The sequence below is a fragment of the Chelmon rostratus genome, chromosome 8 (genome assembly GCF_017976325.1).
Source record: "Chelmon rostratus isolate fCheRos1 chromosome 8, fCheRos1.pri, whole genome shotgun sequence".
Taxonomy (NCBI): domain Eukaryota; kingdom Metazoa; phylum Chordata; class Actinopteri; order Chaetodontiformes; family Chaetodontidae; genus Chelmon; species Chelmon rostratus.
Genome location: NC_055665.1, coordinates 2996809 through 3068504, shown reverse-complemented (window position 1 = coordinate 3068504; position 71696 = coordinate 2996809). Strand labels below are relative to the sequence as shown.

General features: G+C 43.8%; 3 protein-coding genes across 3 annotated transcripts; 1 reads left to right on the top strand and 2 right to left on the bottom strand.

The window, feature by feature from the left end:
- The first annotated feature begins 21420 nt into the window (after positions 1-21420).
- On the top strand, positions 21421-29436 carry onecutl (one cut domain, family member, like). Its single transcript, XM_041943217.1, has 2 exons — positions 21421-22462; positions 29126-29436. The coding sequence occupies exons 1-2, from the start codon at positions 21421-21423 to the stop codon at positions 29434-29436; spliced, it is 1353 nt and encodes a 450-aa protein (XP_041799151.1).
- Positions 29437-34472: 5036 nt separating this feature from the next.
- Positions 34473-48754, bottom strand: ctss2.1 (cathepsin S, ortholog2, tandem duplicate 1). The gene is made up of 8 exons (XM_041943218.1): positions 48666-48754; positions 43846-43970; positions 43594-43716; positions 40604-40756; positions 39607-39831; positions 38149-38314; positions 37544-37646; positions 34473-36231 (listed from the first exon to the last, which is right to left on the bottom strand). Exons 1-8 carry the CDS (start codon positions 48682-48684, stop codon positions 36132-36134), a joined length of 1014 nt encoding a protein of 337 aa, XP_041799152.1. The 5' UTR covers positions 48685-48754; the 3' UTR covers positions 34473-36131.
- A 3341-nt stretch (positions 48755-52095) lies between these two features.
- On the bottom strand, positions 52096-68159 carry ctsk (cathepsin K). The gene is made up of 8 exons (XM_041942815.1): positions 68032-68159; positions 66446-66569; positions 62343-62465; positions 59365-59517; positions 56143-56361; positions 54448-54613; positions 53121-53229; positions 52096-52919 (listed from the first exon to the last, which is right to left on the bottom strand). Exons 2-8 carry the CDS (start codon positions 66566-66568, stop codon positions 52820-52822), a joined length of 993 nt encoding a protein of 330 aa, XP_041798749.1. The 5' UTR covers position 66569; positions 68032-68159; the 3' UTR covers positions 52096-52819.
- Positions 68160-71696: the final 3537 nt, after the last annotated feature.

The window sequence follows — 71696 nt, the reverse complement described above, 5'->3', positions numbered from 1 at the left end:
GGCGTAGCTGAGTGCACAAACTCATTTAACTCCCGGGTTTGTTATCGACATGCTGTAATCGTTAACATTATGGATGATGAATAACTACTGACTGCCGTATACCTGCGCCATACGTCGCCGTGCCACGCAGACTCGGGCAAGCTGGGGGCCAGCGATGGCAGGCGCGCCGTGCTGATGGTCAGGTGACTGCAGGGCCACATCACTTAGACTTGTTTTTCCACCCAATCATAGCAACAACTCATCAAGAGTGCCAGCAAAGCACACCGAGGTGCTTAAGGACATAGATCACTCCTGTGCTTTACCCCTTTTTTTTTTTTTTAGCGCTCATACCTCTCTGTGTACTCAGGAACACTTAACCTCCAGCATCAGCTGTTCAGGCATCTGCAGTGGACTTTTTTTTTCTCAGACTCTGTATTGATCGTTGTAAATGGGTGAATTTACTGTAGTTTCTGAAAAACACAGAAACTGGACAAAGAGATTGTTGTGGGCAACATTGCCGGAGCTTGAGGCATGAATTTTAAATTTTTAGGTTTTTAACACTAAAGTGAATTAGTAGTGAAGTATTCATGAAGTAATTTGTGAGAGGGGTACAGGATAAGCACTGAAATGTGGGGATGTGTTTCCAGTGCTCCACTTCTGTTCTAGTGCACTGGGGGCTCTGTTAGAAATAAAGTTATCTTAGTTATTTCAGTTGTTTCTTTTTGAGCTGGAGGAGCAGAAATCCAATTTATGACATGCTGGTTCTCCACATTCCAGCGATAAGAACCTACATTTGTGAAAGAAAATTACAAAAAATATTTACAGTGTGCCAGAAAAGCAATGAGCAAATGTTCAATTTTCATTTCAGCGTCGTTAACATCAATTACTAAAGGGGTGTGACAAATAATCAATAATGCCATATGTCACGATGTGCTCTCCTGGTATCGATACTGCGGCGTGGCCTTTGCTAAACGTTCTCATGTGATACTGAGACCCAGGTTTTTTCTTCTTTTAGTCAAGACAAGTGAACTCATAACTTACAAGAGCAACAATTCTGTGTTTGTTCTAGACTGAAGTACATAAAAACTTTGCTTATGATCTAAAAGATGCCCTCGGGACATGTTTTAAGACGTGAAAATACTCTGCTTTAAATAATACTTTGTGTCTGATACGTTTGATTGTCCAGTTCAAAAGTCTTGAAATGACATCTACTCTTCTGCCTTCATCGCAAAATCCAGAATCTCTGAAATTGCAATTATTTGTATGATTTAAAAGTTTAACTGCTGGGCAAAAGATGCTCTCCTACGTCACAGAAACATCCATTCTCAGTGCTCAGGATGTGCACTGGAGGCTTCGACACAGCACGTTTCTGTAAGTTTCATACGAGACTGTGATCGGCTTTCAAACTGGTTGTGATGTCAGAAAATCCTCTTGTTCGTACACGTCTGAATGACTCCTAGCTGAGACACTTTTCCCCTCAGCAGAACAACATGAAAACAGTCGTCTAGTGTCAAACTCTGCACATAGTCCATCGTTCAGGACAGTGAAGGTCAAACATCCAAGTGGGACAAGAAGCAAAGCACATTTTGGAGCAGAGGAGAATTTTTCTCTGTCGCTTCTGTAACTATTTGTAATTAAAGAAGCAAAAAAGATTCAGTTAGAGAACAACTTTGTCACTTATGAATGAATAATAGTTCAGCATCACTGTGTCAGTGTGGTTTGACTTGACGTACTGTGTCGTCTCCTCCGCCACACAAGCAAACAACCTAATAAGTATCATCGCATTGATTAGAATATTGTGATTCTCATGCCTAAATTCACCTTTTCCCAGCATGCAGCCGTCCTCTTCGAACCAGTGAGAAGAGCACAACCATGAATCAATAAATAAATACTGAGATCTCTTACGCCAAATAAATAACGATAACGGTTCTAACTGTGGACGGATGTGTTGTGTTCATGGAGAATCGCATCTTTCACAGGAAGAAGCAGATACTGAACTCATTTAACAGTGTGCGTCTTTATAAAGGCTAAAGTCACTGCCTTTTAGTACACTTATTTTCTCTCAGTTGTCTATACAAACAGTGAAAGTGAAGCTTTTTATCAGGTGGTAAAAAATATGATGGATGATTAGTGTGCTTCTGCAGGACAAACTTCCCTATTCAGTAATTTAGATATTTGATGTGTTGTTGATGGATGTATTGTAACATATCACAAGCGACAGACTCAACTGTATGGAAAATATGTCTTAAAGTCTTGTCATAGTATCATATAGTGTGAATAATGTGATTTCCAGCCCTAATTATACTGCAGGAGTTTTTGGTGCACCGAGGATACAACCATTAAGACATAATAGATGCATCACCCACATAAAATACAGAAACATTTTATAATCAGCTTGACCGAAATTGAATAAAAAAAGTACTACATGGTGCAATACCTTAGGCAAATAAACATAACAGAGCTGAAATATGAAAAAGACTCGGCATACAGTGAAATACTCAACACAAAACCAGGTCGCTGCAGTCTGGAAGCCTTTCACAAGTTGGCCAGAAGTTTGCAATGGCACCGAATGTACATTTCATATACAGTAACTCAGAGTTTCCACACCAGGTCTTCGGTTTGACCACATACACAATCTGCCGGAGGGGAGAAAAAGTTTGTAGATTCTCCTCTCTCTCTCTCTCTCTCAGACGGCCTTGGGAGTTTGACTTCTGCCCTGCCAGTGTTTTCCTCCTCTCCAGGCTTTGAGGGCTTTTCATCTCGCCAAGGTGCAAGGGCAGCCACTTCTCCCTCTCCCAGCCCCTTCTTCCCATCCAGCATGCACATACACATGCGGATTTCCATTTTAGCTATAGCGCGAGATTAGCAGCTCCACCACCCCAAGGCTGGCTTAAGACAGGAGGGTAAGACATCCAGCAGTGTTGGTGGGATGCATGCGGGGGAGATGATCCCCGAAGACTTGTTTGAGGCTGCTGTGGATTCTATGGATGAATCCTCAAAACACATGTGGTTGTTTAGGATGAGCTGCGTAGTGAAGTGTCAGTTTGTTGTCAGCTTGATGGCCCCACGAAAGGCTAGCTGTGCACTGCATGCAAAACAGACATATTTAAAAGTGTCCACTGTACTTACAGATTCTTGCTGGAGACAGCCACTGACGTCACGCCCTTTTATTTTTAGGCTGTCACCACACTGCACAATGTTTGGATATTGTTATTTTAACAAAAGATTAGATGACTCAGAAATGCCATTATTTGGTATTTGAATTATTATGCTATATATATAAATATATATACACACACACACACACAGGTTTATATAGACTGTATATATTAAACATCATTTGATTCCAGAGGAGCTGGATGTCTGTAAGCGGCTTTCTTTTCCTTCTCCTTTCATGGAAGGAGGCTGAGCACTGTGGACCTTCTTCCTCTAATCATTCTCAAAGAACTGGAGCAGAACTCGTATCATTTCTCCGCATCAGAAGACAAAACCTGCTTTAAACCAAATGTGAAAGATCTCATGCCTTTAATGGTCTCTACCTTCAGTTTTATTTGCCCAGATTATGAGTTATCAATTTCTGAGCTTTCTGCCTTCACTCAAATTTCACGTGCGGTGCTTAAAGCACTGAAACTACATTGGAAAAAAAATTAGCAGCAACCTCCTCCTCCTTTGAACACCACAAATCAAATTCCTTTTGCATGTGCTGTGTGCTGTTGAAAATATCCAAAGGGCATATCTCAAAACTTCTGCAAATGAAACTATATGCATGCGATGTTATGCTTTTTCTCTGAGAGTGACGTAGTTCTACTTTAAAAACAAAGCCAAACCTGAAAACATTTGGAGAAGCTCTTGGCACAGTGCAGCAGGATTACATGTAGGCCTGCATTAGTCAAACCGCAGTAATAGGACATCAGGCCATTTGACCGCAAACACCCAACAAGCCCCTCAGACAGATCAGGCATGCTGTAGCGGTAGCGCCCGTTACAGCTGACCCGTAACATGTGGCCCAACTACAACTAAATTGTGGCTGAATTATTGATACAGTGGCGTTGGCCGCTTTGCAAGTGGGGGCATGAAAGGGAGCCAACATGGGAATGGTCTGCTAATTTTATATGGGAGCCTCAGGGCACATTCCTCCCAGTGAAGACCAAACATATTGACATATGTGTGTAGGGGGAGAGGCCGTATATAATATCAGCCCGGTGCTGAAGGAGAAAAATGGACAATGTGACTCACCGTATAGACAGGACCTCAGTCTACACATGTTGTGTTCCCCATTTTTCTGTGAATACGGCTGTACGATATGAGAATGCGAGCGCCGAGATGATGCATAGGCTGGCGGGTTGGAGTGAAAATGTTTGCAATATCCCTTTCTCTTCTGCTTTCCTGCTTTTAAGATTGCTCCCCTGGAATCATTACAGCTAAACTGTCTGTTTCACATTCATTTGTCAGTGTAATATCAATACTGTACGGAGAAATGGCGAGCTGAATTGTGATGTATGGGATCAAGTCGTTTAGAAGGGTGTACCAGGGGGGTGGGGGCTGTTTGTGGCTAAGCCAAGGTTGTTGACCATCAGTGAGCTGGCCCGCTAATTTCTCCAGAAGTGTCCAAAAGCCTTTGTGTCCTCAGTGCACTTTTATTTCCACCTCTCTTGGAATTGTGATGACCGTGCCTCGGGGCGACAGAGACACCTTGAGGAGCGCCCACCTTTAAATCCGCTGCTCCATGACTTCAACCATAACCCCTCGCTGGAGGGATCCCTCAGGCGAGATTTAAACGAGCTCCCCCAGGTCCGCAGCGGCTCCTCTATTCACCGTCACGTTTTTAAAGGCATGAATTGGCCCTCTCTGATGCTTGATTGTGAAATTTATGTGAATTAAAAAGAGAAGATTTGGATAAATTGATATAAAAACTCACATATGTGGGTAAATGTGCCATGACATGTATGTGTAGCCACTGTGCCAGAGAGAAGAAAAGGGCTGATTTTGGAGTGACAGTGACAGAAAGACAGAAGGAATGCTGAGGGCCCCTGCAATTTCCTTTCTTTCTTTCTTTATCCATAAAACAGAAGGGAATCCCACTGCTCAAAATACAAAAACACTTTAACTGTAATCACATGCAATCCATCATTCACGTAATATCATCTAATTCTTTTCAGATCTTCTTTCACGTTAAATACTATCGCTTACATTTTTACAATTCTTTTCTCTCTCTGTCTTTTGCTGTTATGGAGGACGAATGGCGAGAAAAGCATACAATATACAGGCTATTGATCCACGCCCATCACTGCAGAAAAAAAGTCAGTTCAGGGGGTGGGGGAACGGAGGGGGACTGGACACAGCGATCGATAACCTACTCTATCAGCCGTTTCCATGGCAACCGGCCGAGCAAGGACAGAGGGCTGCCATGCATTTTGCACCTGTCTATTTCATATACCTATTGTGATAATGAAAGTGTCAGGAAAACGAATGCAGAGGTGACGTGGGGCTCCGGCCCAGCGTCAACTTCCACAATTAAAGAAATTACATAAAGGTTAATAGCTCGCTGGAAAAGAGAGGTGAAAAATGGGAGCAAGGGCGGGGGGTTCTGGGGGGATTTCGGTGACCTCCTCCTCTCCCTGATGTGGATTGAAGGACGCTCGAAGGCAAACTAGGTTGCAGCAAGTGGAGTGCAAATCCGGGTGTGTGGTTTCTGGGTTATTTTCAGAAAAACACGCACAGATGACGGTTTGAAATCGGCAGTTGTTTCCTGACAGTGGAGACGGGGCCTCTTTTGTAGCTGACCCCAATTTGGAGGTCGAGCAAGCATGATCAATGTGCTGGCCATTAGCTCTCCATAAGCAACTGTAGAGTAGAGAAATATAGTAGAGTGGATACGCGGAAGGCGCGAGGAACGAAGGGAGGGAGTGGCGCTGCCGGTCGAGGTTAGCCGAAGCTTTCCACAGATCAAAACCCAGCAGGCCAGGCCAGACAGACTGTCAGGAGAACTTGACACCCAGACAATCGCTGAATCTCCGTCTGTCTGACCGTGGTGGGCATTGAACTTCCAACCCTCTTTGAACCGGAGGCTCATTGGCTCCGGAGCCTTGGCGCTGAGCTGGGTCGGCCCTAAGTGAGGGGGATGGATATCATGATCTGGGGCCCGTGTTGATCATGTGCCGTATTGATCGCCAATCGAAACTAGTGCTGAAAACGCAGGATGGAGAGGGAGAGAGTGAGAAAGAGAGTGGGAGGAAAGGCAATCAGCTGTGGCTTCTCGCTACGGTGGGTGGCCCCGTATCGCGCTGCTGTGGTAGCCGACGCCGCTGCAGAGGAGGAAATGGCGGTTTAGAAAGCGTTGTACACTGTCAGTGCAACGCATCCAGCTTACATGCATTTCTTTGAGGGTTGCCCCGCCGTACCGGTGTGTTCTTCTCTATTGTCACTGGTGCAGCAGTCATGAATGACGAATCACAAACAGCGATGGCAGCGTGAAACTCGAGCACTAACGCGGCTTGTCGGCGAGTGGCAAGCTGCAGCGCTGTGGACAACACAGCGGTTGTCCTCCAGCACCAGAGGCACTCTGTGTTTTGTGAGCTGTGACAGCGATCTATTGACGGGCACGTGGCTCTGCGGTGTTGTTCAGGGGCCACTGGCCACTGCGCTGACCTTTGACACCCCACCCATGCGCCGGCCTTCATTGTTAGGGGAGAGGCAGGAAGAAAGAGGAGCAGGAGGAAGAGGGAGTACAAGGGGGAGAGATGACCCTTGGGTTCTTTGCGTTTGGATTCTCCCTCCCCCACAGCCTCACCTCTCCCATCCCAACACCTCCATCCATCCATCCCCCTTCCCTTACCCCTCTCCCCCACACACACTCCACCTTATGCCGATCAATGACAGTTTCATGTGGCTTCTCTGGGCCTGCAGTGACGTGTGTCCTATTGATTTATCGACATTACTCCAGGCAAGCGAACCCAGAAGCCCCCTCTCTCAGTAGGCAGCCAGGCTCCAGCCCAGCAAAGGCATACCTCCCCCTGTGCCGGGTGGGCCCATGCCAAGTCATCCAACTGTACCGCTCTGTGGAAGCAACGGCGCATTAGCTGCACAACAGTATTTTTGTGTGGGTGCATGTCTGTGTATGTCACTGAGAATGCTTTTAAGCACCCCCCCTCCCTCTGACCACCTAGTTTCTGTCCCCCCTCTTCTCCCTCGCACTCCATGGGACATGTAATGGGGACAATGAGTGAGACACCCTGGCACTCACAAACACATTTACTGTCGCCTCCGATTTCCAGAGGCGACTATTCCACTTTTATGGTTAAAAGGTTCTTTTCTTTCGTCCGTGTCAATGTCATGCCTCTGTGACCATGGTTCATCCTTGTGGCTATTGCTCTCATCTGCCCCCCATACTATCTTTTACTGGGGTGGGGGGTGCAGAGCAGACAAACCCACCCTTTTACACTCTGCCCCCACCCCCCCAGGCTCTCCTGTGTCCAGTGAAAGGCCAGCAGATTCGGGGATGGGAGGGGTAGAGGGCAGCTGGACACTCCCCGTGGCCTGGCTATAGCTCCTGACGTGGGGGTCGTAGATGGGGGCGATTCAGCGCCATTAGGATAGTACTTCTGCGATGGCAGCTGGCCTTAAAAAAGGAGAAGGAGGAGGGGGGTCAGTGGAGAATCAGAGATCAGTGACCTGGCCACAGTGTCCAGCTGGGGGGTCATTTCACGGCCCTCCTCCAGCCACGTGCTGGATGACCATCTGGGGATCTGGCAAACCCCACAACAGTGGTAACACCATCTTCTTAGTTGCAGGGATGACAACAAAAAAAGTCAAGAAATCTGTCAGACTAATCTGGAGAAGAGGGGGCACTGCAGCTGCCTGTTGTTGTTTGGCATCAAGTGTGGTGTGTATCTGCTGTTTAATGCGATGCACCTCAAAAGTGTTCTGAGCTTGTTGACTAAAATTAAACTTAGTTTGGGCTGTAGCTGATGATTACCTTCAGTTATCCTGAGAAATGCCGTCATAGTTTCCCAGAGTTGAATGTGACTTCTTCTGATTGCTTGTTTTGTCCAACCAGCTGTCCAGCTGTCCAGCTGTCCAACTCCCAGCAGCATCCAATTTACAATTATTTAAAGCAGAGAAAAGCAGCAAAACCCTCAGATTTGTGATGCTACAGCCTCAGTATGTTTGGCATTTTTTCTTGATAAACAAAGACATTTTCCATTAATCTCACATAAATGTGACAGAGCAGTTAACGGATTAATCAATGCACTGTTTCAGATGCTGCCTTCCATGGGTTGATATACTAAAAATGGGTAAACAGCTGACTATAGTTCACGTATCTGTTGGACTGAAGTGGAATCCCTGAAAGGTTAAAGGTGTTTTTGAACAGATTTTCTCCTCTGAGGTGCAGAAGAGCACAGGAGGTCACTCCCCAGCCCAGATGGACCACCAGATTCTCTTTTAGCTGAGCCGTTCAGTTTGATGCCTCTGATCGGAGAACAGATTAGCACTGGTTTGTTGTCAGTGCTAACCTCACCCCTCCTCCTCCTCCTCCCTTTCCTCCTCCCCTTCTTTCTTCCTCCTCCACCTTCTATCCTCCCCCATCCTTTCATCATCCTCTCCTTCTCCCCAAGCCTTCTGTCTTAAACTGTTTAAGGTGATCGAATTTTGCCCATCCTCCAAATGTGGACGGAGGGGATCAAGGGTTGCTGACCCCAGCCTGATTGTAAACGTTGTGGAGGGTAACCTCCATAATAAATAGAGGTCCTGCTAAACAGATCTGACCTTCTATCTATTTCTATGAGCTTAAAAACCTCTGTCTTTAAATTGGGGATTCTGTAATCCCTTTAACATTTATCATTGTTCTGCTAATGAAAGTGATCTTTGCGTTCATGTCTGATAGGTTTCTAATTAGATTCACATAGACCCATGTGGAAATGATCCAAAGGATGAGCCAAGGAAGGATTGGAGAGGTGGAATTATTGCTCTCAGAAACACCAGAGTGCTCCAATGTGCTGAAAGAAATTCATAAATGTGGTGGAGGGATGGGGTGGGCCGCAACTGTGCACCAGTGTAATCTTTGGTCAGCACTTCTTCATGGCCGATGCAGTGATAGGAAAGAAATCCTCTTCTGAAATTTGATTAATTGCTGTCTCTCCGCCTCTCAATCCAAACATTGGTGGAAATGGAGGCCAGTTGACAGGACAGATACATCAGCCTCGAGAGCTGCAAGCCCCTGGCAAGCAGAGGCATTTCTTATCCTGTAACAGGATATCCACATACAGCGAGGTGTGGAAAAGTGAGAACTGCATCGTCTTCATTTGGCCATAACAAGGGAGAGGGGGAGGAGGAGTGTAAGGCGGGGAGGGACGAGGAGGGGAGGGGGGAGTCAGCCAGCCAGCCAGGCAGGCAGCTCGCTAGGTTGGGCCGAGGCGTATCGATTGATTTCCCAATAGCCTCTGGTCCATGAGCGGCGAACCCTGGCCCCGGTTGCTAGGTGACCACACCATCCAAGATGGAGAGTGGGGTGATGAAGGGTGACAGCAGCTCTGAGGGTCAGCGGGGCCACTGGTCATTCTGCAGCCCCTTTGGGACGCTCCGGACATGCAGATAATGCAATGAAACTGGACCTCAGCTCGCAGGAAGAGGCGAGCGAAGCAGGAGCATAGGAAGACAATATCAGAGAGGGGAGTGTTGTCCACCATCTTTGTTCTGGGGTTCTGCGAGTCACGTTGCAGCTGTACGTATGTTTATGACATACATTACAGCGAAACAGAATTGGCAAGCAGCTGTTCGATCAGTTTTATGGCGATCATGTGAGGTTTCAGATTTCACGTCGCACAGTTTTCCGCAAAAAATAGATTCCTTGAAAAGTATTTATGACACCCGTGTGGTTGCAAAGGGGCCGTTGACAATATATGAAAATATTGATCTAACGAACAAAGGGCTATTCAAATAGTCATTGGCCAAAACATATTGCCTAAATTTGAAGATGAAGGATATTGTCTTTTCACAATCTCAGTAAAAACACAACGGCGTTCTCATCACAGGACGAAAGCAATTTACTCAAATGTGCAATTTAGTAAATCGTAAAACAGGTCGAGAAATTTATTGCCATAGTTCTGTCAGAACAAATATGCAGCATTGAGTTGTTGGGGTCCACTGCAAGGAGTGAAATTGTTCATTTATGTACTATTCTCACCGTAAAATGAAATGCAGTCTGTGGAATAAAGTGCTGTATTCCTATTCATGAGATATCTGCACATTTCTATAAACTGATTACAGACGGATGCAAGTAGAACATTTTACAGCTTTTCATTAAAGTATGACTCATGACAAGACCTCTCCTCATAAAAAAATATGGTTTCGCTTATACAATCTTCTGTTTTAAACGATCAGCCAACGAAACCCTTCGAACTAAAAGCAGAATAACTGCAGACTCCTCACAAACCGTCTGTGATCCAAACAGCACACAAGAAAAATACTGTAAACATGAACTGGCCATAATCTATATCACATATTCCACAATGATACATGATACCGTAGCGCTTTTCTACATATCGATTGTTCCACTGTGCGAGTGAAAAATGATACGGAGGGCAAAAGAGAAGAAGAAGCAGGAGGAGGAGGAGGAGGAGGAGGAGGAAAAGAAGAAGAGGGGAGGGGGGGGTGGATATAAACTGGGAGACAAATGTAAAAGGATCTACATCACACTGTAAGCTCTGCACAGAGAGAGAGAAGTTACCAGAAGGCAAAAAAGCAGCACAGGAGGGGGTGGGAGGTTTTGTGTGTGTGTCGGTGTGTGTGTCAGGTTGAGGGTCACGGGGAGAAACCCATCCAGTCGGCCCTGAAAGGCCACCTTGCATTCTGGCTGTTGCCTGTGTTCTTCCTGTATGAAGGATTTCCCTTCATCCTCTGCCATGCCTCTCATGTCCTCCTCAGAAGGAGCCTGAGCGTTTTCATGTCTGTTGGAGTTCCATATCCCGAGGAGGGAGGACTTATGTGTCTCTGTGTGTGCGCCTGTGTATTTTCCTCCATCCTATCTATTAATAATATTGGGGGGAGAGAGAGAGAGAGAGACAGGGAGATAGAAGTGGATGTTCGCTTTGGTACGAGGCAAGATGTTTCTCTGTTTGCAGCCCTAAGCTGTGAGTATTCAGCTCTTAAATATTCCCTTCCCTTGTGACTCCAAACTATCTCTTGCCCTAAAGGGCTGCATGGACCTCCCTGGCCAAATATCCACATACCTTTAACAGCAACTGGCAACCGAAATTTTCAAATGGGAGGATTTAGGGCCCGGATGGCTGGAGAAAGAGTGAGAGAGGAGGAAAGAGCAAAAGTACGAACCCAATTGTGTCCCAAGCATTTGGGAAATGGTCATTTATTACAAAAAAATATTATCTTTGGCCCCCAAGACTCAACCGTGGCAATGATTAAAAACCCAAGTGCATTAAATCCTATTCTAAAAATCTTTTTTTATTCTAATCTTTTGAGAAGCAAAAAACAGCCATGAACAACATCCAAAATGAAGCCTTTCCTCTCTCCCTATGATCTGGAGAAAGCTATCCCCAATATTTATCCCACTTTATCGTATGTCTTCCTTGTCGCGGCTGCAACATGTTCAAAATGCGACTGCTCGCACCAAACAACGGCGTTACCCCTGTGCTGGTGTGTTGTTTGCCTCCAGTATGAAATAGATTTTAAAATCTTACTGTTTGTTTTATATGCATGCTTCGGCCTCTTCTCACGTCTCTGACCTTTTAAAAAACCACATATTTCTCTTAGGTCTCGACTTTGGATGTAAAAATGTGGGACGTTTGAGGCTGAAACCAAAAAGTCCTCAAAACAGCCCAAATCATTCGTCTTTGCCTTCTAAAACTGTCGCAAAAAACCTTTACAGAAATGACTTACACGACCGTCTGATCCGCTGGCTCAAACACAGCTTGGTTGAGGTTCTGGTTCTGGTTAAATGAAACCACTGTTGACTCAGAGACAACAGTCTCTAACATCATAATCACACTTTTTTTTGGACCCATCCATCCAACTTGAATTGCCCACTACAAGGTTTTGTGGCACCGTGCTTCCACTTTTGCCTCTGCTATAATTTGCATGGCCACACGATGTCCTTGTCTGAAAACAAGGTCTTTTAGGTGTCCGAACAAGCGATCAATGCTGCTGTTTCACTCTCGAGGACAGTCTCGCTGCAAGGGGAATCGAGCCTCTGCTGCCTCGCAGACTGTGGAGCGGCGTCCCTCTTAATGTCGGGGATGCCCCAGCAGTTTAATTCCTGCCTCAAAAGTCATTTTTATTCCTCTGCATTTGGACCCGTGTCACTGTTTGCACGCCACAGTCTTTGCACTTCATCCCTGCTGCTTGATCTCACACGGCAGATTTTTAACCTTGAAATTTTTGCAAAATTTGGCATCATTCTGGTCAACTTTTGCTTTTTTAAAATGTGCTTTGTAAATAAAGTAACTTGACTAAATTACCACTGAGGGCCTGTGCAGCCAAGACAGTCCTCCAGCTTTTTATGTGAGTGTGTGTGTGTGTGTCACTCTGTGTGTGTTTAGCAGCCGAGAGTGAGGGGGAGGTGGATGGAGATGGTATCAATCGCCAAGCCAGGCCATTGAATGTATTGATTAGTTACCTTTCTTATTAACATGCTGATTAAAGAGAGAAGGGAGAGAGGGAGAGGGAGTGAAAGAGAGGCGGACGAGGCTGCACACACACACACACTCCTCGCCTCGCCTCGGACGGACGGACGGAGAGGAAGCAGCAGCCGCGGCCAAGAAGCAGGAGAGGACGCAGAGTGGATTTAACAGCCGAGCAGGGAAGCAAAATCAGGGAATAATTGGGATGAGGAGGAGAGAGGGAAGCGAGATGCGAGAGAAGAGGAGGAGGAGGATGAGGAGAAGGAGGAGGAGGAGGAGGAGGAGGGGGTTGCATGCAAAGGGGGGGGCGACCTGACTGGAAAACCAAGGAAAAAGAGAGAAACCCTGCTGCCTTTGATCCCCCACCGAGTTACACTGGCTGACTGGCTGGAGAGACTGACACACACTTTGCGGCTGTGAGACACACACATTTACACCCACACACACTCACGAGCTCACACACACACACACATCTGCACCCTCACTTAAATACACACACACGCTGTGAGGCTGACAGGCCGCAGCAAAAGCATGCATTATCCTGGCAGAAAATAGCTCAGTGTTTGTGTGATCAATACGTAGGCTCTTTAAACCGTATTTTTATCAGCGAGTGACCATGTTAAGCAGCGTGCGGTGAGGGATTTCTCAAGATGCACGCCAAGGTTTTCCGAGAAAGGCGCTTTTTTATTCCGAGAGGGACCGGAAGGTGCGGAGGGCAGGATGGAGGGAGGGGGGAAGCAGAGGATGCAGGGAGATGCAGACTTGTTTATTTGTATGTTTGTGTGGAAGCGCTTTGAGTGGGTGTGTCTGCATGTTTGTTGGTGTTTTTGCATGGAGGAGGAGGAGGAGGAGCGATGCTGGAGGATCAGGAGCAGAAACTGACATACGCATGGCGTTTTATCTGAGAAGGCAGCTGCAGGCAGCTTGAACTGTTTGCTGTGTAATTTGCTAGCAGCTACAGCAGCTCCTGCTGCGTTTAATGTGGTTACGAACAGGCGTGAAGCCTGCAGTGTGAACACTACAGGCCCGGCGCTGCACATGTGTTGTACAGGCCTTACCTTGTTCATGTGTCTGTTTTTCTTGTATGTATGATGTGTGTTTGTGTGTGTGTGTGTGTGTGTGTGTTTGTAATGTGAACTCTCTTTAAGATTGGCTCAAGGGATGTCTCACTCTGCTCTTGTTTTACAGTCTTAAATTAGAAAACAGGGAAAACAACTAAAAACTTAAAAAAACTAAATTTGATTGTCCCCAGTTCATATAGAGGAAAGCTGCTTTTTTTCCTCTTACTTTCTTATTTACTTATTTACTTTCTTTCTAACTCGCACTTGTTTCCTTGAGTGAATAATCTTTCAGAATGACATTGAAAAGTGACTTTTCCCAGAACAAGTTTCCTGTCTTAGAAATCTGTTTGCAGTCCAACAGAGAAACAAATGATATTCCTGTCCATCATTTGGCAGCTTATTGGTCTTCATGTGACACCCAGTCCCTAGAAAAATATCATAAATCATTCTACTATCAATCATAGCAGATAATAAATTATTGGAGTGATAAAAACTGATGTTTTAGATTAAATCAAATGCAAAAATAAAGCCAAACGTCCTCAGTGTGAGCCGAGGGGGAAAAGCAGAATTGCTGCAGACTGTAAACTTGCAGAAAATGTGTGGCTGAGGAAGAAACATCTGGTTTCTCAGGTTTAAATCCCCTTTAAAGCTTTCTCCACCTGTAGCAACCTGTACCTCCCCTACTGTAAGACTAATGGCGGAGACCACTTAATTGTTCAACTTTAAAAAACTTCTAATGAGCACCGACTCGCAGCTAAAACAGAGAGAGAGAGAGAAAAGAAAAGAAACAAACTCAGACAAGTTCAACTTATCGACCTTTGCGCCCCCTTGAGCCCCACTTTGCATAAATTAAACACTTTTCCTTCCCCGCGCGTCTCGGGCCACCAGATAATTTCATTTGCATAAAGAATGCGGAGCCAATTACAGAGGGAGATATTTACATTTTATATGAAAAATAGTTGTAGGGCAAATAGGAGGCTGATTAAAATGCATGGATCGATACTGGCAGGCGCGTGCTCACGTCGGACGCGCGCTCACACACACACACACACACACACACACACAGTTTGTAAATGTAGATCTTAATAAGAATAAATGCTTTTATTTTTATTAAAGCAAAATATCCTGCAGCAATATTTGAGATAATTTTATTTATTTCAGAGAGAACTATCATGTCAAACTAATGTAGCAAAAAAAAAAAAAAAAAAAAAGTCATCACGTAAATATTCAGAAATAATCCCCCTAATGTAATGTTTGATTGTTGCAGGTGAAACTAGTTTTTGGTAGTTTTTCCCCTCCAGTACTTGCTGTTGTAGCGCATTATCGGCTCATCTGCACAGGAGGCGAATCCAGTGAATTAAACGAGTGAATTTGCATTAATCCAGATATGATCGATAATAACATTATTCACGCTGCGAAGTCAAGTTCCACATCACGGCGTGCACGATCATTACTGCAACCAAACCTGCAAATAATAGAGGAAAAATAATGTGATTGTCATTCATTCACTCGCTGCAGCTCAAAGTTTCCTGCAGCAGCTTCGGCGTTTTACATCTGTGAGTGTGTGTTGTTTTATTTCATCTATTTCTTTCTTTTTTTCTTTTTTTTTTTTTAGAAAAAGCATGTGTTCTGAATTGCAGTCATTTTTAGGAATACCAGGCAATAATCGATCGTCAGCCATATGTGGAATTATTCAGATATTATAATGTAAAATGATGCTTCTCTTCATTTATTTTACTGTGTGAAGTAAAAAATCACCCTTAAGCAGCAGTTATTACTCAGCAGTGTGCTGTGTGGGAAATAGATTCAGGTAGAAATGTGTGTGTTTGTGCAGCAGGCCACACGCTGTTCATGCAGATCAGCTGCACACCTGCACGGAGACGTTTGCCTGCAGGTTATGTGTATTTATATGAAAAAAAGAGGGATTCATGAAAAAGATCCATTTGAATCCTGTTAATCATTATCATGTTTAAGTTGCATAACAGATCAGATCAAGACGGTTTTTAACCTCATAATCATCAATATTTATGTTGCACACAATCAGTGCTGCAGGTTAACGCGCGCGTCACTCACTCACCTGACGTTACATGTGTTCGAGTCAATATGCTGCTTTTTACATCAATGCTAATTTCTGCCATTATTGTTATCATTTTTAATTTAGTTCATTTTTTCTTTCAGATCTAATCTAATGAATTCAGTTATTGATTATTCACATTGTGATCTGTGTAGCGCCAGGTCTCGTGGTAATAATTGATTTTATCGATTGGTGAGAGGTGGGAAAGAAATATAAAAAAAGGAGTTGACAACAAGCAAAAAGGAAGAGAAAAAGAAGAGTGTCACACAGTTACATTATTGTAAAAGCATTTATTTAAAATGAGATTACTGTTAAATGTCAATAGGCTGCTTCGATTCTAAATAATAAAACATATTCATGCATTTTATTTTATTTTTGAAAAATCGAAATATATATTTTTTTCAGATATTTTTCATTTTAATAGTTAGTCTCTACTGCACTAAAATATAAATACAGCAGCCTGAATGTGTTCAAAGATATTTACACATACATGGCAGCTGCCTGTTTTTAGAGTAAATGTATTGTTTTATAAAGATAAAATATAGATTTTAATTTTCAGTCACTTCCAACACGGTGCTCTAAAGAAAGCTAAAAATAAAAATTAATTAGCAATAATAATAGCAATCCTAGCTATTGCACAGATGTTAATAATTTAAGAGTTTAAGAGACATATTTGGAGCTGCAGCTGCACAAATAAACTTTTCTTTAGTTTTTAAATCTTCACAGTTAAGTTTTCATTTCCTGCTGCGAAACCTTTATTTCAAAACAAACGTAAAATTTCTCACGCTGAACAGAAACACGCGGCTTCTAGATGTGAGGTTGGTCAAATAATAAAGAAATCAGCTTCAGAGACGCTGCGAGCAACAGGATCACAGTCACTCCGCCTGCTAAATAAAGCTGAATCTGAAATTTTAAAAAAGCACAGCGGCTTTCATATTACTCTTTTTTTTATTTCTAGCAAGTAAAAATCACAATAACTTTTTTTCTTAAGAACGAGCACCTGCTGCAGGAAGGTGTGCGTGTGTTTGCTCACTAACAGGTCGAGGAAATAAAAAAGAAACGTCGACGGTCTGACCCAGAACCCGGATTATCAGATTGAGACCAGATGACAGTCACTCAGAGAGGCGGATCACTGTAACACTCAGCATGTCACAGGTGTGCTGCTTTTTAACGCAACAACAGATACAACAGGTGAAGTCAGGGCTGAGCTAAGCTGCAGGAGTGAGAGGAAAACAAACCGTTTATCTCTAACAGAATGGAGGATTTATTTCAGCACTTTCTTTAAAAATAAACCCCACTTGAAGTTTGTTCTCAGTGTCTGTTGAGTTGATTTTTGTCACATAAATTGTTTGATGTGTCTAAAAGCGTCTTCTTCTGTTTCCTTTTCAAAATAAAAGCTGGAAATATTGACTGCCCAAAACGTGCTTGTGTGATTACGTTTGACAATAAATAATGTGCTAAATGAACGTTGTGTGTCCATTATGTGCTGCACTGTGTGTGTGTGTGTGTGTGTGTGTGTGGTTACTGCTGCACTGTTTACACACACACTTACACACACACTGCTTCAGATATTTACATGCCATTGCAGTGTGTGTGTGTGTGTGTGTGTGTGTGTGTTTGTGTGTGATATCCAGATTAGATGAAAACAGAACAGTCAGAATCAAAACCCTGCAGCAGCAATCTGTCTTCACAGCACGATTATTATTATTATTATTATTATTATTATTATTATTATTTCCACTGCTACAATTTGAAGAAAAAAAATGATTTTAATCTTTCACATTGGATTCTTCTTCTCTGATGGAGGCTGCATAAAAACCCTCATTTAGATCCTGTTTTTCTTTCTTCTTCTTCTTCGCTGCTGCAAACACAGAGTCCATATCTCATTCAAAACTGCAACCCCCGCGCGTCATCTGTTATCATTTACCAATAATTGATCACGTTTACTCGGTGATTAAACAGCAGATTTGAGGGGCGTACAGTGGTTTGAGGTACAGGATGAATAATGTCGCATTTGTCTCCTCCACCCTGTTGCTGCTGCTGCTGCAGCTGCGGAGGGGATGGGGATGGTGGGGATGTTTGCAGGCCCTGGGACCAGAATGCACTGCACGTCCATGGCTGCAGAAAACGCCACGCTCCTGCTTATTGCATTTTCTTTATTTTCCTCTAATAAAATATGAATTTATGAATCTTGACGAGTCACTCTCCCGTCGCAGGAAACTCCTCTGCCCAGAGAGAAGCCATGTCTCCCCCTATTTCCTTTTTCACTGCAATACCAGAAAATAAAAACCCCTTTCTCCTTCTCTTTTGACTCATTCCATTTACTTCCCAGCACGTGAATGGTCATTTTAAGGTCACTGCAATGTCCCCTGACCCTTGGCCTCTTTGCTATTGGCTGCTTGTAATATCGGTGATGCAGGATTTGATGCAGCCATACATGTCCCTCAGGATGAAAGCAGCAGCTAAATGGTTAAAATCTAAACACGCTCAATATTGGCTTTAGATTAAAAGCTTATTCTACAGCCGCCATATTGAAAGTCACTTCGGATGAGATCTGCGGCCAAGTGGCTCAAATGTGAGTGTGTTCGTCGTGTATTTATGGCCTGGGCTGGTAATGGAGGGTTTGCAGCCTCTGCTGCTGCTCTCACTGTAAGTCCCTCTGAGAGCATCAGCTAAATGGCTGAGATGTAAATGTTTTGGCTGTAATGTTGCTGATCCTGCTGCTGCTCTCGCTGTGAGGAAAGTGACTCTGGATGAGAGCATGAGCTAAATGCTTAAAATGGAAATGGCCTTACTCCGGGTGATCCAAGATGTGGAGCTTATTGCGCAGTTAAATTCATTCAGTATATATGAGGTAAATGTATTTCTCGTCATAACTCCTCATTACGCAGGAATCTATGTTTTATCCGGTGTTATTAGTGGCTCTGTGTGGCTGAATGCAAAGCCCAATGTTGACAAGCGCAGACCCCGAACACCCCGCCGGGTGTCAGTTTCCCTCAAGGCCCGCACTGTAAAAAGTTGGGGGGCCTTTCAGCTCGGATGTCAGCGTTGCTTCTCGGATTTTCCAGCCACAGAAGGTGAACTTTCACCCCGACCTCCAAAAGGACCTTTTATTTTCGCTCTGTAGCCGTTGACCATTTTTACCTCCAGCTACTCGCCATCCATACACGCATCCCTCCGTGCTGGCTGCGCGCGGGGCGGATCGATAGGGCAGCATCTGCTCCGGGAAGCCGGCGGTCCCACACCGCGCACCGCGCTGTTTCCAAACGCCAGAACTGCTCATCTCTGAAAATTAAACTGACAGACAGATATGATTAGTATGCGCTCTGCCTCCCTGCTTGTCTGTGTGTTTCTCTCTGAGGCCGGCGCGCGCGTCAACGTGCACGCACAGGCCCGACCATGCAGACTAGATGTACATTTATGCTTATACACCCACATATTGGCGCCAGTGCACGTAAAGCGACACCGATCTCGTGAACGTGCGCATACGAGCATGCACGCACTCAAGCAAAAGTGCGCACAAGTGCAGCCGTGCATGCATGCACGCGTCACACACACTAATCACGCACATTTACAAATGAAAGCATACACTGTGCACGCTGAATTTACACTCAATTACATTCAGTGAACACTGTCGCACTTGCACACGCTCCCAGCAGGCCGGGCCCGCAGTGTGTCTGCTCCGTGCTGCTGCAGCAGCAGGTCGAGGGTCTTCTGGAAAAGGGGTCGCATTGATCCTGTTGAGGGACTTTCCAGACTGAAGTGTTGGGTGTGAGTGAATGGAGCCGCGAGCTGAGTGCTGATTAAGAGCTGGGCTGAACACGAGCGTCACTTGACAGCGTTTACTCCTGAAAGGTTGAACAAGAGGAGTCAAAAATAAAAAAAATGCAAAATCCTTCTGGGCTGTTTGCTCCTAGAAAGACAAGAAAACAGGATGTGGCGGGGTGTGAAGGTGGCGCAGAGCAGAGTGGAAACATAGATTTTTTTTCTGGAGTCAATAAGTGAGGAAAAAGATTTACATAATTGCATGTTCACCCTTAATTCGTTTTTTATATATATAACCTCATCTTTCTAATCCAGTCCTGCACTAATATTAGAAATTAAAAATTAAAGTTGCAGTAAAATTCTAATAATAATAAAACCTGAATAAAAACCTGACGATCTTGTGTTTTTTCTTATCCATCTTACTGTTATACATCATTTTTCACAGTGACAATAGCAGCAACAGCATCATTGTTACATAAAAAGGACTAAACGACATTAGCTGCAGCTTGTAAAAGTCCATTGATCAAATAGAATAAACAGCCGAGCAGCACAATGACCGCGATGTGCGCACATAATTCATAAGTTGTGCATGCAATCAGCTGAAGAAGGCTTAACCTGTGGGGTTATGAGAAAGGGAGCATCTCCACCTCCCCCGCCCCGTCACCCCTCCCTCCTCCCCCCGGAGAGAAAGGGTTAATTGGAGTAGGAATTTCATCGCACATCTGTCAGATTTTTAAGGCCGTGACGCACTGAAAGCAGAGAGTCAATGTGAGCAAGGGGGAGGAGGAGGAGGAGGAGAAGGAGAAAGAGTTGGTGGTGAGATCGATGAAGTGGCAGGCAAAGGGAGGAGGAAAATCTCACGAGATAATGAAAGAAAAAGAGGAGAGCTGCTAGTGTAGAGCGAAAACGAGGCTGGACCCAGAGATTTTTGGAGTGGAAAACAAAGACTGAGAAACGGGAAGGACGCGAGAGAGATCCGTTTTCCGCCGCAGATGGTTTTTTGCACTCCGGTTTTGGTGAATGTTGCACCCCGGGGCGCAGCGGACCAATTGTGTGAATCTGCAGGGCTGCTCGGCGACACAATCGGAGACATGCACAGGACGGACAACAGCCGCGGACGCGCTCTGAGAAGTGGAGAATAAAGGTAGGATTTGGAGCTCTGCAGACATGTTGGGGTTTTTTGTCTCTGGATCGCCGTGAACGCGTCGTTCAGATTCATTACATGTGATGTAAATATGCAAACGCGCCGGTGATGTTCAGTTCTTCGCGTGCGCGCTCCTTCTGCATTCACAACTTTGCATAAGAAGGAAAAATCCCATATTCCTGCATAAGATTTTGTTGAAATGATTAAAACACAGATATCGATGTTTTTTGGGGTGTTCCGCGGGATGTGTGAGGTAAAAAAAATACTCGAATGCTTCTAATATTGTTGTTGCTTGAGATGTGTGAGTGTGAATTATCGTTAAAGACTGCGGAGACAAACGTTATTCGGCTGTTTTGCTTCTCTGTAGCCATGAAAGTTTAAACCCAGCGCAGTAACTGTGCCCGTCTTGTCTCACGCAGGCACAAAGCGAGGCTTCTGCCGAGGAACACAGCTGAGCACCAAAGAGACAAGAGAGCAGAGTGCTGATGCGCAAGTGAGAATAAAATCACAGTTAAAGCTCCTGATGCGACTGCAAACTCGTTTTCTGGGAGTTTGAGGGAGTTTGAAGACAGTACTTAACGTTATCAGATAATTAATTAGACACCACATAAGCCCGGAAATCAATTAATTCACAAATCAATAAATCCATAGTCTGGTGTAACAAGAGCCCTTCCAGACTGTTAGCCCGGCTGTTGAACAACAATAACAAGAGAAGAGCAGCAACACACGGGGCAACACATCCAGATTTATTTGTTGAAATTGAAGATGGATGGGAGTCTAGAGGAGATGTCCCTCCACAGCCACTCGGATCTGGTTCACAGCCAGGACGGCAGGGCCATGCTGCACTCGCGGGACCTTTCAGCTGCTTTCCCCAGGCCTTCCCTTGGGGGCCCCTCCATGTCTCTGGAGCACGAGCCCCGTCCACCGGGCTTCGACCACTCCATGTCAGCGCTGGGCTACAGCGGCGACTCCCCGTCCAGCTCGGGCAGCACCTACACCACCCTGACCCCCCTGCAGCCCTTTGACGACAAGTTCCACCACCACCACCACCATCACCACCCCTGCCTCCCAGTCAGCAATGTCATCGGCAGCTTCACCCTCATGCGCGAGGACCGAGCACACCTCAGCACCAACTTCTACAACCCCTACGGCAAGGACCTGGCCATGTCCCAAAGCCTGTCGCCCCCCTCCACAGGTTCAGGCCTGGGCTCCTCCATGCACGGCTACGGCAGCTTGGGCAACAGCCCAAATGGCAATGGCGGCCAGATGCTCCACGGGGGCTACGACGTCCACGGGGGGAGCCTCTTCTGCCGGACATCGGATTTTGGACGGGAGATGTCGCCGCCAGGCCTAGGAGGAGGCGATGTGTCGGTGGGGCATCAGCTGAACAAAATGGAGGCTCACCAGCACGCCCCCAGTCACCATCCTCACATCTACAGCCAGCACTACCAGCCCCACCATCACCCGAGCCAGCAGGCCTCCAAGATGGGCGAGCACCTGCACTCCTCATCGTCCGCCTCGTCCTCGCCCGGAGAGGGCAAGCTGCCGGGCGGCGGAGGTGGTTCCGGGGAGGAGATCAACACCAGGGATGTGGCCCAGAGGATCATCACCGAGCTGAAGAGGTACAGCATCCCCCAGGCCATCTTCGCAGAGAGGGTTCTGTGTAGGTCACAGGGCACACTGTCTGACCTCCTGAGGAACCCCAAGCCCTGGGGCAAGCTCAAGTCCGGCCGCGAGACCTTTAAGAGGATGTCCCGCTGGCTCCAGGAGCCCGAGTTTCAAAGAATGGCCTCGCTCCGGCTGGAGGGTAAGATCTGGCTTTGCTCTCTATCTGCCTCACACACACATGCATGCACACACTCACGCTCATACAGAAACCACAACAACAAACAGACACACTCTCTCCCCTTGTTTTCCCCAAACGCCTTCCTTCTCCATGTCTTCCAAAAAAAAAAATCCTCCTCTCCAGCAATCAGTATGCAGCTCAGGTTGAGACATGAGGAAAAGCAAAGGCATCATACTGATGTTTCCCTTTTTCACAGGGCTGCGAGTGCGCTACTGGTTTGTCTATTGTCTCAACAGCCCGGATAATAAGAACTTAGCAGCACATTGAGGACAGTTTGAGCAAGAAAGGGCCATATGTGCCGTTCCTTTGTTTACTTTGCTCCCAAACAGCCCCTATTGATTTGTACAGTAGCTACAATGAAAAAGCCACAGACATTTGCCCTCCTCTTAAATGAACCATGAAGATCAGCGTGAGCAGCGGTTGGCAATTTAATCGCTTTTGAGCCCACAAAATAATTTGTGCAGATATGCCATTCTGGAGCGATTGATTAATTCGAGCAGTGATTTATATCTGCTCGGCGCGCGGCTGAAGTTGAGTTGGCAAGGTAGCTGATGCAAATGAGACTTGAGCTTTTGCCAGGCGTCTTTTATCAACGTCGTCACCGAGGCGATCGCCGCAAGGCTAAATACAAATGTTGTTCTGCTCGGAGGCAGCACCTCGCAGGTATATCTGAAGAAAAACAAGAGGCGAATGTGGTCCTCAGAGCTGAATCGATTAGTCGACCGACATGTGTTTTATAGTCAGTTAATAAGATTCTCTTATGAAGCAAAAATCGTAAACATTAGCTGCTTCCAGCTTCTCAAAATGTGACGATCTGCTGCCTTTTTCTGTTTTTCTATCCTTGTAAATTCTTTAAATGTTTGGGTTTTGGATTGTTGGTCAGACAAAACAAGCAATTTGAAGATGCGACTTTGCAGGATTTGATCACTTTTCACTATTTTCTAACATTTTATTAACTTAACTTGTAAAATTATTTGGAAAAATAGCAAAGAAGTGAGTAGATAGTCTAGAAATCATTTGTTGCAGGCCTGGTAGTATTTCTCCAGATCTCACAGGGTAAAGATTTTTTTTTTTTTTTTGAAAGGCACATTGTAATCTGCTGCTTGACATTTAATATTCTTTGGGGATGCGGATTGAAGACACGACAGCACGCTGTACAGTGCCGTGTTACAGTGTTGTCCCTCCACAGGGACCAAGGGCCCATCTGATACACGGAGCACAGAAAGAGATCCAAGTGAACACAGTAATATGAGACGAGCACAGACGAGTGTGTGTGTGTGTGTGTGTGCGCGCGCGCTCACTGCGGGGGTCTGCGAGCAGTACGTGTGTGTGAGCCTGCCCAGTTGATCACTGCTTTTCGCTCTCTGTCAGCACCTCGACTGATTAAGCCGACCAACACAATAGGGTTCATAGGTAATGATTGTGCACTCTTGCAATCCCTTCACAATTATTGATCTTTGATTGTTCGGCTCTGTACATCCACCATTCAGCAAAACGTTTCAGCAATCGCACCCGGCCCTCTTATCTAAAGACGAGTTATCTCTGGGTTTGTTCTGTAATTTGGCACAAATGCTGTTTGATGAATCCAATCCCGTGACGTGCGAACGCTCTGTATGCAAAACGTGGCTTCCTGTCGCACAAAAAACCCAATCTTCCTCATGATAAGACAGCCCTTTGTTCGTCTGAGCAGATTTCTAATCATCAATCATCCCTCCTTCTCTTCCAGCATCCTTGTTTCTTCAGCCTTACACAAACACAAACATTATTTTAACGAGTCGGTCCTCCAAGTGAGAGCAGCCGATCAATCAGGCTCATAAAAAATTAAAGTCCTTACACAGAGAAGTGTGCTTATGTTTGACAATGCTGCTCTCTCTCTGCTTCCACACACTCTGAAATTGCATATTTAGTTCTTGGCAAAGCCACAATTTGGACAGCTCGGCACTTTTCTACATAACCTACTTTCTGAAGGGGGTTGTTGTTTTTTTTCCCCCCACTGGCCAACCCCCTTTTGTTTAATTACAAGCCTCTATTGATTTCCATGGGAAAGAGCAGCACGCCTTGCCCACACACACCTCGGCCGCATCGGCGAATCGAGACTGGAATTAGAATGCGTGGTGCCCTGTGCTCCCCGGTCTGAAGACAGCTCAAGTGCTCTCTGCTTCACGCCTCAAGTTTTAAGATGATCCTCCTTAATGCAGCACTCGCTTAAACACATAGAAGGCCCTTCAGTGTCAGCCAGCAGCGCCGTGCTATCTCCATAACTGTGTCTCTCGTAGACGCGGGGCTGCAGAGCTCTGGATGCACAGCAATTATGGAATGCGGTTGCAGCCATTTTGTCTCTTCAAATAATTGTCTTTCTTCAGAGACATTTTGCTAAACACGGAGGAGGTGATCCCTGGGATTTATCTGCAGTATTTATGTGTGTGTGTGTGTGTGTGTGTGTGTATACTCTATGGATTACTGCACTGTATATGAGATGCATCTCTTGCCCAACCTCAGGCTGTGGAGGAGGCAATCAGGATTTAGTCAGAGAAGAAGGCAGGATAAAGACCACACAGCCATGTTCGACACTTAAAGTCGAGGAGGGGGGGGGGGGGGGATCAGAGACTATAACTTTAAAGATGATGGCCGAAGCCCTTGACTAAAGGTCTAAATGAATAAGAAAGGTCAATGCGGTTTACGTGTCGGCTCCAGTGCCTGCACCACCCCCACAGTAATGAAAGCCACAAAGCCTCGTCCACCTCTCGCCGCGTACAGTTCACATTCTACTAGCGAGGCTCAAAGGTCAAAGCCGATTCCATTTGCATATCAGGAATCGTAAACAGGCCGCCGTGGCCGTAGCTGCGCAACACCTAACAAACACGGCCGTTGTTTTTCTCTTTTGTTTTTTTGTTTTTTTTCATCCGGCTCTTGCAGCTACCCCCACTCTGGCGCTGAAGGGGTTAACCAGCCTCTGTGGGTCGAGGAGTCTGAGCTGCACAGATTTAATCAATAATTTCTATCAGCCCCTGGCCCAAGAAATCAGCAGGGGGTGGGCTGGGGGGCTGGGGGGTGGGAGTGGTGGGGGTGTGTTCTGGCTGGGAGGGGGGGTGTAGGTTGAGACGCCGGGGGGTAGGGAAAGGGCTTTCGATCACGTTTCAGCAACACGAGACAGGGGCATACATCATGATTAGGGGCTGTTCCCACGATCATAAGAAGCCTATAGGGGAATATTTATGTCTGCGGGAGTAGCCCCAGCGCCGGGGATTTATAGCATGGTAATTGTGAGCCTTTTACACATGATTACAGCATAAGGAAGCATTTACTTAATGGTCGGCGTTATGATCGTCAGTAAGGGAGAGAGCTGAGGATGGGATGGAGGCGAGGAGGAGGAGGAGGAGGAGAGCGGCAGGACACCCTGACTCCTTCAACGAGCCATAAATCCACGCTACAAGCAAGCTAGCCAGCACTATCATGTCATTCCTTTCATTACTACATGAGCCGAGAGTGCACCGCTGTATATACCCTCTATAGCTGCAGCCCACCTCCCAACCCCCAGCCCAGAAATATTGATGGCGGGGATGGTGTAACGCCCGTGAAAAATGTAGCATTTTGAAAAAAAAAAAAGATTTCACTTGTAGTGATATTGACACGCCTCTGACATCTTGGCCTGTTCAGATTTTAATGAGACGTGGTTCGATAACTCTCAGAAATGCAAACGAGCTCTGGATGCCTAAAAGCTAACAGGCACCTGTAATCTCAAGTTGACAAGAGCGCATCCCCGAGTCAAAACATTTCCTTCTGATAATGATTTTAGGGGAGAGCGTACGCGGGGAAATCACGGCGAGATTTATTCATGTCCAGTTGAGTACTTAAGTTTCAGAAACTCAGCTGGATGTCAGAGCAATCAAAGTCTGACGGCGCCGCAGCTCCCCACCCGGCGCCTAGGCGGCTGTTGTGATGGCACTCGTGTGGAAAAGACGGCAGTAAGGTCACACTTATTTCTCGAGTGCTCTGCTAATGAGAGAAATTCGCCGCTGTGAGTTTGAGGAGCGAAGAGCCGGTCATACAGTAAACATCAGCAGCAGCCCTCGCTGTGTGAGATGTTTCTCAATGGGAAGATGTAAGCCAATCAATTGAACTTGTCAGTGCTGTTTTGAGAGCGAAAGGCAGCATCTGTGGTTTATATAATGTATGTTTGTAGCATGTGTGAGGTTTGATTGTGTATCTGTGTGTGTTAGGGTTTAAAATACAGGATTTCAAGGTTATTGTTCGCGGATATCTCCATCTAATCAAGTCATTTTTGTCAATAATGGAGTTCCATGAACACTGTTGTCTTAAAAAGTGAAGGAATCTTCCGGTGCAGCAGGATTATTTCAACCAGTTTCCACTAGAAAAAGGCTTGTTTCAAGAATCCAGTGCTGGGTTCTTCTCTTATTTCAAAATGCAGACATTAAGTTCTGGAGAATTGCTTGAAAAAAGCTAATTTGAGTAGGAAGCAGGTTTAAATAATCGTACTGTTTGGGAGATTTTGTCACTTTTTGTAAGAAAATAAGACATTTCAGGCTGTTTAATACACAAACATGACTTGTTCACATGAGGGTTTTTGTTTGTTTTTACTGTGAAGGCTTTTCACCTGTTTTTCTGGTTAAGGTTTCAGTGTTCACCCCACATTTTCATTCCTCTGAGGGTGTGAAAGCTTCTGAAACAGCATGTCAAACACAGTGGACATTATACTGTAAATTAACAGGGTATTAAAAACAATAATAGTATTAATATTGAAAACATTGCACCATATTAATTAGAAAAAAGTAAATATACCTTTGTTTGCAGCTTCCGGACCTCCAGGCCAGTGTGCAGTAAAAGCATAGCATCTGCACCAATCCTCTGCTCCTCCCTTACTCTCTGTGTGTGTGTGTGTGTGTGTGTGTTTATTTGCGTGTGCACGCCCTGTTGTGTTGTGTGCACGTACACCAATGCTTACACTTAGAAACGCATTTGATACCATCAGCAAAACAGTCGCTCAACCGCACAGTGCTGATTGAAAACTCTTAAAAGTGTGCATTTAGGTAATTGCACGACTCCCCCAAATATGTTTTAGTCCACTTAAGGCTTCTAAACACCCTGGGCAATGCCGAGTCTGCTTGTTTCACTCACCCCTGACGTAACCCGCCTTTAATAGAAAATAAATTAGTTCCCCCTAAAGTGATTATTACTCACTCACTGCCGCCACATGTAAATGACTTTTATGAGAAACTAATGATGTTGAAGTGTCCACTAAGGGAAAGGGAAGCGATGGACAGAGGAAAGCAGAGAGAGGGTGGGGGGAGGAAGGGGATGGGAAGTTGGCTCGGTACACAAAGGCAGAGGTTGGTGTTGTGTTTCCTGTAAATACAGAATTACAGCTTGTTAGAGGTGAAAGGCTCAGCGGTGGATATGCAGAGGAACATGCAGCCTGAATTCAAAATGCTCGTCTGATTCTCAAAATGGATCTGAGCTCAGCCCACACACATCAGGCTATTTTTCCTCTTCACTGAACAAAACTGCCTTTTTCTTCTTTTTCTCTTTTTTTTTTTTTTTCCTAAATTTCAGACTTTTCGTGAGGAAATATTGATTATATAATTGGGCTGGCTGCCGCAGTTACAGTGGTGTTTAACCCAGACCCTGAGTTTTTATGTCGTGGTTAGTGTAAGCAAGACTGACATTAAAAAAACTGAATACCAGAAGACTTCATCACCTCCGTTACCACTTAAAAAGTTTGTATTTGACACAGATCTAATTTTACAAGGTATATTTACTCTCTGTGGACCACAGTATGACAAACAGCTACACAGATATATACTGACTAAAATCTGGTAACTTCAGCTAAATGTCAGAAAATCTAATTCATAGTTTTGAGGAGCTGATGTGTTTTACGAATCTGTAAATGAATGATTTCATGTTTCTGGAGTTTGTCTCTTGCTTCAGCCTCTGCGTTATTGTCCCTCGTGCCTCTGAATTCAGATTGCGGTTTAAAATGTAAAACGGACAGACACCGGGTCCAGCCGGTATCCATTAGCGCTCTAATAGATTTAACGACCACCTCTTATGACAAATAAATTGCAGAAATTACATCATAGCAAAAGAAAAAGAATGTGAAAGATTTGGGCTGAAAATGATTACTGTTGCGTTCACTGGTCCTTGCGCAAAACGAGAACTTCACTGTGCTTCTGTGTACGTGTGCGAATGTGATTAATTTTTTGGAAGACCGCCATTGTCAGTGGATGACGACACCAGAGTTTTGCACTTTGTCTTCAGGCCAGATTCATGTAAAAATATGCACTGTTTTCCAAATGGGAATGAGCATAATGAAAACCACGAAGAGCTTTGGCCTGGATGCTGTTATCTGTTTTATCCCAGCAGCCTACAGCAGCTCACTGGCAATAAGATGTGAAAGGTTGAACATCTTGATTCCTTTACTGCACAATGAAACAAGTTGCTGATTCATCTCTTTTAACTAATCAAAGTTGCTTAGCTAATCTGTTTTCTTTCAGCAAATCCACTTTCCCTCAGCTTAATCCATTTGTCCTAGTTAGCCAGCCAGTCTGTTAGCTAACCTGTTTCCCCTTTCCTTTTTTAATTTATCTTTTATCCATCTGCCTGCAGCCTGCAAGAGGAAGGAGCAGGAGCAGAGCAAGCTGGAGCGCAACCAGGGCCCGAAGCGCACCAGGCTGGTGTTCACGGACCTGCAGCGGCGCACGCTCCTGGCCATCTTCAGGGAGAACCACCGCCCGACCAAAGAGCTGCAGGTCACCATCTCCCAGCAGCTGGGCCTGGAGCTCTCCACTGTCAGCAACTTCTTCATGAACGCCCGCCGACGCAACCTCAACAAGTGGGCGGACGAGGGCCGTCCCTCCTCCACGGGTTCCTCGGGCTCCAGCGTTTCCTCCTCCGCAGTGTCCTGCAGCACGGCATGATGACGGACCGCCGAGGAGGTGTGGTGGGGAGGGCGCTGAGGGAGCAAGGGGGCACATAGACTGGTCTAGGCAGAGATCAGCCGTAATAAATGTCCTCCTCGTTATCAGAAGGAGCGACGGAGCCAGCTATTATAGATGATTTTATGAAGATGAAGCATTTTCCCAAACCAAAGTCGATCGCTCCCTTGAAATAGAAGGGGGCGATACCCAGAGTGATATGATCGCAGGACGTGAGGTCCTGCTTGTATAGTCAAGGGTGCAAAGATGATTTGACTCAAAGAAGAGTCACACCCGTACATAGACACCATCTCATTGCATTATTTTGATTATCTAGATTAGAGATAATGAGGGTATTACAAATCAGGAGAAAGCATATTTTGGTGTACCTTCAAATCTATTGTCATCTCTCCAAACGTGACGAATCAAGAGGTGCCATTTGCTCACATCCGGAGAGCTCCATTGTGTATCTTCTTAATCAAAAGTGTTCACCATCATCCAAAGACGTTAATCCTCTCCCAACGTTCTTATGGTCCTGTTTTTCCTCAAGAATCAAGGTGAAAGAGGAAGAAAAGGCATTTTTTTTTACTTCCCATTTTTTTTCTGAAGAACCTAATACCAATTTCTTAGCATGTGTTTCCATGGTGATAGTTCCCAGGACTGTATGGCGTTGTTCCAAGTTCGGAGCCTGGAATTATCAGGAGGGCTCTGTAGCGTCCGCGACTCCCAGCTGTCAATCATTTACCATCAACAGGAGCCTCTCCTGTGTTTTGTGAAGACGGCCCCGCCTTGAATGAATCAGAGTTTTCGAGGGGGAACCGCAGTGCATCTCGCCGTACGCCAGGACAGAATCAATAAACACAAGCAGGCCGCAGAAACAGACTCGTTGGTGCAACTGTCTAGCTTTAAGACTCTCACTGAGCTTCCAAATGAAAGCTCCACAGCCATTTTCTGACTCCAAATCAAGCCAAAAAAAAAAAAAGAAAAGTTAAAAACGCGAAGGCTCCGTGGGGAAGAGATACACCTGACACAATGTATAGTGACATTGTAGTATTTTTTTCCACTCATTTCCAAACAACTGTACACACCTCTGCTCCATTATGAAATCTTTTTTTTACAGATGTCTAGAAAATGGAGGAATGTGATTCTTTCAGCCCTTTTTGTACAGATTTCAAGCACATCGCTCTATTTATAGAAACACGTTGGAAGTGCGGGGCAGTTTGTTTCAGCCCTGCTGACGTACAAGGTCATTTTTTTGGTCCACAAAGGAACGGCTTTAACATGCCTCCTTATAGCCAATAGTGAAATCAAACCAAGAACGTTTCAAATGCAATTGCTGATCTGATCAATGTATTTATTACTGCATTTGTGTATTTATTGTTTTCTCCTTTTCTTTTCTCTCTATTTATTTGGTTATTTATTTATGCTATCTATATACTGTAAGTATTTATTTAACAATGCTCTGTATGTCTGTGTGAAACTGAAGACTTTTTCTGATGGGCACTTTTAGCTGTAGAATCCCATCGTAATACCAAAGATTAACATTGCCTCCCTGAATGTACGGCCTGAATCCCTAAACCCAGTACCTGATCCCAACCTGATCCCGACCCGATCCAGCCCGACGCACCCAGTGATGTTACGTATCTCTCTCTATCTTTAAGGCCTGGCCTTTGTTTTTGTTGTTTTGTAGAATAATGGGGATTTCTTTACTCTTGCAAATGTCTCTGCAGTCAGCTCTTAACGCCAAGGCCAAAGCTTGTTTGAATGTTGTGATAATATTTATTATTAATAATACTATGAATAATACCAATAATAATAATAACGATTATGATGTGGCATCCCATAGGTTCACAGGTTGCTTGTAAAGTTGTGTTCAGACCAACGCCATCTGGCGGAGTGTGTTAAGTGTCTGGGGACCCACTTAAAGCGCCATCTGAAGGCCCCATAGAGTACGAGTCCTTCAGGGTCACATGCAAACATGCATACTGTGTGTCTGCCTGGGGAAATGCATGGTTGTGACCCCCCCTCTCCCATCTCCCTCTCTTGCCCCTTCCCCAGTGCAGTGCAGACACTCCTGTCTATGTCCAACTCAGTGTGATCTCACCGTCCTCCACATGCCAAACCCTTCTGCCAGTTGTCTCAGTTCCAAGAGGATTTCTTAGGGTTCGTTCTGGACCTTAAGGTGTGTTCCTCATCTTCTGGGGATCTTGGGTCTTTGTTCCATGGGTTCTTAAGGTCTTAGGGTTCGTTCCTGGCCTTCTGGGGTTGTTAGGGTATGTTCCTCATCTTCTGGGGATCTTGGGTTTATGTGCCTGAGGTTCTGTAGGTCTTAGGATTTGTTCCTGGCCCTTTAGGGTCTTTGGGTTTGTCCCTGACCTTTTAGGGTTCTTCTGGTTCGTTCCTCATCATCCAAGGATCTTTGATTTTGTTGCAAGGCCTCTTGTAGGCTTTGTCCCTGACCTTTCTAAGGGCCTGTGAGTTCATTCCTCATCTTGCAGGAGTACGTGATTTTGTTGCAAGGCTTCTGGGGCTTGTGGGTTTGTCCCTGGCCCTCTAAGAGCATTGGGGTCCATTCTTGATCATATAGGGTTCTTGGAGTTAGTTCCAGATTCTCAAGGATTCTTAGGGTTCCCCCAGCAACTTGCACAGGCACAAGCGATTTGATTTGCCAGCGTTTTGCAGTGTGGATGCCGAAATCAGGAGAAAATCACCCAAGATCTGATTTAAAAGCTGGTTTAAAAGCTGCCAAAGAGTGGCGAGGCTTGCTTGGCCGTTTTCCACCCTCTTTCTCTCTATACTATATATATCTCTCTCTTTTCTCTCTCTTTCTCTGTCTTTAACGTTGGAAGGGGCAGATTGCCGGGGCCCCCTTCACAGCGTGCACTTGAAAGACGGGCGGTCATGAAAGAGGCCATCGACTTTTTCACGGACTTCAAAGGGGAGGCTTTTTTCATCCTGTCTCCTCTCTGGGTATCTGGTCTGGGGTCCGCTCTTGGCCAGACCTGTGGGCTTTAGGGGGCATTCAAAGGGGGCGGGGGGAGATCAGAGAGGAGGCTGAATCATCCAGAATGAGGATGGTGGTAGTGGTGTGTGTGTAGGAAAGGTGGGAGGGGGGGTTGCTTGAGGAATAGGAGGTGTTGGAGTACTGGGCCGTGGAGCTGAATTAAACTTTAATGAGCAACAATTGTAAGCATGCTGAGAGCGAGGGGGGCTGGTGGTGGGGGTGTGCGGTTGAGTCTGTACGGGGGGGGGAATGAAAAAAATAAAAGAGCTCGGAGGCTCCTCTGCCGACCCCTACGTTCTACAGTCATTGTATCAAAGCTGAGGTGACACCTTTCAGGTTTCTCTTTGTCTCTCTGACTGAGAGCCGAAAATGGAGACAGAGCTTTTTGTATTGAGCCACCTTCTGCTCCTGTCAAGCAGGGGAGCTCTTCCCTTTCTGTACAGAGTGGAGGCAGGAGGGAGGGAAGGAGGGAGGAGTGAATCCAGTTGGCTGCTGCAGGTGATCCACATCGCCATCTTAGCCTGCGGCACCCCCTAGTGGCTTTAATAGAAACTCGACCATTAACAAGCGTGGCAGCCGAGGCCACTGCAGAGCAATTCTGAGGAGCAGAAATAACGGAACAGCAGACCTGAAAGCTGAGATATACTTTCAGGATAAAAAAGGGGGAAAAAATTCACAAAAAATTGCATTTTTGATAATGTTTAAACCAAAAAAACAACCAAAGATTGATGGGTAACTGCTGAATCATTATGTATCATGGGTAGTTTTAGCAGTTCCCTATCAGAGCTACCGTAGCACTCAGAGGATTCAAAAAAGCACCAGTGGGATTCCGCGTGCTGATTATTTATGTTGCGTAAAACAGTATTATGTTGAGCTGGAACTGAGAAACTGACATGAGGCAGTGTCTTCAGATGGAAGTCTTTTGACTCTGTAAACCCAGTGTCCCCCTGTCTGTCCCTGCCCCCTCCCCTGTGTGTACATGAAGACTTTACCCATCTACCTCAACTGTGTGAGATGTTGTGTGGCAAAGATATTCCTTAACCAAAGAATCCATCCTGTCAGGGTGTCTGTCTATCTATCTATCTCGTCCGTCCATCCGTCTCTTCTTCATGCCTTTTACTCCAAACCAAATGTGCTGGAATCAATCCGTAACAGGAGCCGAACGGGGCCCCCGTCCAGCCAAAGCTTAAATCCAGTATGCTAGAGTGTCCCATTGATCCATGTTCTGTATATAAATAAAATCATTCTCAAGACCAAAAAAGAAGGAGGTGACAATCCAAGCAAGGAGGATCTTGCTGTAATCAACGTTGCCTATTCCTTGTTTTCCGAAATCTAGAATCGTGTGACTTGCTGTAACAGAAAAAGCTCAAGAATCAAGCACTCATCCCAAAATAAAAAAGGTCGGAGGAGACAGAAGCTATTTTTCCACATTTGTAAGCCACCCCTCCCACCCCTGTTTTTTCCAAAATGTTTAGTGTAGTTGAAATACTGTTCGATCCCACTGTTGTAAGTAGGAATTAATGAAATCCATACAAAAAGCTTTAAACGAGGAAGAGCTGAGGGAAATATTATATTTGACTGAGTCTGAGTTTCCTCAGCTTGGACTCGACCCACCATGCTTTATCGTGCCATTCTTGTCCATGTGTTAGACTTACTAATGAATGTGGCTAACCAACCAAAGGCTTTAAAAAAAAAAGATACACAACACTTTAAACGTCAATCATGGTGGGACATTTTGTATCAAAAACTAAAGAAAATCCCTTTGAATACCTCATGTGAAAATTGTTTGTTGTGATGTTGCACTAAAAAAATAAAAATGACTCATTTGTAACCCAACACTGCGCTCGGTTGACTTTGTTCTGACCTTGTCGGAGGTGTTAGCGAGGAAGCTTTCTGCGTTTTTAAAGGCCAACACTGACACCAGTATTTCTTGAAAATGCTGTTATCCAATACGCAGACTGCTGTAAACTGTGCTCTTCAACTGGTTCATTTTTTTCCGACAAAAATGTGAGAAATTACCTCATGAAACCTGGTATTCACCCCAAATTCCTTTATTTCTCATCCAAAATAGTATATATTCAATATTTGATTCTTTCACCACAATTATGCTCCATGAAAATATTCAAAACAAAGACTTGTAGAATTTCTTCAACATCAAATGCAAATATCCAGATCCTGTGTTCAAAACTTTATACATTTTTCCCAAATTCAGCCTTAAACACTTGGTATTTTGGGGGAGTTTTTAAAATAACAATTTAAAATTAAGTTTTATTTGTTGAAACAATGCTTATCCACACATGGCTTTCTAAAGATGGGCCACGGGTGGAACTGGCAGGGTTTAAGAGATTAAAATGTTTCAATATTTTACTCTTTCCAGGATCAAGAAGCCTTAAACATTCAATCAATAAATTGATTGAAAGACATAGACCAGGCATGTCCAAACTATTCCATAAAGGGCCGTGTGGCTGAAGGTTTTCGTTCCAACCAAGGAGGAGCGCACCAGGCTGGACTCATTTAATCAGCTGATCTCACTTTTCAGCTGATAACTAAGGGATCCCTTGATGTTGATTGGTTGGCCTGGTGTGCTCCTCATTGGTTGGAACGAAAACCTGCAGCCACACGGCCCTTTATGGAATAGTTTGGACATGGCTGACATAGACCCATACTACTGGCATTCTTTGGTTAGCAGCTTGTACAGAAATAGGTAAAAAATATGCATATTTACTCTCTTATTGGTAAAGCCTGCAAGCTAAATATGAACTTTAGCAGTAGCCAGTTAGCTTCGGGAAACCCTGGCTTTGTCCAAAGGTAAAGAACACCTCTAAAGCTGCACATGATCCCTCTGTAAAACTACAAGTTGTCGTGTTTACAGTGAGACGTGACATGTTGATTAGTGAGCCTCAGAGCTGCTGGAAGCTAAACATTTACATTTTATTCAGACAGGGCCCACTGCTTCCTGTCTCGATGCTAAGCTCAGCTAACTAGCATCTGGCTGTAGCTTCACATTCAACAGACAGATCTGAGAGTGGTATCGATGTAACTGACTTTTTGGAAAAGTGGCTCCAAATAAAAACACTAAAAGGCTTTTCTTCTTGCTCGAGACAAGGCTACTTGGCTGCAGGCTGCTAGTTTAGGACATGCTATCACATGAGCATGTGCACAGGACAGAGATATTTGCCAGAGACACATGTATTGATTTGGGCGTTCCTTCTGTCGTAACATGTAAAAGCTAAATTGACCAACAAGCCAATTTCCTAAAGAGTGAGTGGAATCCTTTCAGGCAGTTTTCACGGCAGATTGAACAGACTGACAAACCTGAAGCTGCTGGTGTAAACGACACAGAACTCAGAACTGATATTTACTGAAAGGCCGACATCGGGTTAATCGATCAACTGATATATCGATCGACACCTGGCATGTCTCTCAGTGGCTGAGCCTCGCGCACCTGTCTCTTTATTAGTGATGTAAGCACACAGTCAGACACAAACAAACATGTACAGTCTTACAAGTTCAATGATTTAAAAACATAGTATTTAACAATTTGCCATTTTTGGCTTTTGTCAAAAAGTGCATAAAAAGAAGAAACAGGTAGAAAATGTTACTATCAAGATAAAATCAATCTGTAAAAACATTGTATACAAAAGAGAAGAGGGAACTTAATTTTACAACAGATTCATGTCAGTTCCCTCTGCAGCTACATGATGGGGTAGCAAGCGTACAGAGCGATGCCACACTGGTCGTTCTTGTTACGTGCCATTCGGATGTAGCCCTCGTCTCCAAACCTACTTCCCCAGCTGGACAAAAAGAGCAGAAAAACAGAAGGATGTCATTAAAGGGGCACACAAAGTCATTCATCATTAACATCCTTGTGATCAGAATATGAAGTCAGTCACTAGCGCCTCACGCTAATAGTAGATAACAATTAGCATTAGCTTGAAAGTGAGAAAACGATGGAGGTGAATGTGATCAACTATTTTAAATGACACAGAGTGAAAACACATCTTAAATATTTACATTTATTGATAAAATAAAATGTATGAAGTAAGTACAGAATAGCACAAAGGCAACAGGAAGTAGAAGCAGCCTTTCAGCATTTCTACATGCAGTGGAGGAGGTGGATGATGGAAGATGGTGTGCAGCTAAAAATCACTGGGCATTTGTGGTCATTCATCTATGAAAGTGCTGAAAAGTTTAAATCAGCTAGTCTGCATTTTCTAAAGGGATTAAATCTACAGATTTCTGTCTGACTCTATGTTCACTTTCGATGAAGGTGAATATGTGAAAAATCTAAATTTATCCTTTAATTAAAAAGTGCTCTTAAAGAAGAAAAATGCTTCTGAAAGATTTATTTGCCACTTGTGGAAGTAAAAAAAGTCTCCAGTGTGCTAAAATGTCCTCACTCCACCAGTCTGTATGTAGATGTCTGACCCCACCCACCATTTCACAGCTGCACGTCTGATTCCTTAACTGATCGATTAAAAAATCCAGGTTAAGATTCTGTTCAAAGTAATTTAGAAAGTATTTAAGAAGTAATTCTGCTAAACAGTGTCCCTTTAAATGATGACAAATCTGTTAAAAACAATCTGCTGCTTTTCTAAAATGATTCAGCAGCAACAGATTCAATGATCTAGCGTTAACACCTGGATATTTCAGGTGTGCTACGCTGTCAGCCTCTAAGTTAAAGGGCCAGCCTCCCTGTTTGTAGCATACGGTGAGAGGGGGGGCCGAACAGAAAGAGGAACAGGCCTGATGGGTCAGCAGTAGAAGAATGGGAAGTTTTGTTTTTTTCATCAATAACTGATGTGAAATGAAAGTCCGTCTTCTCTATAACACACAGCGATTTCATGACACAGCCTGAAACAATGAGAGGCAGAAGTTTGTGGAATTTTAAGTTACAACACCTCACTCATATCGGCAAAACCCCGAACCATGAACTGCTGGTCTGTCCCTTGTTGACAGTAGAGCTTCCTGCAGAGCTCTGACTTCCCTGTTTCACTTCTGCTGTCTCTGACACAGCAGACCAGATGGCGGAGGAACATACAGGAGCTACACATGAGCCCAGTCTGTGTGCATTATGGGATTTCAGGGAGATCGGGACAGTCTCACCTGTTCTTTACCAGCCAGTAGTCCTGTCCGTTCAGCGTGCCGTAGCCCACAGCCAACACCCCATGGTTGACTTTCTGGCTGCAGGACTGATCATCATACACTCCTGAAATGGCAGGAGTCAAAATAACCACAAATTAGTGTAATTAGATTTATTTTTTAGTGCATTTTATAGACATATCAAAATCAGGATTTTAGTGTTTATTTTTGATCAATTTTGATTCACATTCTGCTGAAAAATATAGTGTACACACACACACACACACACACACACACACAGTGTATATGTATAGCCGGTGAATCAATCAGCGACCTGGACAAGAGTAACATAGGCTGGCCACCTTTTCACCAGGCTGAAAAGCAGTGTTTTGCTGCCCCCTCTGGTGAAAACTTTCACATAACTGTGCTCTCTTGCACCTTTAAGCAGTGATGTCACGGCGTCCTGGAGTACACCTGTGCATCACTGCGGTGAGGTGAGAAGTAAAACCACTGAAAGTCAGTCAAATTAAAAAACCTAACTCCTCCCCAAACATTTGATGACCATCCCCGACCCCTCTCAGAAAATGTCATGTCAGTACAGATTGTGCAACTGATGATGTGCAACGCACCGCTTTTGTAGAAAGTAAATCTGGGCCGTGTGGCGTCAATCGCCACTGAAATGGGTCCGATGGTGGCGAGCGCCTGCTTCAGAGCCTGCTCGTCCCCCTGCGGCAGGAAGCTGTACCGGGAGCAGTTGGCGGCGCGGTACGCTGGGTTGTAGCGACACTGTTGTCCCTGAAGCAAGAAGACAAACGGGTTAAAACTGATGATTTACACAAAAACCTGATGATATTAAGGACAAAGTCTAATAGGAATGCCAAAAAAGTAATTTCTTCAGTTTTTCTTGTGTTCATGAAGTCGGCCTGAGGCACGCCGTAACCGACCGACCAGGGTGACGACCACGTATGAAAAAAGTCAACTCGTTATTCCTCAGCAGTTGATTCTTACACTTTGCCGCTCTCGGCCGCTGAGCCACAGAGTGAATTTCAGACACAGACACCAGTCGCTGTGCTTATTAAGAGAATATTTCACTTCACGGAGAGTTTTGATTTTATTTTGCGGGTGAATTAGAGCCACAACACCTCCACGAGGCTGCAGCGGTCTGTCAGATCCGCTCAGAACTGCCCTCCTCCTCCACACCAACACCAACACCAGCGAAGCAGATGAAGCCTGGAGGACAAACACGTTGTCCGCTCCCATTAATTTATTGTTGCTCCAAAGAGACATTAACGGCAGACCACAGACAAGTGAGGAGAGTGTTGCTGTCTGCAGCCCGAAGGGTCGGACTTAACTTCTTGTACACCCACATTGTTGTCTCGGTCAGGAATTTCTAAGTGTAAACCTGAGTTTGCACTGAATTTCCTATATGTTTCTTAAAAAACTGATGTGCCTCTGCTACAGAACACATTGATTTTCACTGGTTTCCACTGTTGAATGCTAAAATACTGTGTGTGTGTATTCACCTCTGTGTCCTTAAAAAAAGCTTTTACAACTTTAATTATGGATTCAGAGTATCTGACGTCACCTGCTTAGTCAATTCTATCCCTTTGTTTTAAAAGACCAAACCTGTGATGCACTCAAGCACCTGTGCACACCTGCTGGTCGTTGCTCGTCAGGACCTTCCCTACACACCTGGAGATGGTTGCTTCATCAAAGGATGAGGATTTCTCTCTCTGTGGGGCTGTGACGTGGCTTGTTTGATTAAATGAGTTAAAGAAAAGGAAATAAATTGGTAAACTGAGGCCAGAGAATTATTTTTCTGTAAATATCTGAGAGGCTGGGAGATGTTTTTTTTGAAACGTCATTTTATAGGATACAGATACATAAAACTGTATGTACAGTACAAGGCTGACCTTTTCTTATTGTTTTAATGACTTTTCATATTTTTTGTCCAGCTACAAGCTCAAAGTGATCAAATTCGTTTCCCACATGTCCTCCACGGACCCCCTTGAGTCCAGGTTTAATGGATTTTCCATTTCCCTGCCTGTGATGCATGTTTGAGCAGCAGGATTAAACCAGTTACTCACACGTCCTACGTAGGGGTACGAAGCGTCAGAGTCGATGCCCTGGTTGTCGATGACGTACTGGAAGGCATAGTGCATTAAGCCACCGTTGCAGCCGTGGTTGCCGTATTTGCCTGAACAGTCCACCAGGTTTTGGGGGCTGAGGTCCACCAGCTTCCCTGTCTTCTTGGCCAGCTGGCCCTCCAAGGCCCCTACAGCACTGAAGGCCCAGCAGGAGCCACAAGAACCCTGGATTGAAACGAGCGGTGTTACTGTAATCTCACATCCGCGATGCAAAAGCGCATTCATTAAAGCTTCAAAGTTCGATGAAACACTTCACACAAAACACATTTCCATGTTTGGCAGCACAACATGAGTCTGCAAAGACGGAGCGAGAGGAGGGTCCCGCAGAGTTGAAGAGGTTAAAGAACTCCGCTGACTCTTTGGGAATTTTTCTTGTTTGTCAATTATATTTAACACGTTTCACAGAACAGAAGAAAGTCCAAAATCAATACATGTGTGTCTCTGGTTGAATGATACTCATCAGCACAACACGAGTTTGTAATAAATTGAATATCTGTTTTTTTTCTCCAAAGTCTTTTTCATTTCTTCACACTGTAAATCAACTTCTGAAGAGTTTGAAACAAGAGCATTTTAAAATACTACACTTCTCCTATGACCGACTTTCAGAACAAGATCTTCAGACTTCTACAGGTCTGATTTAAATTTTTTTGTCTTCAACTTATTACCACTGGCATTCGTCTGTGTAATGTCAAGAAATAAAGCTTTGGTTTTTTGTATTAACACATTTAAATCGTGCAAATGTGAAAAGGTGCAACAAAACCTGTGCAGTTAAAATCATATATATATATAACATAATATCAAGTCTATTTAGTAATAATACATATAAACTGCATATAGCAGAGGCAAACGAGTGGGATGACGATGATCTCTCTGAGACACCACAGTACAGGTTAATCCTGCCGACTGCTGAGTTATACGAGTCCGAGTGTTTTCTAACCTGCATCTTGACGCTGGTGACACAGCCCTTCTCTCTCCAGTCCATGGTGTCTGGTACAGCAGCGCCTGATGTCCCAGCAAAGGCAGATGGTGCCCTCTGGATGTCAGTGGGAGGACTGAGTGTGGCGAACAACTGCCGGATCTCCTCAGGCGTCTATAAGGAAGTACACAACTGCTGATGAAATGAGCAGCACATTTGGCAGGGTGATACATAGACCCTTAAAATGATCCAGATTAGACTGAAATCCATCATCTCATGTTGCAAATGTGTGATATATGGCTGCAGAATAATTTTCATCATCAATTAATCTGCCTGTTATTTTCTTGATTGAGGGGTTTGTCTGTAAAACATCAGAAATCAGCACACAGTAAACATCACTGCTTAAAGAGGCTGAATGATGTCTTTAAACGCGTTGTTTTATTTGACAAAACCCAACGATATTCACTTTATCCTTATATAAAATCACACAAACAGGTTCCTACTTCTACACTTTATTTATTCCACTTCATTAATGTTATGCTTTTATTCATTTTGTGGGAGCATCTGTCACATTTTTTCAGTTACAGCTGCATTAAACAATATTTTTATTTTAACAATATACAAAATATAATCAAACGTGCAGTGTAGCTCGTAGGGACAAGCCCACACAGAATTATCACCAAATGCTAAATCATTTTAGCATCTTTCAGCTTCACTGTTTCGCCCTCATCAGCATCATTTTTGACTGCAGCTCTCGTCAACCGGCTGGTTTGCAACCAGCAGGTGAAGAACACCTGAAGTGCCAGCAGCTGGAGACCAAACCAGAGCTGAAAGCTCAGTGAATACTGGACTCACATTTGTCAGGTGTACTACAAATGAGTGCTAATGCTGCTAACAGGCAACTGCTTGCTAACACATTCACCATAATGATGGTTTAAAGTGATAATAAGTCAATAATATGTCAGTGTTTGAAGCTTGTTATGTTGACCCCCAGGGGCCAAAAATCAATTAACCAAGCTTTAAATTCAATTTATCATACTTGTTCTTTATCCTAGAATAAAGAGAGTAGAGTATTATAAATGATGAGCTCATGTATGATAATCCCTCCAGGGCAATAAGAACCTTGTAACAGGAACAAGAGGAAAAATAAACTTTTATGAGCATGTTTAGTTGCCACAGATAACGTTCATGTTAACCAGATAAGAAGGTTTTGTCCTGTGCTTTACTTACAGTATCAGCTTTCTGGCTTCAGTTTACTTTCACTTTAGGATTCGCCATGTTTCTGGTGGCGTAAATAAAGACCAACAACCTGGACGTAAATTTAGTTTGAATGCTTCCAAAGAATCTCCGACACAGATTGAGGAGTTTCAGGTTAAAGGACGCAGACCAAACCCCACATAGTTAATATTCCAGTACGTAGTCAGAGTCCTTTAGTCCCTCATTGTTATAGATGCAATCACTTTGTGGTGAATGCATCCTATAGGAGCTGTGGATCAGTGGTCGAGCCGAGAGCAGAAATTATCTCATTATTTCAGTGAAGTCTCAAAGGCTACAGTTTCTCCAGCTCAGCACGGTTCAACCAGTGGAAGAGCCAAAGGGTGAAGGAATAGAGCTCAGAGCTCGGCAGCGAAACGTACTGATTTACATTCTGCACGAGGTGAAAGCAAACTAACTGTAATTCACTCCCTGATTATCTGAAGCTTTTTATGAGTGCAGAGCTTTTCCTGACAACGCATCAGTGAGTTAAAGCAGCTGGACTCAACGTTTTTAGAATAATGTGACGGTTGGAAAATAACGCGACAGGTGTTGCTCATAGAGACGAAGACAGTAACCGCCTGAATCTGAAGCTCGTCTCGGCTTTGCAGAGCTTCACAACGAGTTTGAGCTCATTGTTTAGCTGGTCTGCTGGAATGGTTCACTCACACTGCAGCTAAAGAACCAGCAATTTCCCTCAATAGACAACAAACAGAGCTAAAAGAGAGATTATTGGACTTAAATTCACCAATTTCAATTTGTCTTCTGCAAAGCTTGTTGTTATCTCATGACACTTTCTACACTAAATGATTAGTTGATTAATGAAAACGCAGACCCGGCTGGATTTACTAATCATCGAGTAGGACTGTTTGTGCCGAGCTGTTCTTCCACCAGCAGCTGGTTTCAGTTGAACATGCTGTTGCTAGTAGCAACCACTACTGGCATAGCAATTACTGTTTAACTGACATTGCACCTACATGCACATCGAGGGCAGAGGGGTAGTAAAAGGTTATCAGTCAAGAAACTTCCGACATCAATAAACAATGCTGATAGTTGAGTAATTAAAATACAGTGTCGAAAGAAATGAAAGGCTTTATTCTTCTCCTTCTGACCTCAGGTTGTAGAAAAACCAAAAAACTTTCGTAGTGTTCCTTTACCATCAATCAGTGTATAAAATGTGTGTGAGAGAGGGAGTGTGTGACTGGTGGCTAAACACACTGAGTGGCAGCCTTTTCAACTGGCTGCCTCCTGCAGCCAAAGTACCTTTATGATATACACCAGATGCTAACATCCATACACTGCTGCAGCATTTCTGTGTCACGTAGCAGCAGTGGAAGACTTTTAGCTGTCATAGCAAACGCTGTCAGCGTGGAAGACAGTTTTCAGATGCAGATTTAAACAGACTTGGTGCTCTACTGAGTATTTCTGCCAGCCTTGGTGCACATTTTGTACCTTAATGTTTCGTATCCCCAAACAAATTTCCATCTAATTCAAGTGCTGCAAATGACAGGAGCTAACAGCTTTGGGGCGTCTTCAGGGCCTCTTGGGGGCCAGTTGCCTCCAACCTTGTTAGTATTCCAGCATATATAAAAATATACCCAAATATATTTCATTATAACGACTTACTATTGAGCTTAAAAGTGCAGCAGTATCTAGTCCTAATACCCTGTTCATTAATGAATAAAACTGATAATCATGAATCAATAAAAGCCTTTTTTTCCTTTGGTATAAAAGAGTACAGCAAGCGAGCGTCTCACCATGTCTCCCATGTGGTTCATGCCCAGTTCGTAGGTGTGAAGTCCCATCGAGGCCTCCAGGTTGTGCATGGTAATGAGCAGCAGGTTCTTCTCCCACAATTCCCTGCGGCTCGCATCCTCCACCTGGAGACATGCAGAAAGAGTTCAGAAGGTCAAGTAGTGTATAAGTTAATGAGAAGTCTTACATACAGATTTCATGCCTACAAACAGAAAACTCTTACATATGTACCTCCACCCTTTTCTATCACGTACCTCATTTTGGTACGTCTTCTCGTGCGTCTTCTTCCACAGATCCCAGTGCACGTCCAGCCTGCTGTCAAACATGGCTGCCGCCCTGGCACACAGGGAGAAGAGCAGCAGGTTCCCCAACATCAGGCCTGTAAACACACACACAGACCAGGACCACATGAGTCAGGATGTCGTCTGACCTTTGATCAGACGGCTGCCAGCTAACACAGCGAGACAACAAACCACCGGGTGGAGATCAAGCCTCGAGTCAGAAACGTATGAGTGGTTTTCACCTCATAGCAACCACAAACAGAGAAGCAGCGTCTCAGACACTGGAGGGCTGGTGACAAAACGTTCTCAGGACCTTGACATTAAGACATTTTGGGAAACGCAAACTCATTTCTTTATTAGCAAATTACACTCCAGCATAACCCCAACATTTCTTCTTGAGGTCTCACTTAAACGGACACATTAAATTACAGCTGTACATATTTTATATTGTTTGAGGACGAATGTTACACATTTCAAGCAACTGCAGATATTAGCTTGTAGGCTAACAGGCACAATTAAGCCAATAAATAATTCATTTTTTAAACTTTTGCGTTGTTGTTTACGTGTGTCCTCTCGAAAGTACAAACCTTCTGCTATTTTCAATATGTACACCAGTTGGATTTTGTAGCTAGCTTACTTTCTTACTTGCAAGTGTGGTTTAAACTTGCAAGGTCAGCTGGGCTACCTAGCTACAGCATCAGTTGACTGCTACGCTAGCCAGCTACAGCTACAGTTGACTTCTAGGCTAACCAGCTACCATAGCAGTCAAGTGCTAGGCTGACCAGCTACAGTAACAGTTGACTTCTAGGCTAACCAGCTACCATAACAGTTGAGTGCTAGGCTGACCAGCTACAGTAACAGTTGACTTCTAGGCTAACCAGCTACCATAACAGTTGAGTGCTAGGCTAACCAGCTACAGTAACAGTTGACTTCTAGGCTAACTAGCTACAATAATAGTTGACTGCTAGGCTACCCAGCTACCATAACAATTGACTTCTAGGCTAACTAGCTACAATAATATTTGACTGCTAGGCTGACCAGCTACCATAACAGTTGACTTCTAGGCTAACTAACTACAACAATATTTGACTGCTAGGCTAACCAGCTACCATAACAGTTGACTTCTAGGCTAACCAGCTACCATAACAGTCGAGTGCTAGGCTAACCAGCTACAGTAACAGTTGACTTCTTGGCTAACCAGCTACCATAACAGTTGAGTGCTAGGCTAACCAGCTACAGTAACAGTTGACTTCTAGGCTAACCAGTTACCATAACAGTTGAGTGCTAGGCTAACCAGCTACAGTAACAGTTGACTTCTAGGCTAACCAGCTACCATAACAGTTGAGTGCTAGGCTGACCAGCTACAGTAACAGTTGACTTCTAGGCTAACCAGCTACAATAATAGTTGACTGCTAGGCTGCCTAGCTACCATAACAGTTGACTTCTAGGCTAACTAGCTGCAATAATATTTGACTGCTAGGCTAACCAGCTACCATAACAGTTGAATTCTAGGCTAACTAGCTACAGTAACAGCTGAGTGACTGACTAACTAGCTAACCTTAATAACTTTATTTGTATATTTCTGTGTTAGTGGCAGCAGGGTTAGTTTTCAAAGTTGTTATTCTGTCTCATAACTTCACCTTTTACCTGAACTTTTGTCTTTTTTTTCAGAATAACTTACATAACTCATCCACAAGCATTCATTTTTGCATCTAGAGCAGCTCTGCCTCTGAGAAATGCTTGAAAACAAACTTTGAGATATCATTACAGTCATACAGCGCAAAGACTGAAGGAGGAACAAAACTACCTAAGTATCGAGTATTGCTGCAGGAAGTGGTTTTCATAAGTGGGTTGCAGGTATGAGTTGCCTCTGCCCGTCAGTTAGGTAAGTAGTCAGCAGCAACACATCAACATCGACTCATGGTTCAACTTTAGTTTTTACGCCCACAATTAAGGTTAAAGTTCGTGCATGTACAGCTGCAGTATCAGGCTGCAATCTCAAAACATGCAATGTTTATTAAATTAAAGATGAAAATACAAAATTAAAATATCACCTATAATTGAGATTTTTATTTGCATTTGAATTTCACTTTAATGGTAAAATTTGGTGTCTTCTGTGGGTTCTAAAGAGAAGCACAGAGCTTTCTGTGCACGTTCTCCCTGTGGCTGCGTGGGTTTCCATCAGGGGCTGCAGCTTCCTCCCACAGTCCAAAGACATGCAGGTTAATTGGAGTCTCTAAGTCGCCTGCAGGTGTGAATGTGAACGTGAAGGGTTGTTTGCCCTGTAATGAACTGGTGACCTGGCCAGGTGAACCTCTCACCCAGTGTCAGGTGGGATCGGCTCCGGGCCCGAGCAACCCTCCAAAGGATAAACGGTTATAGATAAAGAACGGATGGGAATAAAAGTTAATGATAAATAATAACGAATATGACATGGTAGAAGATGTTGGCATCACACTGCCAGTTGTAAAATAATACAACGACCAGTTGTAAAACAACCAATCGGGCACAAATGAGGGCAAATATGCACCTGCTGTAAAAGCACAGGGTTGCTTCTAAAAGGTAAAAGTACACCTCTGTGCTCGTTCTTACTGAGTCACATCCTCCACTGGCATGAAGTACTTCAGGGCACTGTGACTAATTTAGGCCAGATGAGGTTATGAGCATGTAACAGAAGCTGAATTGAAACTGAACATTACATGCATGTTATTAACACTGAATCAAGATCATGTTCTTTCACGTTTCCTCCAGGACGTGTTTCCCAGTGCAGATGTGTTGTGTTTTAATGTAATTCACTGATCAACTTTCAGCTGAATCTGACTCATCACATCATCTTATAACACAAATTTCTGTTTGCCAGTATAATAATTCTGAATAATTATCTAATGAAAAAATAAAGAGCCTGAAAACTTTTGTCAGATATATTTTAAACACAGCTCAGTTTGATTATTTTACATGTTGTCGCTGTCCTATGAAAACCACACATCATCAGCCAGGAAAACCGACTTCTTTTCTAACTTTTCTTTTCATTGTTCATTTGGATTAAAAGGTTGAATAATGTTCTCAAACCATAGCGACATGTCTACAGGCCTACAGGAAGCGCTTCAGCCACATTTTTCAGTCGTCTGACAGAACAAATACGACTTTTAGCACCTGAACACAACCTAAATCGTATTTTTCTGATTTAAGCCCATGTCATGCTTGTAACTTGAATCACACTGAATACTGTGCTGAGCTGCTGCTCCTGCTGCAGCTCCTGTGTAGACGCAGTGTGAGGAAAACTTAATCCTTCAGTTTCTCTGAAGCATTGGCCATTTTTTGTGTATACATACATACTGACAATGAGAAATGTGCTCATCAATATTGTGTTAATGATTTCAGTCACATCATGTGTCTCTGTGACGCTTCCAGGCCTGTCATGTCACGTCTCTGTGTACACTGTGTCTCAGAGGTCATATTTGGGGCTCTGGTTAGTGCTGCTGGTATTGTAGACTGCATTATATTAAAGTGTGAACGTTCTGACCATCTGCATTGACAAAGAGGATGATTAAAAACATCTTTTATACGTCTCAAAAACATCAAATACGTGTTGAATGTTGAAACTTTACGTTTCTTTACATTCAAACCTGACATTTCTTTCCGTTTAAATTTGTGATTTTATGTTGTGACAGCGTTGTGTTTAGGGTCTGGTTAAGTTTAGGCACAAAAAGAGTTTGGAAAAGATCATGTTTGTCATGTGGACTTTAAATACCGGTTTAGTTGCCACAAACAGTGACCTGCAGCTTGGCTGTCACACCACCACCCTTCCTCATATACATGTGCCAGTGATGAACTGAACTACATCACTTTGACCTTCTGCATAATTCTGATATATGTGTGAAAAATACAAATTCAGCTATTTGCAGAACATGTTAATCTGGTGACCTGAAACTGTGTTGAGTGTGTGACTGAGATGTCTGCAATGATCAACAGCAGCCTCAGCATCACTTCCACAAATTTACAGCTATTGAACTGTACATAAATCCACAAAATGAAGCAACTGTCACAAGACCAGAAGTGAAACTAATGAACAAGCAAACGCACCACAGCTGCCACTCATGAGTTATTGTTTCGTGAAATGATTAAAAAAGGTGTTGTTAAAACAGCTTCAGACGACTGGAGGCGATTCTGCTGCCAGGGGAAGAATCAGTATTTATTCATGTTCATCTTTGTTCGGTATGCAGATGTTCCAGCTTCACCTGATCAACCGCTCCAGAAATGAGCTGAGATTGAAATAACACTCCTCTGTCACCTGATACCTGTTATCACTGTTTACCTGCTCGTGGACCAAACCCACAGGCCTGACTTAAATCTATCTAACCGACAGAAACTTTCAGTAAAAGCTGAAACTCTTCAGAGACCAACGGGAACAAAAGCTGATCAGAACAGAAGAAAATGACTTTGATTGGTCACTTTTATTTATCTTATTACTCACTTCAGAACGACTAAAAAGAAAAGGAAATAAATCAGGTCTGTTTTAAACGTTTTAAAACTATAAAAACACTAAAATCCACGTAGATACTTGTGTAGAGCTCACAGTCACGGTGTATCAGCACTATAAGCACATTATTTTCCGTCTTTTTTAACTTTCAGCCTGAACACAAAACGAAACTAAAAGCAAAGACGCGTTAAAGCTCTTTTTATTCTAATTATCGACGGACTCTGCTTCTATAAGTCACTTCTGAAACTTCTGAGGAACAGATCGATATGTTTGATGGGAGCTGTGAGTGTGTGGATGGGATGTTTGGACTCACCTTGAACGGTTGCACTCATCGTCTCGTCGCGTCGCGTCGCTGCCGCTGCGCTTCCCTGCTCGACGCTTATGAAGGCGCGGTCACGTGCTCCGTCGCTCCTCTTCCTCTTTTCGATCACAAACCTGCATCTCGCAACGCGCGCGGTCACCCGAGGCAGCTGCGTGTGCACGAATGAAGCGACATAAAGTCGGATATTTAACTATTTTTAAAGCCTGAAACCCTCAAAACTGACGCAGAGAATTAGAATTAGAATTTTCTGAGAATAGATGAGAATTTTTTTTGTCTTATATAAAGTCTAAAGTAAAACAACAAAATTTATACACATTTTTAAAGAAGATCCCACTAGCAGCCCCTAGAGGCTGTGATGTGAATTATATAACACAATAAAAACTATTGGATGGGGCACACATGAAGAGTATTTACAGCAGGCATGGCCCTTTATGGAATAGTTTGGACATGCCAGATTTACAGGATGAAACACAGTCATCAATGAGTCTGTTAATTAAAGGTGCTTAAAGGCTCTGTAAATGTCATGGCAACAGAGGCAGATCCTGTGCGCAAAGCTGACAATTTGTCCGCAGGGTGGAAAAAATGGAGATGAGCAGCATTCCTCCACAGGGGAGAATGAATATGCTCAATAAGCTCCATGGCAGGCTGCTTAATAGATTTATATGTTGCTGGTGTAGTAGTGAAATTTTTGGTATGATGGTGCTGTAATAGGAAAGGTCGGGGAGGTCGCCAAAAATTTTAGGATTCAGTGTCTGGGGAGCAGGACTGCAAACGCTTCGGAAATCCAGTCAATAGTTGCGGGGATGTGTGTTTCTGGACCAAAGTGTAGGTCAACAGATAGTCCTGACCTGTCACAGCGAGGCTGGATGAAAGGTCACGAGGGCTCATGTTTCATGGCCGCCTGCCAGATGTTGCTGAGGTCTCTGGACCAAAGTGCTGGATGGGCGGATGGATGAACTCGTTCTGCTGCTCGAGCAACTTAAATCAATAAGACGCATATAAAATACCAGATCTGTAAATAAATATATCGCCAACACTTTCTGTATTATCTTGCCTGGCAGACAACATGTGTGTAATAATGTATTTACATCATGTGCAACACTTCCACTACTCAGTGTTTGATATGACAGCCTTGAGACTGAATACAGAGTGCTGTTCATACACAAAGCTTAGAAATAACAACATATATTATTTTTGAATGCTGTGAATTGACAATTTCACAGCATTCGAAACAATTTTTTTTACCTTTTAGGAGCTGAAAGCTAATATTTTGTTCCACTGTTAAATTTCACAATGTTTACGCCAAAACGTATATTCTTAGACTCATGAAAGTTTTCTAATCCCTCCTCATTTCTGCTGAGTCAGTGAATGAGGAGCTCTGGGATACATTTTGCAAATGTTTCTACTTTTACACAAATTACTTAACAGTGCAGAGTATTTTATGTGGCTGTGGTCAAATCGAATGACTCAAAATAAAATAATATAACAGCGGTCAGCAAAAGGATTCAAGCACAGGTGTTTTTCAGCATTGTTCAAGGTGAGGCAACATTTTACAGACTTTCTCATTTGCTTTCACCATGTTCACTTTATTTCTTTTCATACGTTACAGTTTTGTGAGGACTAACACAAAACTGCACACTCCTCTGCTCTGCTTTCCCCGCCCCATCTTCTCGCTCTGCCAATAGGAAGAGAACCAGGAAGTTTAGATGGTGGGGGTGTGGCCAGCTAGAGTCTCTCTTTGGGACCATGCGGCCTGTTCAGGTGAGTTTGCGTGGTAAGACACAGAGTTGGCTTGTTTTTTGATCTTTTTGGTTGTTTTCCTGTTTTGTTTGCTTCTTGAAGGAAATGTTAGGGTTTGTTTTCCTGCTCTGTTTGCTTTTTGAAGGAAATGGTAGGGTTTGCTGCTTCTTGAAGGAAATGTTAGAAGAGGCTGTTAAATCTAGTCTGTGGTTTAGGCCTCCACCTTCAGCACCTTCTAAATTTTCCACCCCCTACCCGAACAAGGGTCTGTATCCAATCCCTACTTTCATCTTTTGACTCTACCTCTTTATTTTCTATCCCCTACCCGAACCAGGGTTTGTATTCCCACCCCGCTTTTTCTTGGTGCAGTTGGTGAGAGGCAGGGGTAGATGATGGTAGTGTGGCAATCGGCAGTTACATGTGGCATCTAGGCCTGTGGTAGCATTGTAGCAGCTAACAATAGCTAAAGCGGTGAGAGTATGATAGTATCTTAGCAGTTAGTATTGGTAGCTAGCAATTAACATTAACAGTATAGGTGAATCTAGCTTTATTGTCTTCTTCTGTTCCTCTTAGCAGGTAGCGGTTAGCACGTAACATTAGCTAAATGGTAGCATCGGAACTGTATTGTCTTCTTCTGTTCTTCCTAGCGGTTAGCATTAGCATTAGCAATAGTTAAATGGTAGCATCGGTACTGGCCACTACCTGGAGCATCTCTGGGTCAGTTGAACGTGGCGGTGCTGTTTGGATTGTGTAGGAGCAGTGTGAACTGGCACTAGGGGGGGTGACTCTGGGACGCCGGAGTTCACTGCCTAACCTCCTGGAGGTGTAGTGGGACTAAGTAGGCGAAACACTGTTGAAGGGAGGTTTCCACCTGATGACCCCCAGAGACGTGTTAGGAATCACTGCTCTTTGGCAGGTATAGAGGCAGATTAGAGCTCCAAGGTTCTTCACTGAGAATGAATCCTCTTTTTGAGCACAAGTATCTTGTGTTTAAATTAACACAGGTTAACACTCCATTTGAATTAGGAATTTGAAATGATTTGGACCTGTTATGATCAGATAGGCCAGAGTCTAACACTGACCTGTGTTATGTATCAGTCTTCGGTGTGCCTGGTCAAACTGGGCCTCTCTTCAGTATTCAGAGGCAGGATTAGATGTCACAGGATTTACAAGAACATTGCATTTATCTTCAGTAGATTTGTGAAAAGTCATGCAAACATTTTGAAGGAAACTCTTAAAGGTAAGACTTCAGCTTTCCTCAGGGGGCCAAATGTTGCTGCCAGACGTGGGCCAAGGGCCAGTATTTGAGAAGCACTGCAATATAGCATACGTACTGTGTATCCTGAGAAAGCTGCTGATACTTCTGAATAAAATGTGTCCTTGTTTGACAAAATGTCAGCACTTCTGGATCCTCTGACGAGTTTCTTAGAATGAATAAAACAAACTCCTACAGCTACAACTACAGCTGTGTCTGCAGATAGTATGTTGTTTTCAGTCTATGCTGCCAGGTATCACACGTTTACTGAGCTAAATGCAGCTCATCACAGGACATGATGTCACCTAAACATTGTGCTATTTTAGTTTATCAGGTATCAGACTCGCAAATGTATTTATACAATAAAAGAACATGGTACTAATGACCAATTTATTTAGATTATAACAAAGAATCCAACATGATGCATTCAACTTCAAAATTAAATCTTTATTAAATTTCCTAGAAAACAACAGTTTACAGTTTGATCATTGGAAAAGTGCTGAACAGAACAACAACAACAAAAGTCGACATGATCGAGAGAAACACAGTTACGATTTTAGAGGATGTGACTCTGCGTCGACAGGAAAGGAAGAGCTCCCATTGGCCAGCAACGTTTCCTGACACACTGGATTTTCCACACAAACTGTTTTTAGAAATTAAAGCTTGGGACTGAAACTATCGGCGACTACCTGCAGAATACTGTGAGATGTTGGCAGTGCCGGGTGGGCTGGCCCACTGGCACCAACCTGGGGCCTGGTTTAGCGTTATTTGCGCCTCATCCTGGAGGCGCTCACACTGTTTGTGTGTCTTTATGGAGGAGACCGCAGCGGATGGCTGCTGGTCTGGAGATAAAACTGAAAAGACTGAAGGCGTTTAAAGTGCTTCAAATCAGACATTTTAAAGACATCCATCAGACTCCATTCAGCCCTTTTGTCACTGGAACAAGTTCTCTTCAGAGACCTTTAGTCCAGCCTGAATTTCTTTGCATTTCATGATAATTCAAAAATATGTTTGCTGCATAAACAAAGTGAAACCTGTTATTTTTTGTAGTGGTCGCTGACATGCTGGAATAAACAGTTTTGTGGGCGGTAGTCTAAGCAAAGCTCCGTCACCCTCCCACGTCTTCCCTCTGAGCCCCGCGCTCCTCTCTTCACATGATGGGGTAGCTGGCGAGGTTGGCGATGCCGCAGAGGTTGCCACGGTTACGCGCCATCAGGATGTAGCCTCCTCTGCCCCAGCTCTCGCCCCAGCTGTCGGGGAAAGACAAAAGATGACGACAGAGGTGAGAAGAAAGGGAGTCGTCGAGCATCGCCGGGAGTCAAATGGCATTTCAGCTCATCGGTTTGTCAGGAGGCATCAAATCAACACGACACGCCGGCGAACAGCTCGTCCTTTCATTCTGGCGGCCTCATGAGCCACCTGCTGCCGTTCGGACAGGTGGTGTGACCCACCTGTTCTTGATGATCCAGTACTTCTTCCCCTTGACGCTCACGCCATAGCCCACTGCCAGCACGGCGTGATTGATGTCGTCTTTGTTGCAGTCGGGGTCGTAGTAAACACCTGGGCACAGGGCAGAGAGGGGGGGAGTGAGCTGGAGGTGCATCAAGGATTCATCATACAAGAAATCTGGACGCTGTTTAACCAGCAGGTTTCCTGAGCTCATGTATTAATCTCCTTTATCCAATCACGTGTTGACAAAGTGTTGACCCTCACTCCATCCTCGCTGTGAACCACTGAGCCTTTCAATCATGATATTATCACCTGTTACCAATCAACTGTTCAATTACATTTTCTGTTGGTTTTATATCCCAACATGAAAGTTTAATTTCTGTTTCAAAGCCGGGAAAAAAATTCTGCTGGAAAAACTCCCTGAAAGCAGCCGCATTTAAAGCCATAACCATTAAGATTTTCAAGGAGTAAACACATTTCTGATATTATTATTGGTCTGTATTTGTCTGCAATAGCCATTCAATGTATTTACATGATTGGTAGTGGCGGAGTCCGCCACTCCGGCTCTGGATTCAGATCACCTACCAATGCATGAGAGATTCACAGGTTGCATGCATGGAATCCAGCACAATTGAATCTATCTGATAAGGTGTTTACTCTTTGCTCTCTTTACACTGTGTCAGAGCTCACTGCTAATGCAGCATCCCGCTGCTTCACTTTCAAAGTATTTGTCACTGCGGTCGTTCGTCAAAAATGCATCGACGGGCAAGACAACAGTCATTTTGCCATTTTGTGTCGGCGGATCATTTGAAACACGTCAGGCGGAACAACAGCAGCGATCTGTTAGCTGAAGAGCCGCAGGCGACAGGCCGCACGCTCACGTCACCGAATCAACCGCGGAGAACTTCAGCATTACAACATCCGAGTCAGTTAGTCTGAAAAACACTGGAATCAGCATGATTGTAGAATTTAAACTCTTCCTAAGCTGCTAAAATCCTGGGATCCCCGGATTCTTCAGCATTCAAGGTTTTAGAGTTAATAGCCATAAAACACAATGAGACCCAGGAGACAAAGAATAAGTGAGAAAAGGACATTAAAGCATGGATTCAGTATTTGCTGCATGAATGAGGTTGCAGTTCAGAAGATCACTGTGAAATCCTAAATGTCAGAGCCTCCATGAACACACCACCAGCAGGAAGTCTCTGCTCTGAACTGCACTACAATGAGAAAATAACACATGAAAAAGAAAAGGTGACGAGTTTCAAAAATATTCAGCATCAGAGTCCTGAATGAGAATAAATCAGTGAATGAAATGTCACGTCTGCAGACCTTTGCTGTAGAACTGGAAGCTGCTCAGCGTGGCGTCGATGCCCACAGATACTGGACCCACTTTGTACAGCGCCACAGCCAGCGCGTGCTCGTTGCCCACCGGGACCTCCTTATAGCCTTTGCACTGGGCGGCCATGCCTGAGGAGTTGTAGCGGCACGGCTGGTCCTGCACGCAAGACAAAGAGGGAGAAAAATCTGAAATGGTTCTTTCAGATTCCTGTTTCCTCTTCAGAACAAACAAAGACAGAACAAATTCAAACTGGAAAAAAAAAACCCAAACTGCTGCAACTGAAGTTCAACACTCAGAAATGGTTACTAAGAATTTCTGAACAACAAAGAAAAATGTACAGAAACATGCAGAGCTGCAACAAAAGATCAATTGATTGATTGATTGGTTGATTGATTGGTCCACCGACAGAAAATCGAAGAAAAACGTAATAGTTCAGGTCATTTCTCAGTTGAAAATGGCAAAAATTTGATGGTTCCAGGATCTCAAATGTGAGCTTTTCTTCGTCTTCCACCGCAGTAAACTGAACATTTCGAGGTTTTGGACACAAATAATCAATTCACAGCAACATTTGGATGAATTGATCGCAGGACTAGTTATCAGTTGCAGCTCAGTGCGCCAGCCCGTATGATTTTACTGTCACATGCACCTTTCATGTGATATGTTGATCACAGCCTCAGTACATTCAGTGCGGCGCCCGCAGCCTGGAATCATTAACATGCAGTCGTACTTCCTTCTTGCTGACTAAAGAGGAAACTATGTTTGCTTTGTAAGACAATGGGAAAGTTTCTGCACCGTCATTTCTGCTCGATCACCTCCATTCAGTTACGTATTTGCTGCTGCTTTAAGGGTCACACAGAATAAAGCTTATGATTTATTTTATCTTGGTGTGACATGTGACTGGACCACATGTGTCACCGTGGCTGCCCAGTGAGGAACCGCTGACCTCTCTGGTTTCAGTCTGTGTCTGCAGCCCTGCTGCTGCGGTAAACAGCTGATTTCTGGAAGCTGTTGTTATTCAGATTTTATGTAAGACTGTATTTAATATCATTATCATGCATGGACATTCAACATGAAGCTGGAGCCAGCAGCCGCTTTGCTTAGCTAAGCATAAAGAGTGGAAACAGGGGGAAACAGCTAGCCTGGCTCTATCCTTTTTTATGCTTTGGTTTTAAACAAACGAGGGGTTTTGTGTTAATTAGCAGGAGCTTTAAAGGTGCTGGGAGGACGATTTTGTTGCCTTCAGACATGGCCGAGTTTTTGGGGTGTGACTCCTGGTGCTGAATGTGAAGGTTTTGACCACAAAACTGGTGTATCAAGTATCCCGATAGTTGTAACATTACAAAAGTTCCATGTTTGTACGATTACTCATCAGCAGGAACGTTCTCCAGTTGCAGTTTTGACCTGATAAACCTGTTTAAATATGTTTCCACTGGCCTGTTCTGAAAACATCATCAGAGCTGAGAGTCGCTGTGGTGTGTGGCCACAGAACAGGATGTCACACCAAGAACAGAACGGGAACAAGCGTTGACACATGACAGGAAACCAAAATTAAAATGCTCATGGATGTGGTAACCTCAGTTCCTGTGGATGCTTCGCCTCCCAGGACATATGATCGTTAACGACTGGAGGCGAGGATTTGACCCACTGACGGGAACATCGTTTGCGTGGCGTTGAGGCTTTCTTACCTCTCCGACGTACGGGTACGCCTCCTCGGAGTCGATGCCTCCGTTTTCCTCCACGTACTTGAAGGCGTTGGTCATGTACCCTCCCCCGCAGCCGTCGTTCTCTGTGACGCAGTCCACCAGGTTCTGGGGACTGAGGTCGATCAGCTGACCCGTCTTCTTGGCCAACTGGCCCTCGAGGGCCCCAGCCGAGCTGAAGGCCCAACAGGAGCCACAGGCACCCTGAGTGGAGGAAGGAAATGAGAGTGAGAGGTGTGGTTTGATGATGCACACATCACCTGTTGCCTTACTGATAACAGCAAGAGGAAGCTGAGCAGACAATGAGAGAGGGAAATAAAATAAAGAGAAATGCATGAAGAGACAAAATACATGAGTTTTGACTAAAAGTTGCACATGGTTGGTTCATTTATCTGAATCACAGATGAGACAAAGTGTAAAACAAGTGTGATCAAAACGAAGATCAGCAAAAAGGAAGCAAAAAGGAAAAAAGAAATCTGCCACCTTGTGAAAGACTCTATTTTATAGACCAAACAAAATGAAAATAACTTGCAGCTAAATGACTGATGGAAACACAATCCGAGCCCTGCATTCATGCCTCATCAGCCTGAAGGAAGTCAAACTGAAGAGCGAGAAAAACAAGCAGCAGCTCAGCTTGTGGTCTTCTCCTGTCTGTCCACCAGGGGGCAGGCTTTGACAACATTTCTGTCTGTCTCTTCAGACAGTGACTGCTCTGCTGCCGGCCTGGAGGAGTGTGTGTGTGTGCGTGTGTGTGTGTGTGTGTACATAGAAACGGCTGTAAAACTGTCCATATGAACGCCAGATTAAATCCAGTGGATTAGGAGATCAGGTGAAAATGCTACCTTCACAGCAAGAGCATGATGGGACAGCGCAGCTCTCGACTGAAACCCAGACTAACTGAACAGCTCTTTGAGTCAGTGTTTTGCCATTAAATACACATTATGTGGCCAAAAGTATATGGACGCTCTGGGCTGTTTTTCATGGTTTGGGCCACTTATTTCCAATGAAGGGAAATCATATTACTGCAGCATGCAATGAAATTTTAGATCAATGGTTCCCAACCTGGGGTCCAGGACTGGCAGGGAATCACGAGATAAACGTGAGGGGTCGTGAGAGGGTTTTTTTCATACTTTTCTCATGTCAATTACTGCATCATTTTACCTTCTGACACCTCAGGGAAGGAATAAATAACTGAACTGGTTAAAATCCACATGTGACCAGCAATCACAGGTAACAACTCGACATTCGCCTTTCCAGTTTTTAACATGACAACACCCCCATCCAGCACCTGTGAGATGAACTGGACTTGGAGTTAGACCTGACTACCAACATCAGTGCTGGACCTCACTGATGCTCATGTGTTAGATTGGGGGGGAACACCTGCAGCAGGTTCAGGTCCACATACATTTAGCCATGTAGTGTATTTAGGGAAGCCAAAAATGACCAAACCAATATGTCAGCTTAGTCCCAGTGAAGAGCAGCTGTTTGAGCTTCATAAACGGAGAACGGAGCCGCTGTGTTCAGTGCTAATGAATATAAACTCTGATGGCTTTGAACACCTCTGCTGCTCCTCCTCAAGAAAAAAAAAACAGTCTGACACTCTGCTGCTCTGAGCCGCTCCAATTAAAAACTCTGTAAATGTGTAATCACGTCACTTCCCGGGGGATGTTCTGAATGTGGCTTTGAGCTCTGGTATAACTGGAAATCGCCTCAAACAAACAAACAAAACACCAAAATGCAATTCAGTCATCATAAAAGGAGCTGGGGAGGAAGCAGCAGAGTTGTTAGTATGCAGAGAGTGCACTCAGGCTGCTGCATAATTCATGAACAACAGGAAGCAGAGGAGCAGCTCCACGAGTCCTGTTTATGACTGCAGTTTGATCTTCATCCACCAGAGGGCGGCAACGTTCCCCGCATAAACTGACAATGCATTCACAGACATTATTTTCATTATTATTACTACTGGAAATGGATGTTCATCTGAAGTACATATATTTCAAAAGTTTTAAAGATAATTAATTTTATGCTATTGTAGTTAAAATCTATTCATACTGAACTGACGTTTAAGTCGTGCTTCCATTTGTCCATTTTTTTGAAAAAGTTTTGATTATCATTCATTTATCAGAATAAGAAATAACAATGAATTTGTGGATTGATCTAAATGTAGAAAAGAATATCTGTATTTAAATTACTAGAAAAACAATGCTTTTTCTTTCCCAGAAACACTAAAATTAGACTTCAGTGTCAATAAAACTGAAACAAACGTTCTATATTCAGTAAAAAGAACAACACATGATCAATAGACTGAAGACGGAACAGAAACTGTGCTGAGCCTCCAGAGCTTCAGTGTCATCTCCGACGTTCATTAGATAACATCAAATCATGCTGCTGCTAATCTGCCTGTTGGCACAAAGCACAGCTGTACGCCATATTTCAATCTATGTACTTCCTGTTCTGCTCAAACCTTGTTTGCATAAATAAGGCCGGGCTGTCCCATCCACTCTTAATGACTAATTGCATTTAATTATCAAAGCCATTCTTTTGTATTGGCGAGAACAGGCCGTTTCCTCCGCTCACGTGGTTGTTCTCTAACTGCTGCTGAGGCCTTCCCAGCAGTTTGCCTGAAAACAGCTTTGGGAACTTTTCCTCAGTATTCCCCAAACCCTCAAAGAAACACCATCACATGCTGAAACACGACAGTCATGTGCTTCACTTACGTAAAAAATTGACCGACAGGAATATCACAGTTGGAAGCACAGAACAGGTTCTTCCACTTTCTGCCCACAGATGAACTTTCATTTTCTCCTCTAAAACTGTAACATGCTGTGTGAAAAGTACAGTTTTGAGCGGGTCAGGCTTCGCCTCGTCCAGGCCACCGAGCTGGAAGGGGCTCATTTCTGCCCTCTGAGGCCAGAATGAGCCCCTTCTCCTCTCCAAGACCAGCCTGGACCAGCCTTTCCTATGGAAGCATGATGGACTTCCATTTAGCTGCTTCAGTTTCAGGAGGAAGGATTTATTCTTTATCAGAAGGGATTTTGTTTAGTTTGTTTTGGTTTGATGGGAAACTTCAAGGATGAGGACAAACTTTTCCCAAGAAAGCTGCCAAATCAGCTCTCATGAACTGGACATACAGTAACACGAATCATTATTGTGCAGCTTTTACTAAACATACGAGGGGTGAGAGATGTGTACTGGATGACCTCTGACCTGGTTCTTCACCCGAGTCACCATGCCCTTCTTGCGGTAGTCGATGTACTTGGGAATTCCGGACACGTTGTTGTCCAGAGCCATGGTGAAGCTGCGCTCGTGGATCATCGGGACCTGCAGGCCGGTCATCTTCTCGGACACTTCCTCCGTCGTCTGCGTGAACAGAGACACGGTTAACGTTTCAGGCTGTTGCTTTCATTCAGACTACAACAGGAGGCTGACTTTCTTCATCGAAAACAAAAGGAGGGTTACAGGTTGCGCCACGCCAACAATGCATGGTATGAAAGTTCCCTCGTTTCCTGGAATAATCTTGAGAGATAGACATTTTTTTTGCGTCAGGAACCAGAGAAGAGAAGCAGAGGGGATTTATTTTTAGACTTAAGACAAGAACGAGTCAAAGAAGATATGGGCGAGGGAGGATTTGATTCAGCAGGGTGACAGAGGATGAAAGGTGTTTCATGAAGAGATGGGTTTAACACAGTTTACTCCAAAGTGAAATGTCATTTTTCTGAACTGAACAAGTGTCAAAAAGTGACACGAAAAGGACACAAAAGTGCACATGAAGAAGCTACAAGATTTACAAAACAATGAGCGAAAAGAAGAAGCAGGAGAGGAACAGGAAATAAACGACTCCTGTGCTGTTTGCTGACTGTCACAGTGAAACTGCTGTTTAAACGATACGTAGCAATTATTTTTAAAAACTCCTGCCATTTATTATTAATGGAGTTCCCCAGTGCTCTCATTACAGCTCAGTCTGCAAGAGGGAAGATCATTAACCGAAGAAATACAGACCATCTGTTAATATCTTCCCTTTCACTTAAGCGCTTCCAGTCAAAATGAAAATGGAAACGCATCCTTCATTTCCCGGCCACCTGTTCCTGCGTAAACATCAGACTGGCAGTTGATCCAGAATCCGGATGCGTGTGCATGTTCCTGTCACCAATAAACGAGGCCGGCGGAGGCTCGTCGCATTTCGCGCGTTTTGTTTCCCACCCACGTCTGATGTACGGCCTGTTGCAGCCGGCGTCTTCATGCAGAAACAAGCATCAGTCGTGACCCGCGTTGACACACGTGTCACTGAATACAGCTGATTTAAGCGCACCGAACCGCCATTTTGTTTCACCTCAATGAGCTGCAGCATTCATGAGCGAAGGGAAAAAATGGAGCTGCCAGGAGCTAAAAGGCAGAACTGCTGAGGAAAATATGAATCTCTGACACTGAGATGCTGCTTTTCTGCAGGTTTGACTGCACACGTCCATGATTTCCCTCTTGGTTTGTATAGTGTGAGACACTGAAATAATGAATGCACTTAGCAGACAGATCAATTAGCTCTCGTTACAGTTGCTAATGACAGCTGAATCTCAGCTTGTGCTCTGATGCACAGGCTGTTCACACGGAAACTGGCTCAATGCTGATTGATTTCTAGACCTGCAACAATTAGTCGATTGACAGAAAATGAATACTATTTTATCACAAATCAAATAATTGTTTTAGTGCATTAGAAGCAAAAATGCAAAACATTTGCAGGCTCCGGCTTCTGAAAAGTGAAGATTTGCTGCTTTTCTTTTCAGACACACGGTTTGAAACACAGAGGAGCTGCGAGGAGCTCGCCTCCCCCGAGACAGACACAAGCTTTTGGTGCCATTTTTGTGTAGCAGTCTAATAGCAAAGCACTTGTCAAGGTGTTTATTCAAGTATAACATCACCATGGGATGCAACCTAGTTCTGGTCTGTTTTACAAAGTAATGCAAACCATCGTCTGTCCACCGGGCGTTAACATTTTTATTCATTCTCGGTAATAGCGATTAAAAATGGTGAATAATTCCTGTTTTTTTGTTGTTGTTTCAAGCTAAATCTTCTCTAAATGAACTGAATTGTATTGATAATATATTTTTGCATGTAAACGAGCACATCAATGTATGTATGTGCACCCCCCCACCCCTGGAAAACAGGTCTCCGCTCAGCCACAGAGTAATTCAAACACTGGTCATACATGACAGTGAACTGAATCTCTGGACTGTTGGTGACACAAAACAAGACATTTAAAGACGTCACTTTGGGCTGAGGGGAATTAAAACCGACAATTTATCGATCGAGAAAACAATCAGCAAATTAATTGATAATGAACAGAATCGTTAGTTGCAGCTTGGATGCGTGGTACAGTGGTACGTGGGACAGTTGGTACGTCTTTACTTCATTAACCAGAGACGACTGTCTGGTGCTGGCACCGCAGCAGCTGGGCTGAGCCACTGATCTCATCCAGGAAAAATGATAAATTACTGACTTGTTTGGCGTTTGTTGATTCAGTCAAAACAACTGTAACATACTGAAACTGAAATGTGGAAACAGCATTTTGCTGTCAGCTGATAAGGGTGCAGCATGGAATTAGTCTGTATGACATTTGTGTCTTTCAGAATGGTCACTATAATTAATGGGATTTCCCGCAGCACTCGTACCTTGAAGGCGTCATCACACAGGTTGTGAGACTTCAAGGTGTGCGATGTTTGGTGGAAGGACTGTGTGTCTGTGCTGAGTACAGGTGGGAGCAGATATCAGTCTAAGAGTCTTCTGAGTGTCCCTCTTGCAGACAGTAGTGTGTAAGGTGACTTTAGTGCAATGATTTGGTGAGAAACATGTCAGACTACTCCCAACTTGCATGACCCATCTTGCACGGCATGCAAATGTTATCTGGTAATCAGGTAAAAGAGGCCAGAAACTGTCAACAACCATGCTGTGAGAGACATCCCAGAGCACGCTGTAGACAGTTAAAGTCCAAAAGAGAATGAAAAAGAATGATAACATGCTAGTCAGGGTCTTGTGAAGAGTCCTACAGACAGAGTCGGTTGTCTTCCTCTGTGGCAGCCTACATGGGGTAAAGTTAAAACAGATGTCTGCAGCAGCATGTCTGCTGGATTCAGACCGGCATCCAGTGGGGTCAGATATGACAGTCAAGCATGCAGGACCCGCCTCAGACTCACCATGTCGCCCAGGTGGTTCATCCCCAGCTCGTAGGAGTGCATGCCCAGTGCCGCCTCCTTGTTGTGGGCTTCAATCATGCGCATGTTCTTCTCCCAGACGGCCCTGCGAATCCCCTCTTCATCCTGAGACAAACAAGTGCATGTGTCACTTTGAGCGAAGACGCCACCAGTCACTGATGGGCTTCATAAGGAGGTCATAGCATGCCAGATTCTGCTCCCGGCTGCAGTATACTTCAGACTTAACGTTTGCTTCCCTTCCTTCCTGCATTAACACCTGACAGCTAAAAGAAATTAATCTGGGCAAATAGGGCAAATTTACGTTTTAATTAGCAAGGAAAGGAAGCTTGTCTGTGTTACAGCCCCATTTCATTAATTAGGCCAATTAAACCAGTGCATACACATAATGATGTTCCCTAGTAGAGCTAATACAGCAACATAACTGTCCAATGCAACTGTAATTTGTGTTAAAATATCACTTTATCCTTTAGGTTTAGACCATCTGCATCTCATCACCACTATATCCTGGTTGGTTACCTAAAAAACAGCCATGCGCTACTTAATATTCGTGGTCTTAACAACCATTAGCATATCTATAATCACCGTTTCTATCTTGATATCCATTCCAGTAATGGAAAATGCAAATGATGCAAGGAGACTTTGACTCTATTACGTCGATGTCAGCTCAAGGAGGGTTGAATTAGAGGAACTGTTGGAGGAATAGTGATTAAAATCACTATGAGAGAGCGAGAGAGATGCACTCTTTCCTGCTGACTCCACAGGAATGTAAATAACACACCACTAACGATCATATGCACACACACACACACACATAAAGACGCACATTTACATACAGATGCAGATAAAGCACACATACTGCGCATGAAGCCAGGCTCATGCAGCGCTGCAGATAAACTGCACACATGCGTCTAAACACACCAACAAACAAACAAACACTCCGCAGCTGCAGAGTGGTGACCTCTCGCCGGAGGTGAAGAGCGGAGGGAGAGCAGATGCTCAGCGAGCGCTCGGGAACACTCTGCTTTAACACCAACTAAATTACATTTCCTTTCTTTGTCACAGCCAGAACGTAGAAGAAGAAAGACGGGTGTGAATTTCAGCGGCGGGGAAAGTGAAAAACGAGGGTGAAATATAGAGTCGAAGGTGAGCGGAGTTTCCACTGCTGGGAATTTTTGACACCTGCTGACTGCTGTGTGCAGTACAGTTCATTATGAATCACCAGGGCTGCAGTTAGCCTCAACTGAGCACTAACATAGCAGGAGACGTTTTTGTCCATGTGATCTCTGCTGATAAGCCCTGATTCAAATGCCTGTGTTTGGCTGCTTAATAGGAAATCCTGAATCAAGGAAAATAAACAGAAGTCAGTTTGCTGAACTGGGCCTACAGCTGTCTGGAAATGAACTTTTCTGAATTACTGGCTAATGATGAGAAGGATTAAGCCACTGTAAATTCTCATTGTGCATGCCCTGCTTTACTTTTGATTCTCTGTTCTCCAATTCCATCTGTCTTGTTTCTCCGGGCCAAAACAAGGAAGTAGAGCAACCGGTGCCGGCCTCACATTTAATGTTTTTCCACTCACGATTGTTTCCTGCAGGTCTTACCGCTCAGAGCTAATTTTGTGTCCAATTAAAGAAAAATACATGTGTTTTAGCATATGTGATGAAGATTTACAGTTAATCATAATTGATATCTATCTCTACTATTCTAATTGCATTGTCGGGGATTTAAACACTGTAACTGATCTCAGATAACACAGTATGCAACAATAACGGAACCAGGTCCTCTATCTGAACATTACAGAAGTAGAACTGAAGCAACATCTTTGTTGATTAATCATCTCCTCTGTGGGAATTTGCTTAGGCTCGTGTTTTTAAAACTTTCCCACACAGAACACTTCTTGACCAGGAGATGTGTTATACATCAGGGAAAAGAAATGATTAAACGTGGCATTGTCAGCTATCACAGTGCCTTTCTATCTCCTCCCTGCCTCCCAGAAATTCTGCTTATAAACTTGCAGGATGAGAGTTTTGCACTTTGTCTGCCTCTCATCATCTCCAATCACCTCCCTGAAATACACAAAAAATGTTGCCGGGGAAAATATTCCTGGCAGCAATTATACAATTATATTCCTCACTACCAAAGAGCAATAAAAGGAAGTGGATATGGACGCTCAGAGCACTTTTTGCTGAATTTGAACCCACTGCCTCTCCAATACATCAAGACAAAAACACTTCAGATGTTCCTGTTGATATCAGTAATCACAAAAAACTGTCTATATGCTGACGATGTACTATTATCCACGACCAATATAGTTTCTACACTTCAACAATCTAGACATTTCAGTGGACTGGCAGCACCAAATCTTTTAAAATACTTTGTGGCAGTGACGTTTAGGGCTTAATGAAATGGATATGAGGTTTTGCAGGTCTTCTCAGGCAGAAGCAGAGATTTCCATGAATTATTTCCTCCATATCGGTTATATTCCAAAAACAAAAACCAGCACACTCTCTCCTATCTGGACTGAGTGCTTGCCGGTTTTATCTTGTTGAACTTACAGTCAGCAATAAAACAATAAACTGTCCACATCCATTTTCATGACAAAATAAGGCCCCACGCATACAAAGAGCATACAACGCCGAACGCTGGCAAAACAACCAGACGATAAAACCATCCAAATGGAGATTTGGTATTAGCACCAAGTTACTTAAAATTCCTACGAGAAACATCTGCTCAGTTTAACGTTCTCTAAACAGAGCTGCAGCCTCCTGAATAAATCAGCACCAGACTGGCGACAGCAGAACGAGGCCAGCTGGGAGAGAGGAGACTCTGAACTGACTGGCCGTTAAATTGAGTCAGCTGCAGACAGACAGTGAGTCAAACACAAAGACGTCCACGAGCTGAACAATCCACTGAAGCACAAAGACAGACGCAGAGGAGAGGGAGTACAAATAGCCTGAAGACAGGACGCATCCATACATTCATCCAGACAGACACAGATAAGGAGTACAGCCACTGACGCTTCCAAGAAAAACCTTCTGATGGAAGACTTCGAAAGCAGGAACAAGGAAGTTAAATCTCTTTGCTATAAAACAACTGAAGTTCCACCTATAATAAAAAGTTGGCACCCATTCGCATTAATGCCACTCTGATCTTTGCATCTGTCACTCCACTTCCTCTCATTTCCTTCTCCTGACTTTTGATTGAACTTCTACAAAAAAAGACAGAGCTGAACGGACCAGTGTGCAGGATTTAGGCTCTACTGGCAGAAATGGAATATTATATTTAGAAGTATGTTTTCATGTGTGTGTAATCACACTTAAGTGTTTTCACTTCCTTAAAATGAGCTCTTAATATCTACAGAGAGAGCAGGTCTTCGTCCACTGAGTCCGCCATGTTTCTACAGTAGCCCAGAATGGACAAACCAAGCACTGACTGAGAGGGACTTTCACACTTTTCTTGAGTTTCACGGCCACAGTGGATTTTCCTACATGCTCTGAAAGGGAAAGGTGAGGCGAGAGGTGTTCACCTGGTTGCAGTCTGCAACCTCACCACTAGATGCCACTAAATCCTACACACTGGACCCTTAATTGTTCTGAATGAATTTGCAACTTCTGAGCATTTGAATGCAGAGTAAAGTCAGAAAGTCAGATTTGTCCGTCAGGATTTATGAACTTTCATGGTACATTTTTCAAGAGCAATTTTGTTTGTACAAATCCCATCTTTAGTTCAGATGTGCGTTGTGGTCTGTCAATAAGCTATGAGGCTTCACCACAAACGTCCTACAGATATGTAATCTTTTATGGGCCTTTGCTGTGTAGTTCATAGGCTAAATCAATCAAAGTAATGTCTTCAAATGTACTGCTTAACACCATACAAAGTGTTAGATTTCACAGTTTGGTTTGGTTTAGGCAACAAAACTACTTGTTTAGGTTTAGGAATCAGTCGTGGATCATAGATCATGCCTTTTCATGTTTGCCCCTATGTTTCTCGTAACCTTGTTCTACTCTTGTTTTGCATTATAGAGGACTTTGAAACTGAAAAGTCTTCTAAACTTTCAGACACTGCACATATTAGCAGACACTTACCAGGCCATTGTATTCTTTATTGTGCGTGGTCTTCCACTGTTCCCACTGGGCGTCCAGAGAGGTCTCATCCTGGTGGCCCAGAGCCGAGGCTGCCAGCAGCAACACGCAGACACACTGCAGCATCCTGACAGAACAACACGCAAAACCTCAGGTTTTAAAATTGAGCCTCAAATACACCTGAGACCTGTATCCGCCGTTCACTGTGAGTTCAGAGGGTCAAACCGGCTACAATAAATCAAAGGACATGAAATGAAACGTCGCTTCTTTTGGCTTTCTTTCGATCGGTTTACTGTCACCAGTGTTTCAGTCACTGGGTTTCCCTCATGCTCCACAGAGGACAAGCAGCATGCTAATTTATATTTCCAAGGAAACAACTGAAGGAGGGAACTTTGCACCCTGTCCAGCAGCCAGAGAGCCACAGAGCTGTTTCCATTAAAATTTAAGTCTGAGTCAAGTGCTGACCTCATTTTTGTAGTTTTTTTTTTTTTTTGCCACAAACACGATCAGATTTGAAGAAAATAAGAATCGTCTGTCTGTGGCTTCATGAGAAACAAACACATGCGAACTAAATAGGCTAACTTTGTGCTGTTGTGTTGGAAAAGTTCCTCTGCTCTCTCATCAGGGATTCATTTCCAGTGCAAACGTAAAACATTCAACAGTCTGATCTCTTCTCCACCTTTGCTTCGCTCTGCCTTCCTCCCATCTGTCATTCATCTGCCGTTCCTCTCTTGGTTTACTACATCCTGCTTCTAGTCTGCGGTTTGTGTCCATTGTTTCCAGTAAAGGCCACCGACCTGTTAAGCTGAACTAAACTAAAAGCAGAAAACAAGCTGTTTTTTTTTTTTTTTTTTTTTAACTTTGAGGCTGTGTGAGCCGAGCTGCTGTGCATTGTCTTCTTCCTACACACATTGATTACATGTTGCACGTCTTCACCCTTGAGTGGTGTGATGGAAATAGCGCGGTTTCATGATGTTATGCAAATAATTAAAGAGTTCATCTGAAAAATATGTGCACTGTGCTCTATCGCTGTTTCCGTCATGAGAATTCTTCTCCTGGCAGTTTCTTTATGTTTTAAAGATGAATTCACGTTGCACATGAAGCATCAATATTTCGTATTAAACGTTTTCGTATGCCTCTTGTTGTATTTTTCCATGAGTTCACCACATTAACTCTGCGCAGCTCCCAGTTAAGGCTGCAGCTCTGACTTCCAAAACTTTTTCCAATAAGGTGGCTAGGTCAAATTTCTTCTCTAATCTTAATCCTATTAAGACTAAATACTCTCATAACTGGCAGAAAATGCAAATGAATTTATGTGAGCCTAAATTTAAAAGGGAGGAAATCTTAAGAGTCAGACTTAGAGGCTTTACTGAGAAGTCAGTGCCTGTAATGGAGTGAATTCTGTCTCGTTTTCATGCACTTTAGCTCAGTTACATACAAACTGGTTTACCTTTAGTGCTAAACATCATCAGTTTAAATCTCTGCAGCCTGATCTTTAGTAGCTGTAAAACGAGCCCCGTTCAACAGAAGAATTGCACAAAACTGAAAGTAAAACTCTGAACCAGGAAAAACAAAACAACAAACTTTACCTTAAGTCCAAAAGTCAAAGAGTTTGGTGAAGTTTTCTGGGTCTGCCTTCGACTTCAGCTGCTGTCAAAGTAGGTCAGTGTGTGAGTTTATATCTGTTGGGTTTTCAGGAAGTACAATGGGAGCTTCAGGTCTGGGGAGGAGTTTCTTTTTTTTTTTTTTCCAGGCAGGGGAATCACATCTGGTTTCACTCAAATAGCAGAGATCTGAAAACCAGATGATGTCAGGTGTCGAATTACACCGGGACCTCTGAAAGCCTCACGGAGGCTGGCAGTGAACGCAGCACTCTGCTGCATTCTGGGCCACAGCTTGAAAAATGAAGAAGGCTCTTGGATATTTAATAAAAATGGCATCTTGGACTTGGTTTATTTATCAGATCATTGTAAAATATGAACATGTGCTTAGTTCTTGGCTGTAGAAGAATCAATATGATATGAAAGAGGAAACAGGCTAGACTTTTAACTTTAAAGTGAACTCTAGTCTATGATGAAAAAATAAAGAATTAATTCTGTATAAGAATAATTCTGTATTGAGTGACCTTGGCAACATGTTTTGCACATCATGCCGATATTCTTGGGCCACTAAAAGGAGATGAGCATGGCGGGGACATGCATGCTGTAGCCATGGTTTGTCTTTTATTTCGAAATGCTGTGCTGTTTTCTTATTTTGCTTGTATTTTGTCTATTTGCATGTATTTTCTTCAGCTGCAGTGCACTAAACTCCCAGGGCCACTGCATCCAACTCACTTGAGGCTTTTTCATCATTAAGCCAAGACCACGATTTTTCCCAAAACTTGTCATGTCATAACATTAAGAACTGGTTGTGTTTTAGTTGGTACAGGCAGATATTACATTGCAAGTTCAGATACAACAGAAAAACAAATCAAATACATTACACAAGCTGAGTAAAAGACCCTCTGGTCCACCCTGTCAGTGCAGCCCATCCTCACCCACACAAAGTTTGACTTAGCAAACAGGTTATTACGAACTATGTTTATGTTAATTGTTCGGCGGTGACCTCTAGAGGCAGCAGTAATTATGACGGGAGCAAAGGAGGAAGTCAGGTGATGTAGTGTAAAGAGCAAGAACGTCTGCATTTGGAGACGGGATGGATGGACGGGTCAAACAAACAACGTCACCAGGAGGCCGCTGTTCACGTGCCGTGTGTATCCGAAATTCAGCGTCGACTCATTTTAAGTTACATAACGTATCTAACAGTAAGATACTTATTTTAGCCCAATCTTTGACCTGGTGGCACTGCACCTTGGTGCACAGGTGTACTTTTCATGCGTAGACGGGACAAAACGTGACACTGCCACGCCATCCTGTCATGTATCGGCGAGGCGTACACGCTTTAGCTGGAAACTGGCTTGTATCGTAGATAAATAGGTTGAATTTCTAGGAGACAGGGTTGCAATTTCTATGCATGAATATACTAGTATGGCAACTTCTGCAAGTAATATCATAACAGCTTTAGGTTCATGTAAAACACCAATGTTATTATCTGCATGAACTGGAAATCAAGTTGAGAACTGAATGGGAATGTGACGGTACATCGTCACAGATCATCTGAAACCACAAGAAATGGACGCGTGCACGTCTTAATACACTGTGGACTGTGACAGTTGGAGTGGAAAGGCTGATGAACATCAACAAAGGGAGACACCAGCGTCTTTCCATCACAGACGCTGCTGGTAAACGCTAAAAAACTAGCAGATACTCACAGATAGACCCTCGTCAGGGAAACAGAATCATCTGATCACACAAACATTCAGCCGATTTTTGAGATTACAAAGCCTCATTTAAATATTCCTGGCTGACCCCTGCACATTTTTTACCAATTATGGATTTTAGCATAAACATAATTGATAAGCATTATTAGTAGTTGCAGGTTGACAGCCAAACATGCTGCAAATTAAAGTTTTTAACATTAATAGCACATGACCGCCTCGAATCACAGCTGATCACGAGCATTAACTCATTCAAATAAATTTCCCACGGCAAAAACCAAAATAGATCTTTAGCATATCTATTTTCTCTGCCCTGTGGTCTGCTGTTTGATGGATACGCACTTCCTCATGCAGTTAGTCAACAGTCTAATGTGTCATGTCTGTGTGTATATATGAACATATCGTGTGACTCCTATAGTCATACAGCAGTCTCGCATATGTAGTCACTTTTCTAAATATAAGAGCATCCCGTGTACCTCATATGTCCAATGAGACATGGCTGTGTTGCAGTAGGTTACTCATACATGTAATGAGGTCTGAATGAAAACCAGGACTCAATGCTACTGCAGCTAGTTTTGGTGCTCATTATAGTTTTACCAGAGCTGCTGCTACAACACTGCTCATAATTCAGTGCCAGTGAGCCCTCGGGTGGATGCGTTTATGTGAAGTGTTCAAAAATATCAAAATCTAATTTGCAGATTGGATTAATTTACAAATAAATAAAATATCTGAGCATTTTCAGAGGATGAAACTTCCCATGAAATATTTCATGAGCTTCATGGGCTTTCCTCTGGCCCCAACCTGAGGCCAAAATGTCAGATTTAGCTTGCAAGCTAGTTCATATATGTTATATATGTAGGCAGATTTCCATGACATAAACTGAGCCCATTAAACATAAACTAAAATGATGTGTAAGAATAGTACAAAAAGAAATGCAACCTTCATAAAGTCAGCAAAATGACTCAATAATGCCAGTAACACAGCAACATATAGCTAACGTTAGCCACCGCTAGTCACCAAACAGACCAAATAAGGCTATTGTGGTAAAACCTCTCAGTGTATTACACTGAGCAAGGATGCCCTTAATGCTCATAACCTTTTATTTCTAACAACAAATTTGACATTTCATCAAAAAGAACATATTCTCACTATAATAGCACCTCTATAGCACCTCTGTTACAGCAAACTTTTATCATACTCTTATTCCAATAACAGTCTGAACACTTTCATGATGTAGACAGAACGGCCATAATCATGCACCACATGGGTGTAATGAACATTGCTGCCTCTTGGGGGCATGATTTTGACATTTTAGTCTATTTTCTAATTTTATTTTAATCTATTTTACCCAAAATGTGTAATGCAACTTGACACAAATAACCGTCACTGACAGTAAAATGTGGCCTGAACAGCATGAACTGAGGAGAATTTCATGTAAGCGCTCCTCAGCGAGCAGCTTCTGCAGCCACTCAAGGTCACAAGCGATCTGTGGTGCTGTGCTCAGACCTGCGCTGCCTCTGCAGGCCCGGCCTCATCGCTGACGGCGCTCTATCTATCTGATCGATGGCCGCTTTTCTTTTTTTTTTTATCTGGAGCGTCTGCTCACTGGATTTCACAAGGCACCAGAGTGTATTTTAAGATCCTTTAAGACTCTTCCTCCAGGTTCCTCCATGGCCACTTTAGATAATGAGACTCATGGACGATCGTGTCTCCAATCACCCGCTATCCAGCACCCAAACCCCCTCAGCACCAATGAGCAGGCAGCGGGTCATGACCTGTGTGTAAATGTACGTCTGTTAGCTTGATGAAAGGGGGAATGGCTACAGGCGGTGATAGATTTACAATCCAATATTCCTTACTAAGGTGGTTACCAAGCGGTCGATGGCACTATTTTTATCTGCGGTGTTAGGAAATCTATTCATATCTCTGTATAAGCTG

Bases quoted from the DNA above. Each gene is read 5' to 3' on its own strand.
- onecutl (XM_041943217.1), top strand. From the start codon at position 21,421: ATGGATGGGAGTCTAGAGGAGATGTCCCTCCACAGCCACTCGGATCTG. The intron at 22,463-29,125 runs GTAAGATCTGGC...ATCTGCCTGCAG, and splicing joins GGCCTCGCTCCGGCTGGAGG to CCTGCAAGAGGAAGGAGCAG.
- ctsk (XM_041942815.1), bottom strand. From the start codon at position 66,568: ATGCTGCAGTGTGTCTGCGTGTTGCTGCTGGCAGCCTCGGCTCTGGGC. The intron at 54,614-56,142 runs GTAAGAAAGCCT...TCTTGCGTGCAG, and splicing joins CGTACCCGTACGTCGGAGAG to GACCAGCCGTGCCGCTACAA. The intron at 52,920-53,120 runs GTGGGTCACACC...TTTCCCCGACAG, and splicing joins TACTGGATCATCAAGAACAG to CTGGGGCGAGAGCTGGGGCA.
- ctss2.1 (XM_041943218.1), bottom strand. The intron at 38,315-39,606 runs GTGAGTAACTGG...TTCTTGCTTCAG, and splicing joins CGTACCCCTACGTAGGACGT to GGACAACAGTGTCGCTACAA. The intron at 36,232-37,543 runs GTGAGACTGTCC...CTTTTTGTCCAG, and splicing joins TACTGGCTGGTAAAGAACAG to CTGGGGAAGTAGGTTTGGAG.